The sequence below is a fragment of the Peromyscus eremicus genome, chromosome 1 (assembly GCF_949786415.1).
Source record: "Peromyscus eremicus chromosome 1, PerEre_H2_v1, whole genome shotgun sequence".
Classification (NCBI taxonomy): domain Eukaryota; kingdom Metazoa; phylum Chordata; class Mammalia; order Rodentia; family Cricetidae; genus Peromyscus; species Peromyscus eremicus.
Genome location: NC_081416.1, coordinates 175,102,321 through 175,159,641, shown reverse-complemented (window position 1 = coordinate 175,159,641; position 57,321 = coordinate 175,102,321). Strand labels below are relative to the sequence as shown.

Below are 57,321 nucleotides of genomic sequence, written 5' to 3'. Positions count from 1 at the left end.
ACTATCTGTTCTTATATCTTAAATTAACCCATTTCTATAAATCTATACCTTGCCACGTGGCTTGTGGCTTACTGGTATCTTACATTCTGCTTCTCCTCTTGGCCGCTGGCAGTGTCTCCCTGCCTCAGCATTCCACTTTCCAGAATTCTCTCTCCCCACCTATACTTCCTGCCTGGCTAAGGGCCAGTCAGCATTTTATTTATCAATCAATCATCCACAGCAATACTGAGTAAATTACAATGATGTGCATGTTTGTTATAAATTTCATAGTGTAACCCAGTATTTTATACACTTACTAAAAGTTACAAAAAAAGAAAAAGTGAAATACTGATATAAAATACTGAGCAAAAATGTAAGTTTATAAACGTCTTAATATACCTTAGGCTATTTGAATGAAGTTTCAAATTCTCTAGAAATATATTTTTTTTAATTTCTTTTGCACAAAAGTCACAGAATAAAAATTTTAAAATTCATGTAATTTTTTTATGTTTAAAATGTTTCAAAGATTGTTTTAAGCTGGGATTCCATGAAGCATATTGGAGTTAGCTGATAATGTATAACAAACCATTAATAAAAGAAGCAAATATTTGATGACTCAAAACTCCAAGATTCACAGCTGGAGAGATGATGCTGAGGTCAAGAAAACTGCACTGCCCTTATTGAGGACTTGAGTTCAGTTCCAAGACACAAAGCAGGTAGCTTATAGCATTATATAACTATAACTCCATGGGAACCAATGAGCTCTTGATACCTCTGAAGGTACTATACACAAAAATATGGGGACACACACACACAAAAAAAAAAAGAAAAAGAAAAAACAGCTACCTCCACTACTATTACCACTCCTAATACTTCTACCACTTAATATCTAAAAAAAAAAAAAACTCTAAAATTCAATAACAGGATTTATTCTGTGACAACACTCAGTAATTATCATATACAAGAACAGGAAAATAAATACCACTCTTTATATATAAATAAATTTAACAATTTATTCCCATGGGAACAACCCTGAAGGGAAACCGGCCATTTTCTCCTGGAATACTTCATCAAAGGCTTCAGCTTGAGCAACTGTAAAGTGATTCTTCCAGTCCCCAGCCATGCCTAGAAAATGTGAAGCAGATACATAGTTGGGTTAATGATGATCTCAACACTGCTCTCAGTCTTTCCTTCACATGCTTTTACCATCTGCTTGACAAGAACCACAAAGTTAGTAAAGTAGAAGTACCGGTGACTTCCTGGAGAATATATCTTATTTTCTTGAAATAATATACATCAATCTTCTAAGTCTGTGGTGATAATGTAACCCCTTATTCTTTCTCATCATATCAGCTATATACTCTAATAGCTTCCACACTAGCTCTACCTTTTAGATGTTGAGATTATTCTTGCTTCCCACTACACCTGCATCCATCACACTGTCCAACTACTCAACAGAGTTTCTTATTTCAATTATCCAAACAGATTTCAATTGTTCTTTCTTAATTTTAGTGTACACTTTTAAAAGTTCTATAAAACATGCAAGCAATTTTTAAAAGATCTTTAAAATTAAGTTTAATTGTATGTGTGTAGATATACATGAATGCAGGTTCCTGCAGAGCTTTAAGGCATAGGATCCTTTAAGCTGGAGATGCACATTGTTGTGAGCTATATGCCAATTATCTTGATGCTTTCATCAGATGCAAGAGACCCAGATACTGCCAGCTGAGAACATTCCAAGATTTCTGTTTTCAATCACCATGGTGTCTGGTGATGCATGAAGACATACATGATCTTTTCACCAGACTTTGGTTGTCACCACTCCTTTCTAGTATGTCTTTAGTTTTGACATTAAAGATGACAAATTGTCCATCTCTATTATTGAATTGTGTGTTCCTTTTTTGTAGAATGCTGATGTCTTCCATATACTCACTTCTTGTTCTTTGGTTTCCTAATTTATGCAACTGTGAACACCTCTTTCTATCTTCCCTTCATGTAGTATTCTGCAGGCCCCATCCTTGCTGTCTTTATTTTATAACTCTCAAATTTTGATGAATTTTCTTTTTGTAAAGATGCCTCAAATATGTATCTAATATATTTAAACTGTAAAATGTTTTTTTCATCAGCAAAGGCTTCATTCATCAAATAATAACAGACACATAGAACATACTCAGTATGGAATTGTTGAAAGCTTTTATGAATGAGGAAGGAAGGTACTGGCCTTGTTTTCATTTTGCAGAAGAGGAAAAATTAGTCCTTGAGATGATACACAGATTGATAGTGATGGATATAGACTTGAAGCCAAAAAGACTGATAGCAGAAGTCATGCTATTCCTAATTACGTTGTATTTCTTATGTATCATTTAAGTTAACTTCACATTCCCAGTGGTATTATTAAAGAAAATATATGCTGTTCAAAATTAAATGGTAATTATTGGTACACCATATTCAAATAATATGCCATTAATTGATATGAGTATAAGAGTGTCATCTGTTAAGATGGGAATCTATCGGTATCCATTGCTACTCTCACGTTTGTTATTTACTTCATTATTGGAATAAATTTCTTTATTGTTTCCCATAGCACCCCTGGCTCTTCATAAGCCAGACTGGATGCTGAGCTACCAGAATCTCAGTCAATTCAATGTCTACCCACATTGATTGAATCAGCCCAGATGAGAGAAGCATGTCTTTGCAGGTACAGACATGAAGTTGTAAGCCAAATTATATCAAAATCCTGAGCACATTATAAGCATATATTTCTCTTCATGTGTTCATCTTAAAAATCTCTTCAAACTCTGGTGTGTCAGGGGACAGGATAACCCTAATTTTTGGTGGCTTAAGTCTTGTTGGAAAGGAACTTCCTCATAGTTATGGATGCTGCCAGTCTCACAAACGTTTGTTGTCCAGTCTTTCCCGATTTTTTATTGGCCTGCAGATAGTAGGCTTCATTCTAGGTCTATTTCCCTCTGTGTCTCAGATTAATGCCTTCTAAGGACATGAGTGAAAATGATTAATGGCTCAAGCATTCTATTTAGGAAACATCCAATGTGAAGTATTGAGTTCCAAAACCTATGAAGTTTGTCAGAAGATGTTTTCTTCCACATGTCTTCATTGTGACAATGTCGAATGACTATCTCTCTAGTCTGTAGTATCTAAATATGGAATCATAATGATCAAAGTTGTTTATACATAATTATTACTTGAAGCTTAAAACCAAATTCATCCCACCAAGTCAAATAACTGAGTCTCCCAGGTAAAGAGTAGCTCTTCAGAGGCAAGAAAAGGGATTTTTCTTGGATCCTGAGAAGATCAACTAAAGGACAGTGAAAATAGGTCTAGAGAATTCCTCCCACTTAAGGTCAGTATAGCAGTTAGCAAAGCTTTTCATGCATTATGATTTAGGGAATTAAGTATCTACTGGTAAGTAATTCAATTAATTTTAGAATTAATCTTTGATCACTCATACCTTCAATTTAAAAAAAAAGGAACCAACCTGATGTAGGAATTGAAAAGACCAACATTATGCTCAAGCATCTTATTCTTTTAAAAGTATTTCCCAGATATCCATCTCAGCAACCTCTATTATGAAGTCATGAATCAGGGTGAGGTAAATAATGAAGTTGGTCTCCCCCTTAAATGACCTGGTTTCCAGTGGGACTCATGGCTTATATTTTTGGTTGTGAGCCTAGCCTTTAATGGATGAGCTATCCCTCCAGCCCTACTCATGGCTTATAATGAGTGTGAGTACAAGAAAAATCCCCACAGTAAAAATTATCTTCTAATGTAGAAGAAATGGATGTCATATATAGTCACTACAATAAATTATAAAGGACTTACAGAGTCACATCATTTTTTTTGACAGAAATGACATATATAATACACAAAAAATACAATCTTTTGGAAGAGACTTAACTACAATTCCATTGTGGTCTCATCCTAGAAGAGTCTACATGGAAAAAAGGAAATGACAGATATCTTCACAGAATTGTGTCCTTAATTCTATTGCATCAGCTCAAGTGTGTTTCTGACAAAACTTTTTTTTTTGTTGTTTTTTATTTTTTGAGACAGCGTGTCTCTGTGTAGCTTTGTGCCTTTCCTGGAACTCACTTTGGAGACCAGGCTGGCCTCAAACTCACAGAGATGTGCCTGGCTCTGCCTCCCAAGTGCTGGAATTAAAGGCGTACACCGCCGCCGCCGCCGCCACCACCACCACCACCCGGCCTGACAAAACTTTTACATGTTAGTTCCCATAGCCTTTCCCTATTAAACAAGCCACTTCATTCCTTTTGGCTTTCATTAAAGCCTTTTATGTATACATACTGTTTTGCTTCGGCCAAATTCGGATTTATTGCAAGAAATCCAAGAATGGGTAACTTCTCTTCTTATGTGTTACCTTCAGTTCTAGTGCAGACAACTCTGTCTCCATAGAGTCTGGAGCACAGCAGTCTGAGGTTATCTGTCAAAAGTAGTGGATTCTCCAAAGGTCTCAGTCCATAGTATATAGATGACCATATTTTTGAGGTGACATGTATGTGTGCTCAAATCTGAGCCCAAACTTCCTCTTGTGAGGACACTAGGAATATTGGATTAAATGCAATCTGGTAACCACTTTAACTTACTTCTCTATATGTATACTTCTGATGTCTTTATATTCTATGACATGATCCTTATAATCTAGGTAGAGGAGGATTGGAGGTTAAGGCTGAAGCCTGTAAATTATTAGAAGAAGAAAATTAAACCCATAAAACATAACTCTCCACTTGCTGCATGTATACCCATGTTCTTTACTTGTCCCCAAAGACCTGACATCTGATTCATTCCTTCTTCAATGCCAAGTCCCACCTCACTAATTATTTGCTAACTAGTTAAAGGTGACACTCGAGGTGTGATTCTTTCTGGCAAAGTTGTTCCTTAACTTTACAGCTATTAAACCATACCCTCAATCTGCACCAAGCATAGAGAGATAGCACAGACATAGAGAAGATGTATATTCCCATTCCTGGAGAGGCATTCAGAACAAACTGAGTAGCCCTGACCCTGAAGAAATCTCATTTTAAGTTAATAAACATCATCAGATTGTAATATTGGTAAATAATTTGCTCAGTCTTTATGGGGTCTATTCTCACCCTAGTGTGGGACAGCAATTTTGACATGTTCGACATCTTTTCCAGCCATGAATGGAAGTTTTTCTGTGGTTATCATCCCAGGTATATGTTTGGCCCTATGCACTACATGTTTTCTTTAGATTTTTATGATATAAGAATCCTTACCAGACCTCATTGCAACACGTCTACCCTTTTGTTTTCCATTTAGGGTATTGGACACAACCATTTGCAAACCCAAGATGCTCAGCCAGAATAAATCAATTTTTTCAGAGCTACTGAAGCCTACATCATCACCATGGAATGACTCATCTTAAGGTCTGTGAGAAACTATGATATGATGAGCAATGACTTCTGAAACATTCCCAACTTTTTCTTAGAGTCTTTTTAAAACACCAAGCCCTTCACATGTTCTGACATCATTTAAAGCTCAAAAATTTCTTCACCTTTTCTCAAGAGAACCAAATCATTAGCAGCCACATTTTTTGTCAGGAGACTGAAATTGGACATTTTATTTTCCTTCATGGCTTGGAAGGAGCTGTACTTGAGGACCATATCCAGCTCATCTGGCTCTAATCTTTTTCCTAGGAAGTCACAAATCTTCTTTATGGTGCTCTTTGTGTCCTAAAAGAAGAAGAAACAAAAATAAAGATAATCAACAGAAAGCTCTGAGAGAACAGATGCAGAGATGGGAACTATGGATGGAGGGTGAAAAGGGACATTAATTGGCACAACTATGAACACCTGAATATTGACAAAGAAGCCAAAACTATACAATGGAAAAAAGAAACCATCAACAAATGGTGCTGGCATAACTGAATGTCAACATGGAGAAGATTGCAAATAGATCCATATCTGTCACCACGCACAAAACTCAAGTCCAAGTGGATCAAAGACCTTAACATAAATCCAGTTACACTGAACTTGACAAAAGGGAAAGTAGGAAGAAGTCGTGCATGTTTTAGCACAGGAGAGCACTTCCTAAATATAACACCAGTAGCACAGACACTGAGAGCGACAATTAATATATGGGACCTCCTGAAACTTAGAAGCTTTTGTAGGGCAAAGGACACAGTCAATAAGACAAAATGACAGCCTATTGATTGAGAAAAGATCTTCACCAACCCCATATCTGACAGAGGGCTGATCTCCAAAATATGTAAAGAACTCAAGAAACTAGACATCAAAATACCTAACAATTCAATTAGAAAATGGGCTACAGAGCTAAACAGAGAATTATCAACAGATTTATCTCAAATAGCCTAAAGACATTTAAGGAATTGCTCAACATCTTTAGTCATCAGGAAAATGCAAATAAAAATGACTATGAGATACCATGATCAAAAACGCTGATGACAGCTTATGTTGGAGAGGATGTGGAGGAAAGCAAACACTCCTCCACTGTTGATGGGAGTGCAAACTTGTACAGCCACTCTGGAAATCAGTATGGTGGTTTCAAAGAAAATTGGGAATCAATCTTCTTTAAGACCCAGCTATAGCCTTCTTTAGCATATACTCAAGGAATGCTCAATCATACTACAAGGACACAACTATATTCACAGCAGCATTGTTCATAATAGCCAGACCTGGAAACAACCTGGTGTCCCTCAAACAAAGAATGGATGAAGAAAATGTGGCACATACACACATTGGAGTACTACTCAGCAGTAAAAACAATGACATCATGAAATTTTCAGGCAAATGTATGGAAGTAGAAAATATCATCCTGAGTGAGGTAACCTAGACTCAGAAGGACAAACATGGTATGTACTCACTCATATGTGGATACCAGATTTCAAGCAAAGGATATCTAGACTGCAACAGGCAACTCCAGGGAGGCTAGCCAGCAGGGAGGATTCTAGGAGGGATGCATGGATCACTCAGAGAAGAAGAAATGGATGATATCTACATGAGCAAACTAGGGGTGAGGGGCTAATGGAGGGCAAGGAAGGGAGGATGAGAACATAGTGGAATGGCAGGTTTGAGCTGGAACAGGAACAGACTGGGAGAGCAATGAAAGAAATAACATGATAAATGAAAACATCATGGGAATAGGGAGAAACAGAGTGCTAAAGAAGTTCCCAGGAATACACAAGGATGACTCCACTTTAGACTATTAGCAATAGTTGAGAGGGTGCCTGAACTGGCCTACTTCAGTGATCAGATGGGTGATTATCCTAACTGTCATCATAGAGCTTTCATCCCGTGACTGATGGAAGCAGATGCAGAGATCCACGGCCAGGAGAAGGGCCGAGTTCCAGGAGTCCAATTGATGAGAGAGAGAGGGATTCTATGAGCAAGGGACATCAAGACCACGATGTGGAAACTTACAGAGACAGCCAGCCAAACTACTGGAAATGCATGAACTGTGGACCAATAGCTGTGGAGCTCCCATACTGAACTAGGCCCTCTGGATGAGTGAGACTGTTGTTTAGTTTGAACTGTTTAGGGGGCCTCCAGGAAGTCGGTTCAGGATCTGTCCCTGGTGCTTGAGCATGCATTTTGGAGCCCAGTGTCTATAGTGGGACAACTTGCACAGCCTTGTTGCAGGGAGGAGGGGCTTGGACCTGTCTAAACTTACTGTACCAGGCTCAGCTGATTCCCGTGGAAAGACCTTGCCTTGGAGGAGGGGGGAATGTGGGTTGGGTTGGGGGTGAATGCAGGGGTGCAAGAGGAAGGAGGAGAGGGGTATCTGTGGTTGGTATGTAAAATGAATATAAAATTTCTTAATAGAACTTTCTTAGTAATAATTGAAAAAAGGAACTTAGACACACAAGAATGTAGTCAAGCATTGCTGATAGTGACTTATTTGCCAGTGGTCTTGGTTTGCTGGCAGTGAGCACAGGCATGGCTCCTTTAAGAGATGGCTTTCAGGCTTAGTGCTAGGAACAATAATAGGCGGTGGCTCTTTTAAGAGGCCCTAGTACCAAATACTTACATGGGGCTTATGAGCAGCTGGCAGCATGCTACTATGTGGCAGCATGGAACTAGAAACTTCCCAGAGATCAGGAAGTAAACATGGCTCCCAATGCTGATGGTAAACACGCCTCTGCCATAAGACTAGACTCTCAGGGAACTGAAGGGGAGGAGCTAGTGTGAGCATTCTGTGATCTAATTTACATAGCACTTTTTTTGTTCATGGAGACAGAAAAGTTATCCATGTTTAATAAGGACAGAATTTTAAAGAGAGCCTCTAAGCAGGTCACAGTGTGTTTAAAAATATGTATAGGCTTGGAAGAGAGAAAAAAAGAATATATATGGTCGTTGATTAAAAAAATATAGTTTTTTAAAAAAAGAAATTTCCTTAAACAACATGCCATATAAATACGGAAAACACACTGAGAGTCTGTATACTGTATGCTATTGTATTCTCTTTAAATTTTTGACTACTCATCAGCAAATGAGAACTGCAAAAAAACATTTCATTATGAAAGTTGCTACATTAAACCAACCTATATATTTTAAAACTATCTTGACCTCAAAATTTAAGTCAAAAGATATGTTACTTTGGGAAAGAAATTCTGATTTTATTTCCACAGGAAATGAGAGGCTCTGGAGTCATTCAGGGTTAAGAAAAATCAGGTTTGAATGAGAAAGACCCCCTGAAAAATCTCCAGTGGAAAGGGTTACCCAGCTGATGTAATGTTTGAGAGGCCCTCTGTTGCAGTTCCCTCTGAGTTCTGCATCAGAACAACTTCAAGGCTGCTGGCTGAGATGATCCAGCTTCACAAATACTTCAGTCAGAACTTGACCATAATCCTGAGTTTTCTCAGGATCCCCAAAAGATTACCAGAAGTCAAAATCAACTGCAAATAGTCTGGAGAATTACACCCATGTTCCCAATAACACACTATGATTGTCATTATTTGGAGGGTTGGCTACAAGTTGTTATACATAATGGTCAGAAAAAAAGACAAATGAAAGAGGTTAGATTCAGGAATCTTGTTCTGAAAAAGATAAAGGGGGTATAGAAATGATAGGATAAAAGGGTAGACTATTGAATCTACTTTAATCCAAAAAAACAAACAAACATTAATCTTATGTGTTTGATATTGATATGGATTTTGGTTTATTGATACAAATTTAAAGTTAATTTTGTTATAATGTATGTATATTTCAACTCTTGTTTCAAGTATTATGTTTATGCTGCTAATTTTAAAATGTAATATATAGTTAAGAAATATAGATTAATAGTCATCTATAATAGCAAATGAATAGTTGTGTTAGGTCTTATAGGTATACATAGGTATATTTCATTTAGATAGGCAATCTTCAAACACTTCAAAGACCTACAGAATATTTAAAATGTTTTAAGAACATAGACTTTTCTGACAGTGAGACAGTAATCAACAATTACTTTAAAGAGGATGATGGGCATCAAAGAAATTCTATATGGAGTTTGTTTTCTTTATGGAAAAAGCTATCCACAGAGGTAAAGAAACTGACATTGCCTCAATTGATAACAGTTACTGTCTAAACTTGACCATCAGGGTGCTAGAAATGTGACTGCTGAACTTTGCCAAGATAGTGTAGGACAGTCCTTCAATATTCCCTGCTTAACAGGAAAGTCTGTCAGATATACTTGGCCTGAAGGCCAGCATTGGATGCCCCAGTGTTACAGATGACCTTTGGGTGACTGTCCAGGCAACCTGATGCCCTGCCATTAGGTAACTTTTTACCCTTCTGGCGTCTTTGATGGAGTTGAAGACTAGTTATAATTATAGTTTTCCTTAGTTATAATAGATAGTAAATTAGATACAAAATTTTAGACAGACCAAGATAAGATAGATAATTAAGTATTTTCTCTAATTTTGCCAAATGTAAATGGATCAGATACGATTACTCTAATTCTTACTTAATAACTGTTTTAGCTGTATATAGTTTTACTCTATTAAGGGGAAAACCTTCCTTTTTAATTAGACAAATAGGGGAAAATTATCTGTAACAATCTTTTCTAGAATATGAATATGTATTACTCATATTGATTAATAAAGAGCTGACAGACCAGTAGCTGGGCAGAAAGTTAGGCAGTAAAACCAAATTGAAAATGATTGGAAGGAGAGCAGATTCAGGAGATATGCCAGCCAGCTGATCAGGAAACAAGACATGGTAGAGGACAGGTAAAGCCATGAGACACCTGACAATACATACATTAATAAAATGGGTTGATTTAAAGGTAAGACTTAGCTACTTACAAACCTGAGCTATCAGCTGAGCATTTATAGTTCACATTCAGCCTCTGAGTTAGTTATTTGGGACAAGGTGGTTGGGACAGGAAACTTCCTATTACATAGTCCTACCTACAAGATAAGCTAGGGCAATGATGCCACAAAGCTCATGAGAGTAACCATTGACGTGATTGATATGAAAATAACTGATTTTACTTAAGGCCTACTCTATGAGATGGGACACACAGCTGACACTGCTTTGTGGACCAGAGACTAGACAGACTGGGAACCTAGGGTAAAATCAAATAATACTGGTCTGAAAAATTCGTGACAAAATGACTCCAGATGGTGATCTGCTACGCTCTGAATAGTGCTTTGTACAGCCGCCATCGGAGAAGTTTTCTCCCAAAACAGTTGAGGAGAAAAATAGAGATCCACAGACAGAGAATACACAGAGTTTGAGATACTTTTGAACAATCAGCCCTAAATGGTATGTCTCTACCAAATCTCTCACTTTAAATCTCAGACAACTCTCAGGAGAAGGAAGAGTGTTAGAGCCAGAGAAGAGGGAGGACACTAAGAAAACATGACCATCCACATCAACATAAGAAAAGCTCATATGGCCGGGCGGTGGTGGCACACGCCTTTAATCCCAGCACTCGGGAGGCAGAGCCAGGCGGATCTCTGTGAGTTCGAGGCCAGCCTGGACTACCAAGTGAGTCCCAGGAAAGGCGCAAAGCTACACAGAGAAACCCTGTCTCGAAAAAAAAAAAAAAAGAAAAAAAAAGAAAAGCTCATATGAACCCACAGACTGGAGCAGCATGCATAGTGCCACACCAGTCTGCACCAATCCTCTGCTTATATGTTAGGGCCACAGATTATTAATTTTGTGGTCTTCCTGGATGTATGATAATGTGGGTCTCTGCTTGTGCCTTCTCTTGTGCTGTTTTCCTTCTATTGGTTTGTCTTGTCCAACTTAGAGGAGATAATATTATTTCATCATATTGTACTTTATTTTGTTATATTTATTAAAAATAAATGAATGAAAACCTACCCACTAGAGTAAAGGTTAACAACTGAACTGTCATTTATACCTGCTGGTAGAGGGAAAATCCACTGTCTCCAATGAATTGACACTGGATATATCAACCACTGCAGAAATGTCTTCATGTGAAGGAGTAGATGACCAACATGTACTAGACTCCACAGTTGTGTGTGTGTGTGTGTGTGTGTGTGTGTGTGTGTGTGTGTATGCTTTTATTTGGTTGCAGTTCAGTGGGTTTTTTGGTTATTGTTTCATTTTGTTTTCTTTCAGGAGGAATTTTGTTTTATTTGGATTTTGTTTGGTTTTTCAGAAACAATTTAAGCTTGTGTGGATGAGGAGGAGGAGAAAATTTGGAAGAAATTGTGGGAGAGAAAGAATACATTCAAAATACATTTAAATTTAAAAATTCTTTTAAACAATAAAAATTTTTATAAGAGAAATAAAAATGAAAACAAAAAATTTACAGCTGTCAGTAACCTTCATCATCACCAGAGTCTACTTCTAAAAGGTACACAGTGGCTATAAGATTCTTTTCCTTTTAATTTAATTTAATTCTTCTTTTCCTTCTTAACTAAATTTTTGAACTAATCTAAGGATGAGAAGTGTTTTCTCTGACAGACTGCATATGTTTTTTCTTGTTCAGTAAAAATTACAATTGATATTTTTATCTGTGATATATAAATGATGGTTATCTTTCACTGATAATTTCCAAACTACCTAAACTTTTGTGTTGCTAATCAAATTTGAATATATTTGTGCTTATATGCTTGGTGTCATTATTATGTGTCCATCAGTAGAGGGAGAAATTTTTAACTATATGAAAATAAAATACACAAATGAACTTAAAATTATTTCAATTAATGATCTTGTAAATCAATGTCTCTTTTAGTCAAGGTTGACCTCAATCCTACCATACAAACAAGGATATCCTAGATACCCAGGCACTCAGTGCTGTTCATGTGACTTCAGCACTTGTGCTCTCCCATGATTCACAGATTTCCTGTCTTTGTTCCTCTTGTTGCCATCAAGGGGAGATGACATACATTTGGGCACAACAGTGGAATGAAGCTGCTTTACAAATTCCCCACTGACAACTGAGTTATCAGGTGTATCAAATGTGTTCCATAGACAAAATCAAAAACCCTATAGTACAAATGTGAGCAACCCCACCCTATCCCATGGTGGAGTAGGACAAAGAAGTTGTGGGTGATGGACAAGGAGGCTGGAGAGAAAATTCCAGATGCAGCTCAATAAAAGACATAGGGCATAATCTCAATTTTATTGACTCTTCATTGACCTAACACTAACATGGGTATACTGAAGAATGTGAGGTGCTGCATGGGGTAAGTTTGTGAGAAACCTTGTGATTGAGGTAAGAATTTAATCTACCTGTTTCATGTCTTTGTAGCTCAGTAGCAGGAAGTTGTCACTTTCTCTCATGGACAGCCAGGCACGGGTGTGCTCAAACCATGATCCACATAACACTATGTGAAGGGAAGAGAAAAGTGTTGATTATAAAGAATGAAATGAGGTCTGCCTGATATTCTTCTCTTTTCTGCAAATGGCACACAGCTTTACTAAGAAAAATCAAACTGTGTTTCCAGTATACAACGTGACATTTAACACATAACACAGATAGTGACCTGATTAAATCAAGTTCATTAGTAAACTTATCATCTCACAGCTTTACCCCTGATGCCTCATAGAGACATCCTCCTGGTGGGCTACAATAATGGAGACATATTTTGAGAAAAGCAATCATACCAATACAGTAAGCCAGAGGGGTCTTTGCATGGCCATGCTTAGACTTTATATTACCATCATGTCTAAAGGTCTATCTTACCACTTTTGGAGGGAGATCCCCTCATCCTGGCATCTACCTCTAAGGTTCCACCACTTCTCAATAGTGACTCCTCAATACCCTAGCCTCCTAAACACAGACTACTAGAGACCTTCCAGGAATAGCATGCCACCTTCACTCCAAAGCTTCAATTACATTACCAGGGCTACTGTGATGTATTCTCAACAGTCACAGTGTCCTAACTGTTCTTGGTCTAGAGCTCTCTCTACATTTCTCAGATGCCATTGCACACTTGCATTTTTCATGATTATCTGAAGACCTAACTAAATCAAGTCAGAAGTGAAGTTAAGAGTTAAGCAAGGGTCAGAGCAGTAGGATGCATGAATTCAAGGAATCTAAGATTTGATTGAAAGCTGGGGTCAAATGATCTACAGAGAAGTAGTAGAGGGAAGTGAAATGCACAATACATGACAGAATTTTTTATTGAAAGCTGGGTGAAAATGATCTGCAGAGAAGTAGTAGAGGGAAAATAAATTGTACAATACATGACAGAATTAAGCCACTTAAAGAGATTGAAAGCTGGGCTCAGGTGATGTCTCAATGAAAAACATTTCTTTTGCATGTGTGAGGACCTGAGTTTGAATCCTCAGGAACCATTCAACAATGGTGATGCAGTAAATTTGTTACCCTAGTGCTCCTTCTATGACAACCAGGACCAGCTAATCTGGCACACACAGTGATGAACAATAAGAAAGATACTCTGTCTCAAACAAGGTAGAAATTATGGCTCAACACCTGATGTTGTTGTTTGTCTTCCACACTCAAGCTTTGGCACAAGAATAGCCACATTTATACATTTGTAACCACACCATCATAAACACACATACCTATGCACATCCAAAAAAAAACCTAAAAGCCAAGCCAAATGTGGCGTTCATCTGCAAGACTAAAACTCTGGAGGTCAAGACAAGAGAAGACCAGAGGTTCAATGTCTTTTTCTATTACATAGAAAATTTGTGGTCAACCTGGGATACAACAGATCCTGTCTGAAAACAAACAAAAAGGCAAAAGCATTTTAGGGACGGCACTAAGCATAAGCTAATGACATATATGTAGCTGATAATTAAAAGTAGTTCTGCCTAGAAAGTCATTTTAAAAGATATGTGTTTATTTGGAGTTACAATATCTCAACAAGGCTGTCTCCATCTTGATATGTAGACAAGCATGCTCTTGAACTATTGATTCATTTGAATCTGTCCCATGAATGTTGTGATTGCAGGCTTGCACCATACTAATCAGCCTGGATATTTATTGTTTTGTTACCTTTTAATTGATGTGTATCAAGTGATGAGACCTAATAGACCTATCCAACAACAAACAACCACAAGATCTGAGTGTTAGTGGGGAGTAATTTTCAATTAGCAGATAAATAAGTACCTGTCTCCTGGTCCTAGAAAAACAGAAAGATTCAAAGATAGAGTTGGGAAGAATGTCATTTTGTATGACATTGGGAAGAATTATTCTCATCAATACAATAACCAGTTGAGTGAAACCAAATGAATGAATCAAGGTTGTATGACATCATTAATAATCACAATTAATTGAATTGAAGGAAATAAGTCATCAAGTAGAGAGAAAGAGGTGGAGAAAGAGGACAGGGAGTAGAAAAGGAAGAGAGAGAGAGAGAGAGAGAGAGAGAGAGAGAGAGAGAGAGAGAGAGAGAATGTTATACATGAACATTTAGAGAATATACAAGGCCCTAGAAACTTGTAGTTAATGAAATAATTTTTGAAAGATTTATTTTATTTTTTCTTTTTCTATATGTTTGTGTGTTTATATATGAGTGTGAGTCTGTGTGTTTGTGTGTCTGCAGAGATGAGAAGAGTGTCAGTTCCCCTGAAGTTGGAGTTATGGAAGATTGTGAGCCATTTGATGTGTGTACTGGGAAACAAACTCCCCTCCCCTAAAAAGCACCAAGTTCTTTTGAGCACCAAAGCATTTCTCCAGTGCCTAATGACATAATTTTCAAAAGTAAGTTATGAAAACAACTTTACTGCATAAGGAAGAGTAGAAATTAGCACAAGTGATCTACACAGCTACTAAATAGTAAATGAAGTAAATAGAGATACAAAAGAGAATGGTGTCATTTTGAAATAATAATGGGTAAAAAAGTGCTTATATAAACCTGAAGACCAAACTATCTCTGTAACCCACATAAATCAGAAGTAGACAACTGACTCCACAAAGTTGTTCTCAGGTTCTCACCAATGTTCTGTGAGATGTGTGTACCCACACAGACAATCACACACACACACACACACACACACACACACACACACACACACCAGATCACAATAAATGAGATATTTTTAAAGGAAAAAAATCACAGTGTGAAGGCAAGTTGCAGGACTTGGGAAAAGCCAATAAGAACAAAGTTAATAATAAGAATATAGAATATATAGAATAAAGAATATAATAAGAAGATAGGAGTAGGAATTCCAAGATATCCCTCACTCTATGAAAGGAGGAAATCTAAAGTTTATAGGTATAGAAAATATATTTAATATCATTTCCTATAGTTAGGAATAGAGTGGTGGTGTTGTGGTGTTTAGTAGCTTTTAGTGTTAACTTTACACAACCTACAACCACCTTGGAAGAGAACGTTCCTGAGGAATAGTCTAGATTACATTGGCCTGTGGGCATGTCTTTCAAAGGTTGTGCAGATAGTACATTGATAATGTAGAAAGATGAAACACATTGTGGAAAGCATCGTTCCCTACTGGAGGGGCGCAGAAAAGCATAAGGAAAGAGAAGGCTAGCTGTGAGCAAGGAAGCATGGGTAAACATCTTTATTGTCTCTCTGCTCTTGACTGTGGACAGAGGACTGTAACTTCCTGCTGACCTTCTCATCAATCATAAACTAACCTGAGTTGTAAGCAACACAAATTCTTTTCTCTCTAAAATGCTTTTTGTTAGAACAGATGCCAATTGAGATGCAGGCAAAATTTCAAACACCACATAGACAAGACCAGAAAAGAACCTCCCCTCATAATATTATAATTAGATAAAGGAAGTACATTGAAATTCACAAGAGAGAAACACCAAGTCAAATGTAAGGGAAAGTCTGTCAGAATAACAGATTTTTTAACTCAGACTTTAAAATGCAGGAGGGACTGGAAAGCTATACTTCAAGTTATAAAAGACAACCAATGACAACTACCGTACTCATCCAAGCTGCTTGTCATAACTCAAGGAGAAATAAAATTTTACATGCAAAAATTATGCAAAATGTATTTATGCCCATCCACACAGCTTTACAAAATATATTTATGGGAGCCCTTCAGACTGAAGTGAAAAACAGATATGTCCATAAGACTGCAATACACACAAGATTGCTTTACCAGTCTCTAATATGGGACAGTACCAGTAAAGTACCAGTAAGCCATGAGCCACATGGCAACTTATAGATTAATAAAAATGGGTTAATTTAAGATATAACAACTGGATAACAAGAAGCCTGAGCCATTGGCCAAAAAGTTTAAATAATATAGTGTCTGTGTGTTTATTTGTGTCTAATAGGCTGCAGGTCCAGGCAGGACTAGAGACAATTCCAGCAACAAATGGCACACAACAGCTTGAGTTTCCACCTGAAACCTGAGAATATTTAATAAGCAATTCTAAACAAACCTAAAAACAGCTTCCTGATTGTCTCTCTCAAATTAGCCACAGCCTGCTTGCTTGCGCTACTCTATGGCGGGTTTGTGGCGAGCAAGCTTGACCTATGCCACATTACACAGAGGTGTCTCCAAGCTGTGTACTATGCTCCATGGGGGATTTGGTCTTTGCTAGTACACACACACACAAACACACACACACACACACACAGAGAGAGAGAGAGAGAGAGAGAGAGAGAGAGAGAGAGAGAGAGAGAGAGAGAGGTTTCTGGGTTATATGCTGCTTTGATAGAGGCATAGACCCACTGCCTCCCAGAGTCAGGCAGTTAACATAGTTCCTCAGAAGCTGGAGGTAAACATAGTTCCACCAAATTGGAAATCTGAGGAAAGTGGAGCCAGCAGCCACAGCTGCCCTTTCAGTCTTAGTAATGATTTAGTTTAAAGCAAGAGATTCATAATAAGAGAGATTCAGATTGGACAGTTTACAGTAGGTATGAAAGTATATGTAGACTTGGAAGAGAGACAAAAAGGAATATATACAGCTATAAAAAGAAATAGTTTTGAAAATAAAGTCTTTAAGAGAAAATAAAAGTAATATAAAAAATAAGCCACATTAAGATGGATATCACACAGAGAATCTAGATTGTGTCTTCTTTGGGATTTTTAACTGCAGAAAGACATTTGATTGTAAAGACTGCTAAATTAAGCATTTATATATATTAAAGGTATCTTGACTTCAAAATTTTCATCTAAGGATATGTTGCTTTGGAAAGGAAGCTCTGCTTTTGTTTCCACAGAAATCAAGGGGTTATGGATTTGTTCCAGATTAAGATACATCAGGTTTAACAAGCCAAGACCCCCTGAAACGTCTCTGATGACACCATGGCCCAGATGATCCAACATTCGGAATGGTGTCAAGGCAACTGGCTCACACAATACAGCCTCATGGACTACTCCATAATCTTAAAATTTTCTTTATGTTCTGATAAGAAATATAGCACTCTCACTCAGCAGGAAGTAGTATGAGAAGCTATGCACAAATTCCCAAATATACCAGGCTGGCTTTGGAGATGGAATTGGCTCACTCCTTCTCTAAACCCAAGCATATTTCTAAAAAAAATGCTGAGAGATTATTCTGTCCCATATTAGAACCCTCTGGTGTGGGACAGACAAAAAACAATATTTTATATAAAGCAGGTTGATTATAAATGCAATCTCTTTCTAAAGAAAAAGAGGATAATATAGATAATGATAAGATGAAAGGGTAGATTAATGAACCTACTTTTAAAGAACAACAACTTGTTTAGAAATGTTTTACATTGCTATGGATTTTGGTTTATTGATACATGTTTAAACTTATTTTTGCTACACTGTTTATGTATTTCTACCCTTGTGGGAGGTATTATGTTTATGTAACTCATTTAAATTGTAGTGGATAATCAAGAAATACAGATTAATAATTAGTTTTCTGTGATATTCAAAAGTATAGCCATGTTAGTTAAGTTTTCTAGGTATACATAGATATATTTCAGATAGATAGGTAATCTTCAAACACTTCAAAGACCTACAGAATATGACATTTAAAATGTTTTACAAATTTAACCTTTCTGGACAGTCAGATATGTCTGCCCCTGGCAACACTGGATTTACTTCAGAGAGGAGGATGGGCATTGAAGACACTCCATATGGAGTTTATCTTCTTCTTGGCAAAAATAGCCATTTGGGCAAGAAACTGTTCTTCCCTGGACTACTTGAAAAAATGTATCAACTGGACATGCAGGACCATTAGGAATGTGACCACTGAACTTTGCTTGGCAAAATGGTCCTTAAGGTACCTACTTCACAGAGGAAACTGCCAGACATTCTACAGGACACAGAGAGAAGTGACGGAGAGTCTCTAGGCCTGTGGGCTGAAGACAGATGCTCTAAATTTACATGACTGTCCAGGCTTCCAGCTGTCTCTGTATACTCTCACAAGACTCCTGAAAGTTGCTTGTGTCCTTCTCCTGTTTCTCAGTTAATATTATATCCTTCTGAGGTCTTTGGTATAGTTGAAGACTAGATATAAAATCCTTAGTCAGGATAAAAGATAAGTTAGATATGAAACCTTAGATTCACAAATATATCATAGAATATCTTCTTTAATTTTGCCAAATACAAATAGACTGTATATTATAAATAGACTAGATATTGTAACTGTAATTCTTGCTTGATAATTGTTCCGTTATATGTAATTTTACTATGTTAAAGTTAAATCATTCCCTTTTGAAAAAAAGAAAAGGGGAAGTGCTGGGATGTTGTACATGTGTTGCTCTGATTGACTGATAAATAAAATGCTGATTGGCCAGTAGCCAGGCAAGAAGTACAGTATAGGCAGGATAAGCAGAGAAGAGAATTCTGGGAACAGGAAGGCTAAAAAAGGAGTCTCCAGCCACTTCCACCATGAGAAGCAAGATGTAAAGTATCGGTAAGCCACAAGCCACATGGCAACTTATAGATTAACAGAAATGGGTTAATTCAAGATATAAGAACTGGATAGCAAGAAGCCTAAGCCATTAGACCAAACAGTTTAAATAATATAAGCATCTGCATATTTATGTGGGTCTAAGTGGCTGAGGGCCTGGGCGGGACTAGAGATAACTCCAGTAATACCAGTCAAATTGACACAACCTAGAATTATCTGAGAAAGTCTCAGTTAAGCTATTGTCCCTATCAGATTGTCCTGTGGCCAGGGGTTTGAGTTGTTGTCTTCATTGATGATTGATGTGTTAGGGCCCACAGCATACACAGCTGGTCCTGGGATATATAAAGAATCTAACCTAGCCTGAAACACTGAATGAGTTAGCAAACAAACTAGTAAAATAGTTTCTGCTTCAGTTCTTTCTGGAGATACTGCCCTGACACTTTCCATAGATAGACTGTGACCTGAAAGTGGAAGCCAGATAAACACTTTCTTTCCCTATATTGTTTCTGACAAGAGCACTTTGTCATAGTAATTATAAAGCAAACTAGAACAACAGTTAAACAAGGAAACAGCTTGAGTCCCTTGACAAAATCATCAAAATGACAGTAATCAATAGGGACCTTTCACTAGTAACTGAATATTAATGTCAATTCCCAATTAAAAAACACAGGCTAGGAGATTGGAATAAAAAAGTAGGAAGTATATATTTGTTGTACTCTGTCATAAAAGAGAGATATAACCTTACAAAGAGGTGATGAAGAAAGGTGTTCAGGGCAAATGGAGCTAGAAAACAAACAAGTGTTGCTGATCTAATCTGACAAAATAGACTTGAAAGTAAATCTAGTGAAAAAATGATATTACTTCCTACTAATTAAGGAAACAGTTCATGGAGAGAACTGTACAATTCCACACACACGTGCATCCAGTTCTATACAGAAAATACTATTAGATGTACAGTCACAGACTATCACTAGGTGTCATAGTAGTTTCACTCGCAACAATTAACCCTTCATCCCATTAGAGAGTAGACAGAAATAAATCACAGATAAAATTGCCTTAAAAGATATCTATAGAATATTTTATCCAAACACTGCAGAGTACTTCTTGTTCTCAGCAGTCCATGGAACTTTCTCTAAAATAGATCGTATATCAGGACACAAAGAATATCTGAGCAAATATGAGGAAACTGAAATATTTCCTTATATTCTACCTGACAACAATGAGATAACTACATACAAACAGGAGAAATTCCAGAAGGTAAACAAACTCATGGACATCAAACAACTCACAACACAATTATGAATGATTTCTTGAAGAAATCTAGAGTAGAAAGTCTCCTGTAATAAAATGGAAATTAAAACCAATGTACTTTAATCTGTGAGACACAATGTAGACAGTCCTAAGAGAGATGTTTAAAGGTCAATGTTCCTAAACTAAGAAATTAAAGAGATGTCCAATTATTTAGTTAATTATTCACCTTAGGGCTGTAGAAAAGTAACAAATCGAACACCAAAATCATTAGCTGGAAAGAAAGCACTGACGTTAATGAAATTAGTGAAAGGAAAACAGCTCAACAACAAAACAAACCACAGAGTCATGAAGTAGATTTGGTTCTTTCACAATATAAACAATATTGACAAACTTTAGATAAACTAACCAAAGGAAGAATGAATGCCAAAGTTCATACAGTAAGACTTGAAAATGGAGTCATTATGACAAGCTCCAGTGAAATTCAGAAAATTATTAGAGTTTACCTTAAGAACATTCCACCAACCTGGAAAATCTAAAACATATGGATGAATTTCTGCATAGATTAAAAACTACCAAAATTAAGCTAAGATGATATTTTGAACAAGTAAACAAGTAGGAATGGGGAGAAGGCTGAGCAGTTAAAAGCATTCACTGTTCTTTTATAGAATAAGGACTCAGTTTCTACTACCCACATGATAACTCACAATGCCTTCTCCCAGCCTCTATGGTCACCAGACACATATGTAACAAACACAGACATACAAGAAAAATACTTCTACACATAAGATAATATGAACGTTAAAAATAGTCAGGACTGGCCCTGCCCCCACCTCTGGGGTGGAGGACAGCATAGAAAAGACCAGTGCTGAATAACTCAGCAACCACCCAGGCCCAGATTTAGGGCTTTGAGTTGGTTCACCCCCATATTTACCCTATCTATGATCAGGTGGAGAAAGTGGAAAGGGCCAGTCCTGCAGAAGCATAGCCACAGGATCTCCATGACTCTGAGCAACAGTAGGATATCTGAGAGACTAGGGGAGTCAGTATTGATGGTGTAGCAGAAGCCAGAGACCAACAGCTCATTGCAATAAACATTTGCAAGTAAAGCTGTCTGGGCAAGTAAAACATGTCTGTGCATGACACATCTCAGCTCCTGATGCCATTATGATGAACAAGTAGGTGATGGAGAGGTGGAAAAGATGGAGTAACAAAGTGGTACAAGTATGTTGGAATAGGGGACACAACAGTTTTGACTGTTATGAGGGAATACTGCCACTGACAGAGGAGCATGTCATTTCCCAGAGGGGTCAGCAAGATGGTTTGATTTTTGGTTTGTTTGTTTTTCTTTTTCTTTTTAAAATAAATGTATTTGTGTATTTATTTTACTTTCCAGCCATGATTTTCCGCTCTAACCTCTTCTCCCAGTATCTCCCCTAGTGGAACTCCTTTCTATTACCACCCTCCAAACCACTCTTCATCCATTTCTGTTTAGGAAAGGGCAGGTCTCCCATGAGTATCAACAAACCATCGCATATCAAGTTGCAGTAAGACTAAGTACTTCCCCATGTATTAAAACTGGGCAAGGTGACCCAGTATGTGGAGTAGGGTCCGACAAGCCAGTAAGAGAATTGGATATAGCCAGTTTTTCCACTGTTTGGAGTCCCACAAGAGCACCAATCTACAAAGATATAACACATATACAGAGGGCCTAGACCAGTACCATGTAGGCACCCTGGTTGGCATTTCAGACTCTGTGAGTCCCTATGATCCCAGGTTGATTCTGTGAGTATTCATGTTGTGTCCTTGACCCTTGTGGCTCCCACAGTTCTTTCTCCCCCTCTTCTGCAGGATTCTCTGAACTCTACCTAATATTTGCTTGTGGATCTGCATTCGTTTCTATCAGTTGCTGGATGAAGTCTCTCTGATGACAATTGGGCTAGCACCAATCTTATCACAGGAGACAGACAGTTCAGACTACATATCTACTATTACTAGGAGTCTAAGGTGGAGTCTTCCTTGGAGATTCTTGGCAATGCCTTTTGCCAAGTTTTTATCTGACCCTGAAATGTACCCCTTTCCAGGAGTCTTCTTCAGAACTCTCCCCTTCATCCCCCCCCCAACCTGATTGCTCACATTCCCATGCCCAACTGCCCTCAGTTCACTCACAAAATCTATTTCCCTTTCACAGGGATATCTGGGTGTCACTCCCCCCATGAATCCTCCTTGTTCCCTAGTCTCTCTGGGTCTGTGGATCATAGCACTATTATCCTTTATTTTACAGCTAATATCCACATATGAGTGAGTACATACCATGATTGTCTTTCTCTGTCTGGGTTACCTCACTCAGGCTGATTTATTTTTTTCTAGTTCCATCCATTTGTTTTCAAATTACCTGGTGTCCTTGTTTTAAGCAGCTGAGTATTGTTCCACATTTTCTTTATCCATTCCTTGGAAGAGAGACATCTAGGTTTCCAGGTTCTGTCTACTACAAATAAAGTTGCTATGAACATAGTTGAGCAAATATCCATATTGTCTGATCGAACATTCTTGTTATTTGCCCAAGAGTGGTATAGTTTGGTCTTGGGGTAGGTTAATTCCCAGTTTTCTTAGAAACCGCCACACTGATTTCCAAAGTAGCTGTACAAGTTTGCCCTCCCACCAGCAATGGTGAAGTGTTCCCCTCACACTACCTCCTCTCCAGCATGAGCTGTTACTTGTAGGCGGGATAAGGAGGAGAATAAAGGTGGGAAGTGGAAGGCTGAGTCAGAGAGACACTGCCAGCCACCACCATGACAAACAGCATGTGAAGATGCTGGTAAGCCACGAGCCATGTGGCAAGGTACAGACTAATGGAAATGGATTAATTTAAGTTGTAAGAACAGTTAGCAAGAAGCCTACCATGGCCATACAGTTTGTAACCAATATAAGTCTCTGTGTTTACTTGGTCGGGTCTGAGGCTGTGGGACTGGCAGGTGATAGAGATTTGTCCTGACTGTGGGCCAGGCAGGAAAACTCTAGCTACAGTTACTTGTGTTTTTTTTTTTTCCTTAGCCGTTCTGACTGATTAAGGTAGAATCTGAGAGTCATTTTAATTTGCATTTCCCTAATGGCTGAGGATGATGAACATTTTGTTATTTTGTCTTTTTTTTTTCAGAGCTGAGGACCAAACCCAGGGCCTTGTGCTTGCTAGGCAAGTGCTCTACCACTGAGCTAATTCCCCAACCCCCATTTTGTTAAGTATTTCTTAGGCATTTTTGTTTTCTCTGTGGAAATTTCTCTATTTAAATCCATTTTTAATTTGGATTATTTAGTTTGTTGGTGTCTAGTTTTTTTTGAGTTTATATAATTTGAATATTAACTCTAAGTCAAATGTGGAGTTGTTGAAAACTTTTTTCCAATCTATGGGGCTGCAAATTTGTCCATATTGATGCTGTCCTTTGCTTTACAGAAGATTTTTTATAAAGCAAAGATGCAATTTATTAGTTGTTAATCTTAATGCCTGTGCTTTCAGTGTTCTGTTTAGGAAGAGTTTTCTCCTGTGCTAATGCATTAAAGGCTGTTCCCATTTTTTCTTCTATCAAATACAGTATATCTGGATTTATTTCAAGGTCTATGATCCACCTGGTCTTAAGTTTTGTGTGGGATGATAGCTATGGATCAGTTTGCATTCTTCTATGTGCCGACATCCAGTTAGACCAGCACCATTTGTTGAAGATGCTTTCTTTTTTCCTTTGTATAATTTTGGCTTCTTTGTTGAAGAGTGAGTGTCCATCAGTATGTAGATTTATGACTTGGTTTTTGGTTCAATTACTCTGTTCCACCTTTCTATTTTTTTTTTTTTTTTGGTTTTTCGAGACAGGGTTTCTCTGTGTAGCTTTGTGCCTTTCCTGGGACTCACTTGGTAGCCCAGGCTGGCCTCGAACTCACAGAGATCTGCCTGGCTCTGCCTCCCGAGTGCTGGGATTAAAGGCATGCGCCACCACCACCCGGCCCACCTTTCTCTTTTTAAGCCAATACTTTTCAGAACTATAGCTCTGTAGCAGAGCTTGAACTCAGGGATGGTTATATCTCTGGGCATTCTTTTTATTGTACAGGATTGTTTTAGCTATCCTGGATTTTTTGTTTTTCCATATGAAATTGAGTATTGTTCTTTCAAGTTTTATAAACATTTGTGTTAGAATTTCTATGGGAATTATGTTGATTTTGTAGCTTGATTATGGTAAGATGATCATTTTTACTACGTTTATCCTACAGATCCATGAGCATGGGAGATCTTTCCCTCTTTTGATATCATATTCAGTAAAGAACAATACTCAACTTTTAAAAAAAATTTCTTATTTTTTTAAATTTTCTTTTAGGGGGAAGTTACAATGGTGGAGGGCAGGTTTGGAAGACCAGGGAAATGAGTGGTATTGGGGTACATGATGGTAAACTCCCAAAGAATCAATGAAAAATTATGTTATACAACTACTCGGGCCTGAAACAAGCGATGAGTTTGCAGAAGTACTTAAAACAATCTCTATATTAAAAAAAAAATCAGGTCCAGATGAATTTTCTCAGACCCTCAGAAAACTTGACAAAAGCTTGTTGAACTGTTCCATAAATGCAGGAAAAGAGAGCACAATATCAAAGTACTTTTATAAAGTATCATCTTAATACAAAAAGCAGACAAATATTCAACAAAAAATAAAAGTCCAGACCAAAATCCACCATGAACATAGATATAAAACTTCTCAACAAGATACTTTCAAACCAAAACCAAGAATATATCAAAGAGCAGTTAAATGGCTCAACAGGTAAGGTTATTTGCTGCCAAACCTGATGACCTAAATCCACATGAAGAAAAGAAAGAACACATTCCTGTAAGTTGGTCTCTACTCTCCACCTGCACACTTGATTTCAATTGTACCACACAATACACACACACACACACTGTGTGTGTGCATATATATGTGCATATGTGTGTATATGTATGTATGTATATTTAAGTAACCATTCATCATAATCAAGTACAAATATCAATAAATATAAATTAAATAGCATAAATGGACTCAATAACAGGAAACACATTGGAATCTGTGTAGAAATAGAAAAGTTTTTTTTTATACAGTTCATAATCTTCAGGACTAAAGTCCTGAAGAATTTCAAATAGAAGAAATATATTTCAATATAATATTTGCCTTATGTTAGGAAATATAGTTAATATTCCACTAAGTAGGGGGGAATCTAATGCATTTCCAGTAAAAGCTGGAAGAACACAAGGATATATACTTCTTCCACTCTTTTTCAATGTAGTACCAAAGGCTATGTTAGAAGAAAAAGACAAAAAGAACAAACAAAAGGGATACAAATAAGAAAAGAAGTCAAAATACCTTTATTTTCAGATGACACAATTCTATCAATAAGAGAGCTGAGAGAGTTTATCAAGAAACACTTAGATCACATAAAGGCTTTTATACAAGTGACTGGGTATAAAATTATCATACAAACATCAACAGCTTTACTATATACCAATGACAAATAAACTGAGAACTAAACCATAGGAATAAGTCTGTTCACTATTGTCTCAAGAAAATACATTAGAATATATATAATCAAGGGTGATGCCTCAAAAAGTATGTCCCCTATAATTTTCAGGCATTTGAGTATTTGTTTCCCTGTTGCTTGATGTTCTGGGAGGATTGGGAGTTGTGAATTTGCAGTAGGAAATATGTCACTAGGTAGGATTTAAGTTTTCAACAGAGTGGCACCATTACAAGTGTTTTATGCTTCCTTTTTGTGGATTGAAAAGTGGGATCTCAGGTGTTACTGGACTGCCATGCTTTTCCTTCTGATGCCATGCTTCCTGCCATAGTGATGATGAACTCTCACCTCTGTAGAACAATAAGTTCCAAACAAACCATTTCTTCAATAAGTGGTCTAGTTAATGATGTTTTATCACATCAATAAAAAAGTAATAAATGTAACAAATATTCAAAGTCCTCTTTAAGGGGAACTTCATCACAATGAAGACAGAAACTGATGTAGACAGTAGGCCATGGAAAATGTTCCCAGGGTCACAGACTAGAAGATTAGTGATATGTAAATGGCCATCCTACCAATTGCAATGTCCAGATTCGACATAATCCCAATCATGAATTTAGTGTCACTATACACAAAAATAAGAACAAATTTAAAATTTATACAGAATGGTTGGATGCTCACTCCTAAATGGAAAGGTATGCATTTCCCTTTAAGGCTTAGAGACCTTTGCAGAAGTGGGAGTGAGAAGAACATAGAAGGTGGAAAGAGAAATAGAAGAGCTGGAAAATACTGACCTGTGGGCATGAAAGAGAAATTGTAGCATGATTCAAAGCAAGTGAGCCTGCTTGCAATGGGCCTGCACAAGACAGGCCCATCAATGACGTATGATGGATGGGGAGGACACTCATGGGACACTACTGCTTCCTGCTGAAGTCCTGGATACTGAAGGATTCTAGGTGATAAGAAGTCACTCTCTTCAGTTGTGTCCCACTGTTGTACCAACTAGGTTTCAAATGGTAGTACAAAACCCTCAGTCCCACAGATGATCCTCATCATGATTAAACTAAATGGGTCACAAATAAAGAGACATAAAGTTTTCAAAGAGAAATTTAGGGAATGGATTAGTACAGATGACAGGGTGATTAGAAAGGGTGAAGGGTTTCAATAATCAGAATGTAATTTATACAAGGTATAAAATTCCCAAAGAACAAATTCAATTACAAATTCACATGAAAGCACAACCTCCCCCCAGATAATCAAACCAATTTTCCAAAAGATACCCTGTTTCAAGCTATACTATAGCAATATAGTAATAAAAACATCACTGCACTGATACAAAACAGACATGTAGATTAATGGAATAGAAAACCAAGATGTAAGTTCTGATAACTGTAGGCAACTGATTCATGACAAAATATCAAACATATTCATTGGACTAAAGACAAGATCTTTAGTAAATGGTGCTTTGAAAATCGGATTACTATGTGTAGAAGAATTTATTTATATCTTAATTTCTCCTAGCACAAACACACACACATACACACACACACACACACACACACACACACACACACACACACACGTGCATTCACCCCATTCCCAAATGGATCAAGAACCTCAATAGAAGATCCAAAACTCTGAAAGTGGTAGAGAAAAAGATAGGAAGTCCACTTTGAAATGGAATCACAGCTAAGAACTTTCTAAATAATACTCATCTCACTCAGAAAAATAAGTCAGATAAACAAATGGGACCTCATGAAATTAAAAGGCTTTTATCAACCAAAGGAAATCATTAATCATGTGAACATGCAACCTACAAAATGGAAGAAAATCTTTGTCAACTACATGCTCTCAGACAATATGTACCTAGTATCTATGAGAGAAACAATGCCTTGTATGCATTTTTAACTTTTTAAATATTCAACATCATTAGCTGTCAGGAAAATACAAATAAAACTAATTAGAGAGTTCATCTTACCCAAGTCAGAATGGCTATTGTCAAAAATCAAATGATGCTAGAACAGTTATACAGAGAAATTCTATCTGAAAAAAACAAACAAAGGAAAAAAAGACATCAAATGACAACAAATGTTTGAAGTGTGGGGCAAAGAGAAGAAAATCCAAATACAAAAGGGTGAGAAAGGAGTAGATGCAGATAATGGATGAGAGTGTTCAAAGAGAATATAAGACTACTGTTTTCCTAGTTAAAAATTTGTCATGGATTTTGGGTATTGATGATGGAAAATTGAGTATAATATAAGTGATATTTAAAGTGGAACATTCAATGTGACTCTTAGCAGCTTCTCTTTGTGTATCAAATCTAGCTGTATTATATACAATTTATATTCATTAAGTTTATAAGCTTAGAGTCTCATTAATTTGAATTTATCTTATTTTTACTTATTTACAAGTTCTTTATAACAAAACTTAGTTTTTAAAATTTTAAGAGGAAAATATGGGGAAAGAAAATGCTGATGGGAGTGCAAAATGACACAAACCTTACTGAAATCACTGTGGAGTTTACTTAAAAAAAGCTGAAAAGAGAACTTCCATATGACCCAGCTATAGATTCTGAGTTACATACTCAAACTTTTTAGGTATAGTCTACTATATACTTAGGTATGTACAACTGTACATGTGTTTGAACATCTGTGTTCATTGCAGCTCTACTCACAATAGCTAGGAAGCAGGTTCACCTTACATGCCATCAACTGAAACGTAGATAATGAAATTGTAATATGTATATACAATTAAATTTCATTCAGCTACAAAGATGAAATTCTCAGTAAAATAGATGGAACTGGAAAATATTTTTAATGAGGTAACCCCAGCACAGATAGATAACCATTTCATGTTGTCTCTCATATGAGGATCCTTGACAAATTCTTAGTGTATTTAACTTAAAGTGCATATTAAGTACAGGAAACTGGAAAGGGGCCATTAGAAGGGAAACATGAAAAAAGAGATCTTAAAGAAAGAGAAATTCCAGAATATCTCTGATATGAATGTGAAGGGAGGGAATATGAGACTGAGTGGGTTAATGTAAAGATGGGGTGAGTGGATAAGAGATATAATTAACCAAAACTGCTGGGAAGTGGTTGTGCATGCCTTTAATCCCAGCACTTGGGAGGTAGAAACAGTAGGATCTGTGTGAGTTCGAGGCCAGCCTTCGCTATAGAGTGAGTTCCAGGAAGGGCACAAAGCTACACAGAGAAACCCTATCTCAAAAAATAAACAAACAAACAAACAATTAAATAAATAAATAAATAAAAATTAACCAAAACCAAGAATATATGACAATGTATTATGAAAACTAATCAGTTTGTAAGCTCATTAAAAACATTAACAAGGATAAGTCAAGGTACAAAATTGCTCCCAGAAGTCGAAGGTTACTAAATGAAAACTCCACTGCTAGTGTTGGGATACCTCCCTAGGAGTAGTTTGTTGCCTAGAAAGGCCTGAGGAACCAAATAATATAGGCAATTGGCACTTTTGTCAGTGCCCCCTAAAACTAGTTGGTAAGACCCTATTTCTAAACACACCCTCATATTCTTATCATAGTACATAAAAAAGCACACTAGGAATGGGCTGAAATACGCCTTCCTGCTCAATAGTTCTCATAGTACCAGAAAGTGTCATGCAGTCTGATAATAGGAGACTCTCATCAACAGTCATATTCAGCTGTGGACACTGTGATCTATATTTCAATCAGCCTTACAAGATATGCCCACTAGTGCAATAATGATAATTGTGGTGTCAGGGTAACCAATCAATTTCTGATTGAGAAGAGTTCAAATGTGGTATAGTCAATGTGGTTGAATATCCATGATGGGGAGGGAATATATCCTAGTGTTGAAGCTTACTGTTTTCCTGATGAATGGACTTGATGTGCACATCAAATTCTCTTCTAAATAGGTATGTTTCTCCTTATATATCACTACTGTCAGCTTGGTTTAAAAAAAAAAGATTCTTCTCGCAGTTCAGTGGTAGTTTTGGAGACTCAAAATTGGCCAAAATGTTGAGAACAGGTATCTCTTTCAGTGCTCACCAAATTAAGAAACATGGAGGAAGAAGGTATGGAAATGATGTAAAAGCTTAAATATATGGTAGAATGATGTGGGATATTGTCTTCCAGACATGACATGGCCATAGCACATTTTAACTCTTAGTGTCTCGGATTACTGCACAAGACTGGGCCCTAAAATACTCTATCAAGGAGAGAAAAGGTGCTCACAAGTAACCATCCCTTTCCCGTGGCTTTATGAGCAGCCAAGTGTAATTAGGGGGCAGGGCCCATGAGACGCCTTCCTTTCAGGGTCTATAGTCAGTTAGTGGTTGCTGGTAGAGGGAAAGGTGGTTTTTTTTTCAGTATAGGAGCTACTTGTTAGGTACCCATGTTCCTGTAAATGACTCCTTCCTTGTGCTCCAGTAAGAAACCCCAATGGACCTCACTGGGTCACAAACACCCACATGTAGAAAAGGGTCATGGATGTAGAAAGCAGTTACTTGGGAAGAGGGAAAGGATCAGCAAAAGTGGGAACAGGAGAAGAGAGGTTAGTGGGCCATTAATTTGATCAAAATTACCTGCCCACATGTATGAAAATATCATCATGAAACTGGTTATTATATATAATTACTATAACTCAATAAAAGTTAAACTATATGCAAAGTGTTAAGAATTCATGCCTATGAAAATACTTTTGAGACAATAAAGAAAATAGGATTTACAATATTTGGTAAGATGCATCTTAACAAAATGGTGGACAGTCAGGACAATGTATGGGAAGCCAATAAAAAAAGACTAAGAGAATCCACAAATGAGTTAAGTGGTAGGAAGACAAGAACATTTTTTATTTTTCTGTTGCTTTAACAAAACATCATGAACAATGGCAACTACAGAAAGCAGAAAGAAATTAAGTTTGGCTTATTACTCAAGAGGGATAAGAATAAATGATGGGAGAAAAGAGGCAATGGCAATAAGCTTCAAGCAGGACTACAGCAGCAAGAAGCTGAGAGGTCATCTCAACTACAAGCTGGAAGCAGAGACAAGGAACTGGAAGTGACTTAAGAACTTAACCTTTGATGTGGATCTAGGGGAACACTCCTCCACTGCTAGTGGTAGTGCAAACTTGTACAGCCACTTTGGAAATCAATATGGACGTTTCTCAGAAAACCATGCTACAATCCACTGCCCCAACAAGGATGGCCTAAAGGTGATGGCGATGCACGATGTCCCTGGGAAGGGAAAATAGAAGAAATCTCCTTTGTTGACATGGGATGGGAACATGATAAATTAGTTTGGGGACATGGTTGGAATGGGAGAGAAACGAAAGAAACATCTTGATGGTGGGCATTTGGGGTGCGGTAGATACCTGGAAAAAGAAACTCCCATGAATCTACAAGGATGACTCAAGCTAAGACTATTAGCAACAGTGGATAGGTAGCCTGAATTGGCCATCTCCTGTAATCAGGTTGGTAACTACCTACATTGTCATTAGAGAGCCTTCAACAAATGACATGTACTCATAGGAGCTCACAGACTTTGGACTGACATCTAAAGATCCTGCCTGGAACTGACCTAGGGCCTCTACACATGTATGACAGTTGTGTAGCTTGATCTGCTTGTGAGACTCCTAGTGATGGAAGCAGGGCCCAACCCTATTTCTTTGACTGACTTTTAGGAACCTATTCCTCATAGTGGGTTGCCTTGTCCAGCCTTAATACAAGTAGCAGAGTTTAGCCCTACCTGAACTTGATACACCATGCTTTGTTGACACTCATGCTGAGGCCTGCACCTTTATGAACAGAAACAGAGGAGGAGTGGATTGGGGGGAGGGGTGGAAAAGATGGTGAGGAGAGTGGATTGGAGGAAAGGAGGGAGGGGAAACTGGTCAGGATAAAGAACAAATGAATAAATTTAATTAAAAAAGACTTTAAAACTTCTCAAAGTCCACACTCAGTGATGGACCTCCTGCAAGGTTGTGCCTCATAAGTCTTCTGAAATAGTGCCATCAAGTGGGAAACAAGTGTTCAAATGTCAAGGTCTAGTTGAGGCATTTCTTACTCAATACCACCAATTATAACACCTACCTTAGTACTAGAAAGACCAGTTACTCCAAATGTTGACAGGATGGTGTGTTATGGCATAAGCTGTGGCTGTGCCCTGTTGTGCAGTGGTGTGTGAAAACAGGAAGACTTCACAATTAGGTTAAAAATGGTGATGAGAGGTGGGACCAACAATTGATTGAATATAGAGAGATAAGATGGAGCCAAGTGAAGTCTACAGAATATACTAAAGGCTAGGGACATAACCGAGTTAGATAAAATACATAATCTTGTGGGTGTGAGCCCCAGCATTAAATTGAGGGAACATGGTAGTAGATGTTTTTAGTACTAGAACTCTAGAAGTAGATGCAGGAGGAGCAGAGCTTCAACATTGTCCCTAGCTATAAAGAGTTCAAGACCAACCGGAGCTATATCTCAACTTGTCATTAAAAATATCTCTGAGCCTCCCCCAAGGCCCATATTTAATATGACACTCACCATTTCCTTTGAGGAACCATTCAAAATAAGTTGTCATTGACTCTGGACTCCTAACAAATTTTGTCTTACTCCAGAAAAAATAACCAGACACAAGAACATCTCTGGGATTTCTGATCATATAGATCATCTTAAATAGAAAACATGTACATGAAGGTCAGCATAGTAATTCCAAACCCTTTAACTGTCACAATTTATATGAAATGTCAATCAAATCTCCATGAGGTTTCTAAAAACATTAATTATTTTGGTTTGGACAAAATATTTACATAAGTACAAAGTATCTATGGTCAGAATTCTCTTTTATAATTTTATTTAGTTTACAAACATGTAACAGCAAACTTATTCAGGTCACTAATTCTGTAAAAAACAAAACAACAATAACAAAAATCCAAGACTGATTTTGTAGTTGTAAAGATCAATGTCTTACAGTGTGAAAAACAATCCATCCACCTTGAAAGAACATCTTATATACTCAGAGATGAATACTGTGATAAATATATCTGCAATATGAGAAACTAATTGTTTTCCATAACTTTAACTACCAAACATAACTTTCGAAACAATCATGGTGCAGAGCTCAAAGCCAGTGTGTCATTGCACAATAGTGAACACAAAGACCTACAGGCAACTCAGATATGCAAAGAATTGGAGAAATAGACTCTCCCTGGAAAAAGCATAACAATTGGTTATTCAATTCCAAATGCTCAGCCCTGAAAATATACATACAAATAACATTTTATATACTGAGCAGATATTATTTAAATATTGAGAAATATGTACATACATATACAGATGTAACAACAATTAATGAAAAAAGAGACTACAAATTTCAAAGAGAGAAAGGAGGAAAGCTTGCAGGGAGGAAGGAGGAATGATGTATGTAATTATATTATAATCACAAACAAGAAAAGAAACTCATAAAAAATAAATAATATTTTTAATAAAAGGAAATTTATATTTTGTGTCAATTGACTTTGTGACATTATTTTAGAACTCAACTCTTTAGGCCCCAGCTTTCCCAGCTAAGTATGTGTCAAATCTCGATAATGCACAGGCATATAACTGAATGGTTACAAGTTCCTTAGGATATTTTCAAGAGAGGAAATTTTTCTAAGTTTGTCTTTGTAGTTTAAGCATAAAATATTTTCAGCTTCATGGTGCAGGGACTTCCAAAAAAACTTTCTTACTAACAAGAAACTATGATAGGTCAGAACCTGGATATTTCTGATCCCTTCTGGAGATCCTCTATCAGTGATGTGGGTGATTCCTGTGGCTACTGATCTCAATGGACAGCTAGATACAGCAACACAGTGGGTACAGATGAGCCATGACTGCTGAACCATCTCCATGATTAGAGCACTGATGCCTGGTCAGGCTGCTACCCCTATGAGCAACTCTGTCTGGGGTGATTCACACAATGCTCATGGGATATATGTAGAATCAAGATTAGCTAATTGACTTTGATAACAGCAAAACAGTAATGTCCACTGTACACTAGAGTGTGCCCTCTGCTTGACCTGTATCTGTAGTTCCTGAATTCTCTAGTTGATATTTCACTTTCTCTCATTTATCTGGCCAGGATCACTGTGTAGTACTTGACATTCTGGTACTCTGATGTAGTCTGAGGTGGAGACACATCTGCACCACTTAGTGCATGAGAATCTCATGTTCCCACCCACAACCTACACAATTGGAGTGCATTTCAGCCAGAGCCCCAGGGCCCATCAAGATAAATGAAGTTCAAAGAGCATTTGGTCAAAAATTTCTCAACCAGTGGACACTGACCTTGGCCTTGGAACTGAAGAAAGACTTGGGGAAAAGATGGAAGGGAAGGTGGGAGCTGATGAGGCGTGGTCCTTCCTTATTGATTAATTTTTGATATCCTCTTTGACTCTCTATCCAGGGTGAGCGGTCCCAGATAGGCACAGATTGGATCCAATTGGGATCCCCCTTGGACTGAATCAAGCAGACCATCTCAATCACCCAGTTAGTTCCTGAAGAAGGAAAAGTAATGGTCACTCATTTCAATAGTGCTTATGAAAAAGCCTCAAGAAGAAAATTGTACACCTGTACAATTTACAGTGCAGCTGTTTCCAAGCACACAGACCTGTAGTGTTCACAATGTCCACATGCTGTAAGTACAAAGTATATTCATCCAGCACATTGCCCATACTTCACATGGAGAAACTGAGACTATACTCAATTAACTCCACCTGAACATTCCCTGAAGTCCTGGGCCATCATTATTCTACATTCTGGTGCTTTGAGTTCGACTTTCCCAGATACTTCACAGGGATGTAATTGTGGACTCTGTCCTTCAGTCTCACTCCTTTCTTTTAATGCAAAACAATTGAGATGCATCCATGCTGCAGTATGTGTGTGAGTACTGCTTCTCTTTAGGTGAATAAATCCCCTTCTGTCTATTTACCACAAACACTTGTATTTATGTTTACATGTTCACTTGTCCTTGGATATTTCTCTAGCTCTCTTCTCTGGGCCATTGTATGAATCTTCTTCATGCATTCCAACCACCATCCACCTTTTCCATGTTATTTCACTGTCAGTGTCAGCAACCCAAAACTTACCTATGTTTAGTGCTTCTGCAACCCAACAAACAACCCTCCCCAAAGTCCATGCTGCTTCTTTTTGGTTCCTTGAGTTTTGAGAATGTTTTCACTCCCTGGACAAGGTTCATGGTAATTCTTCTTCTACCTGACATTATCCTCTCCTCTACATATTCTTACATCCATGCCTTTATACCTTGGTGCTATTTTTTCTGTATATTTTTGTCATTTCTCCCTTCCACTCTCCTCCACACAGAGCAGAACAATGCCAGAGTCTGCCTTAGAATCCACTGGCATTGTTCACATGGCCTAAATGACCCTCTGCCCACACAGACCAGGCTGAAGGTCTTTCTCTGAGTGAAAATGCACTCACACACAGCAATCCATGCCCACAAAACATTTTAAACATCAGATATATAGAGCACTCTACTTATTGCCCAAATTCATGAGGATCAAAGCTCTATTCTTACTCATACACTTCAGGATCATACTCACTAACAGTCCTTACCTGATTTAGGGTAAGTCAGTATGACTGTGTCTTCATCTCTCATCACAAAGTTGTCACGAGTTTCTTTAATTATTTCTTTTTCAAACCCTACATCAGGGAAAGGTATCCCTTCAAACCAAAGGTAGTCTGACATGGCAAAGAGCTCTTTGTGGGTGCTGTTAGATTACACCTTTAACCACCTTTTCAGCTTCTAGCAAATGCTGAGTCATAATATTTATGTGTAGGCAAAGAAATCATTAACACCCCACAGTTCATTATGAAACTAGCTACTGAGGGGAAGAAATAATGTAACAACCAGTCAAAAGTTGTTGTCTTAAGCAATTGTGAATTCATTCAGAGATCATTCTGCAGTACTTGTGAGCCTGAGTTCACGACCCCAAACAAGAAACTCAATAACAAGTACTAGGACATAGAAATGGGGCTAATTTAAAGTGTTTTCTAATATAATTCAGCTTTCAGAATCGTTTTAAATGTGCATAAAAGTGACAGAGATCATACAAAATGTTACCACATGCAATTCTTTTTTTTTTAAAGTAGTGGTTGTTTATGAGAAACTCAATTCCTTAGCTGTGCTTTGTGACTCCCACCCTCACTCTTCCCATCCAATGCCTCACTCTCTTCCCATATTTATAATCTCTTCTTTAGTTTTCAGTTTATGTATATGTACATGTATATGATCACATGTACATATAACCTACTGAGTCCAATTAGTTCTGTTTGTATGTGAATGTATTCCGTGCTGAGCACTTGTAATTGGAAAACCTTATGGGATTTCCCTACTTAGGATATCTTGCCAGTCAAGTTATTTTTGTGGTTCACAGATAGCACACCTGGATAAGCGGAGTGATTTTTCTTCTCCCTTGGCAGCTTTTCACTTTATGAAAGCCACTTCTATGGAAGTTTAAAATACACATATTGATTTGACTCAGCAGCTTTTACAATCAAATGTCTTTCTGCTGTTAAAAATCTGAAAGACAACACAATCCAGAGTCTCTGTGTAATATCCATTTTTATGTGATTTATTTTTTATATTACTTTTACTGTCTCTTTGAAGACTTCATTTTTAAAAACTATTTCTTTGTATAACTGTCTATATTCCTTTTCCCCTCTCTTTGAAGCCTATACACGTTTTTACACATAGTGTAAACAATTTAGACGTTTATTTAATCTGCATCTGATTTATTGTAAATCTGTTGCTTTAAATTGTAGAATTGTAAAATGACTAGGACTGAAATGGAAGCTTTGGATGCTGGCTCTCCCCACCTAAGCTTCTCAACATAGCAGAACTATGTTTACAGTCAGCCCTGGGAACCAAGTTCACCACTGACTCTGGGAAGCAGTGGCTCTATGCTTCCGTCCCGCAGTGTATAGTCCAAAAACCTTTTATTCCTTTGTCTTAGCAAAAGCTGTTTATTTTAAACGCAATGTGTTATGTGACTTAGAGACTCCACTGTGTACCGCAACAGAAATCAACCATGCTGCACTCAAGCCCACATGCTGCTGCTAACCGCCCATACCATATCTCATGGCTTGCCTGAGAGACACAACTAGGAAGGTGTTTTTTAGTTCCATTTCAGAAACTTTTTTAAAAAAGCTTTATCAGGTTTTAGGTGGAAACTCTTGCCCAATGTTGGGCATCATTGTTAGCAGAGTTTCCCTGTGTCCCACTTGGCCCTTGGTCAAAACAAATCTCTCTCATCCACCAGTCCTGCAGACACTCAGGACCCAAGTAAACACAGAGACTTATATTATTTACAGACTGCATGGTCATTAGCTCTAGCTTATTACAGGCTCGATCTTACGTTTAAATTAACACATAATTCTTATTTATGTTTAGCCATGTGGCTTGGTACCTTTTCTCAGTCTGACATTCACATCTTGCTTCCTCTGTGTCTGGCTGGCAATTCCTGACTCAGCCTTCCTCTTCCCAGAATTTTCCTTGTCTTCTTATCCCACCTATACATCCTGCCTGGCTACTGGCCAATCAGCACTTTGTTTATCAACCAATCAGAACAACACATATTCACAACATGCAGAACAACATTCCACAGCAAACCTGCCTTAGTTTCACTTCCATTGTTGTGACGATTCACCCTGAGAAAAGAAACCTAAAGGAGGAAGGTTTCTTTGGCTCATAGCTCCAGGACACAGCCCATTATTGTGGGGAAGTCAAGGCATAGGTCTTTGAGGTAGGTAGTCACATCACAACAGACACACAGCATACTGTGGGAAATATAGTAGAGCCATTGTACCTGACATAAAATCAAGAGTGATGGCACAACTAGACTGTGAAATAATATTTAGCAATAAGCAGTGATTGTTATCTGAGATTTATGAAGTTGCTTTTTCTGTAGGATCTTAGATTCTTTGCATGAATTCAGTAACAAAATATTCATGATAAACTAGAAAGTCTTTTTTTAATTGTATTTTTTATTTTATAATTTAATTTTATTTTACATATCAGCCACGGATTGCCCTGTCCTCCCTTCTCCCCCCTCCCCCAACCCACCCCCTATTCCCATCTCCTCCAGGGCATGGATTCCTCTGGGGATTCAGCTCAACCTGGTAGATTCAGTCAAGGAAGGTCCAGTCCCCTCCTCCCAGGCTGAGCAAAGTGTCCCTGCATAGGCCCCAGGTTCCAAACAGCCAGCTCATGCACTAAGGACAGGTCCCGATCCCACTGCCTGGGTGCCTCCCAAACAGATCAAGCTAATCAACTGTCTCACTTATCCAGAAGGCCTGATCAAGTTGGGTGCTCCTCAGCTATTGGTTCATAGTTCATGTGTTTCCACTAGTTTGGATATTTGTCCCTGTGCTTTTTCCAAGCATGGTCTCAACAATTCTCATTCATATAATCCCTCCTCTTTCTCACCAATTGGACTCTTGGAGCTCCACCTGGGGCCTGGCCGTGGATCTCTGCATCTGTTTCCATCAGTCATTGGATGAGATTTCTAGCACGACAGTTAGGGTGTTTGGCCATCCAGATCACCAGAGTAGGTCAGTTCAGGTTTTCTCTTGACCATCGTCAGTAGTCTAATGTGGAGGTATCTTTGTGGATTTCTGGGGACCTCTCTAGCACTTTGCTTCTTCCTATTCCCTAGGCTACTTACTGATCAAGTGCCGCGACCCGCGGCCAGAGACCGAGAACTGGCGAGGGACGTCAAGGTTAAGCAGCACTCAGGACACACCGTGATTCATCATTCAAAGAGAGCCCTTTATTGACTATCCATCAGCCTTACATACCCTGCTACTTTCTACTCTCTATGGGTTGAGGGTACAGTCCTCAGGTTCCCATCTGCGTCCCAGCAGCTCAGCCAAACAGGAAAACTGCAAGCAAATCAGCAGAGAGCTGATTCTCGAAACAATGTTCCAGCAATAGCTATATCGTAAACATCCTGTGACTTACTGACCACAGGAAAAGAGGAAGAAGAAAAGGGCACCTTAGGACAACTTAGGGCAAGCAAACAGGCTATGCACAAGGCCTGTTCAGCATCTGCTGCCAACAATCAAGTTCCAATATACCCAGCATTACACAGAGAAATTCTGTTTCCAAAAAAAAGAAAGAAAAAGAAAAAGAAGAAAAAACTACAAGAAGAAATAGTAGTTCAATTTGGTGAACCATAAGCTTTCTTAGGTTCCTTATACATTGTTAGAGACTGGGTATAACAAACATAGTCTACTTCAGGCCACATGGTCAGGGCTGGAGGTAACGGTTTAAATGGACTCCATTAGGTGTCTGTGGTTGTGTTACTTATTTTCATTAGATATAATAATCCTGATGTTTGGTGAATTTGATGTGGATAAGAGCTGGAGTATGGGAAGGAATAGGATTTCACATATCTTCACATCTATACATTTGTTGTTTGAGAATTTCTTTTTGTAGAGCTCCAGATGTCCTAGAAAGTGTTACAGGCAGGCAACTAACAGGGATCCACCTGCCTCTGCCTCCTGAGTCCTAGGATTAAAGGTAGAATCTATGCCAAGGTAATTAAAATATAGTTAATACACTTTTTTCCTAAAAAGCCAGTAATTATTTTTCTGAGACCACTAAGATGGCTCACTAAGAAAAGGTATTTGCTGAAAAGAGATTCCTGTAACTTGTCCACTGACCTCTCCATGTGACTCCACAACCTTCATACTACAGGAAAGGTAATTTTTAAAAGTCATATAAAGACTTCAAAAGCAGTCTTCTTGGACTGGGTGGGTCACTGAGTCTTAGGGTGCTGGCATAGGAACAAAGATGAGGTTGGAAGGTTCATCTCAAGCCACCTCAGACATTCCATCTCATCTGCCTCTTGTCATGCCTTCCTCACAAAATTTAATCATACCTTGTATTCTCTTCTCCTTCCTTTCTTGAACTTCTAAAGACTTGTGATTGAATCAGGGTCCTATACATAGTAAAAATAGAAAAAGGCATCTGTCTCATTCAGATAAATTTCTAATGTTCATCATATTTTTTTCAAATGAAAAGTTCAAGCCACATATCCCTGGTTGACCTCAAAGTCACTCTGTAGCCCAGGCCATCCTTGAACTGTTAGTTCTCCTGGTGCAACTTCACAGGTAGCTGGGATTACAGATCTATGGCCCCAGATTTTGCTCTTATGTAGCTCTTGATAACATTAAGGGTGTGTAATTTTTCTTCCCATTTGAAAACCTAGAGACTCATAGAGAGATTTAGTCTGTTGTTGCTTTATGTCATTTTCCTACTGTAGCCCAGATTTGGAACAACTATGTAGTTTGTCTAGGCTGGCCTTCAACTCCAGATCTTTCTTTCTTTATCTCCAATACAAAAAGGCCTGGTGTCCCAACATGTCATGAAGAAGTAATAAATTGTCCTAACTTGGATAACTTTACCACTATTTGGCAGTTATATTAAAGGCTGCCAAACAGGCCAGCATTGGACCATGGATTCATTCTGGACATCAGAACCAAGATGGCAGGAGAAATATTCACTTAGCTTCCATTTTGCACATAATGCTGTCACTCACTCCATAATCATTTGGAAAACAATGATCAAGCCTCCCAGTGTCCTGGTTACTCACTCCTTTAATGCCAGCAGTCGAGAGCATGAGCAAAGGTAATATATATATATATATATATATATATATATATATATATATATATATATATATACATAAGTTTGAGGCCAGGCTGGTCAACATTGTGAATGTTAGGTCAGTTGGTGTATTAGAAAGACCCTGACATAAAAAAATTATGATTTTTTTCTAGATTCATCCATTTGCCTGCAAACCTCTAGATGTCATTGTTTTTCTCTGCTGAGTAGTACTCCATTTTTATATATGTACCACATTTTATTTATCCATTCTTCAGTTGAAGGGCATCTAGGTTGTTTCCAGGTTCTGGCTATTATAAACAATGCTGCTGTGAACATAGCTGAGCATGTGCCCTTGTGGTATGATTGAGCATTCCTTGGGTATGTGCCCAAGGGTAGTATAGCTGGGTCTTGGGGGAGATTGATTCCCAATTTTCTAAGAAAGCACATATTGATTTCCAAAATGGCTGTACAAGCTTGCATTCCCACCAACAGAGGAGGAGAGTTCCCCTTGCTCCACATCCTCTCCAGCATAAGCTGTCTTCAGTGTTTTTGATCTTAGCCATTTGGAGCCTCAGGACCATTTCTTCTGGAACATCATGTCTAAGTCATACTTACATGCTTGAGAAAGACTGCAAGTGAGAACTGACCTCCTGAAGGTTCATAGTCCTTCCTGAGCTGTTCCTTCCTCTCTCCAGGTGCTGCCAGACTCTTGACAATTGCTATGGTCAGGTTATGAAGATAGAAAACTGCAAGTCCCTCATAGACAACCAGTTCCTACTCATACTCGTGTTCTGGAAATGCGGTCACCTGCAGTGAGGAAAAGAACCTCTGTGAGACCTTCATCTGCAACTGTGACCACAAGGCCGCCATCTGCTTCTTTCAGGCTTCATACTACATTGAATACAAAACAGTTGACTATTAGACTTATCAGCTCAATTACTGCCTACACCATCCCTGCCTGCCTGGTTGTGGTCACTACTCACTGCCCCCGCTAATAAAGCACATATAGAAAAAAAAATTATGATTGAATCAGTAATATTAGGACTCTCTGGAGTGGGGCTGATACTGAGGGGCATAAACCTGGTGGTCATAAGTAATGGATTAGATAGCATGCAGGTTGGGAGGAACTAAAGGATAGGTGGAGATTTTTTAATTTTCACCTTGGAGAAGGTATTCAAGCCCTGGTTATTGGACTAATGTTCAAACATTGAGAGGAATCAGAGCAAGTTGCAGCAATCTACTAATTTCCTTGTGAGGTGAGGCCTCAAGGTAGGTTGAAGGGTACCTTGATGGGGGAGATGGGGAGCTATTCAAGCTGTCAGCACTGTGGACCTAATATGTGTGTTTGGAGTTTGAAGTTCACAACAAGCCTGTAGCAGTAGATGGCAAAGAAATAGTGTAGGAGTTATTGACTGTAAGGCTTCTTGGATCTCTGTTATTAATCCCAGGTTCTCCAGTATTGGAAGATCTCACAATGCAATCAAGTTCTCCTGTAATCACTGGCTGCCAAGGCCATCAAGGATCCCCCAGCTCCCTGGAGTGAGTGGACCCCACGTTGTACTTCCAAGTAACAAATCCTATAGTTCTTCAGTGAACACAGATAACCAGGATTCCACAAGTGCCTCAGTTCCACCATTTCAAGAGAGTTTCCTGGCATCTCAAGTTCCACCTAGATCACAAGATTTACCTAGTGAAACAAGGAAGCAACAGAAGCAACTCACTGTGCTCACCCAGGACCAGAAGTTTGTTCTTCAGGAACATCTTTAAAAAGTGCATAAATGTGAGCCAAGAGCAATGTATGGCACTGGCTCAAAGGTTTGCCTTAAAGGAGCACACTATCAAAGTATGTGCCCCTCATGTCTCCTTTTCTTCTATTCTGATAGCCTGTCTCCCAGAAGCCAACCACTCACTTCCCTGAATCCTCTAATTCTAGTTACCCAGCATTATTTGGGCTACTTTTTTACAGTAACATTTTGTAGCAGGGTAATGATCCTGTATCTCAGGTTGGATGGGAATATCCATTAGCCCCTTAGTGCAGATTCAAGAACAGACAAGCTTGGGAGAAAGAGAAGAAGGCTAAAGAAGTTCCTTGGAAGCCTGGCTGTTGCTCTCATGATAGGCCCACATGCCAGGAAGGTTTTGTCCCTGTTGTCACCTCTGCCAGTGCAGATTCCTTGTGCCAGAGACCTGAGCTCCAAAAACATCCATCTTCTATAAGCAAACTGAGTCTCCAAATGTTTTAAAGTCCCCCAATTTCTCTAGAAATGTTAATGCAATTAAGTCTCCAATGGCACTCAGATACTGAAAGGATCCTAGGTCCCCATGTGTCCCCCAAACCTTCAATGAAACCACATATCCCAATGTATTCATGTAGCCCAACACTGGGAACCGAGTCAGTATACTTTAGTCACCAGATGCCTTCATGTTCCTCAGTGAGTTCTACTTGGGAATGTTTTCTAGGCCTTATGGTGCCTACAGTTAAATATGATGACCAGTAAGTTTGCCCTGAAGCTTCAAGGAAGCAACAGAAGGAACTCACTGCGTACTCCAAAGAACAAAAGCTCCTCCTCCAATAACATTTTGATCAGTGCATTTACCCAAGTGTTGAGCAATGCCTGAAGCTGGCAGTATTAATTGGTGTGTCCCACTATGAGATCAAGATCTGTCTCTCTCATGTCCCTCCCTCTTGAAGCCAGAATAGCCATGGCAGCTGCACACTTAGGAGAATCTCACACTCACAATCCATTATTCCATACTGCTTCTAGCACCTTGAGACAGTTGTGGGAGGTGGACCTATGTGCTTCCATGGCTGCACCTGTTTTATACTGCTTTAATAAGAGGTACCACTTTGGAGACTTATTATCACCCTGGCAGGGTCTCAGGGATGCAGACATAAGGGACCCTTATAAAACCCCAGACATTCTTGCTGCACATTCCCTAGTTCTTTTTTGTCATATCATAAACCATCTTACCTTTTTACCTTCTTTTAGAGCCCCATACCTCTGTGTTTATGACAGTAGTTGTTAGAAACAAGATTTCCATACAGCATGTTCAAGTGGACATACAGGTCATCCCCTGATTTTTTTCTTGTCTTTTAAATTCTGGATCAAGAACCAGTGTGCTAAGCACAAAGAGAAGAATCCCCAGAATGCTCAAAAAGGACTGTCAGAGCCAAGTGGAATCTCTAAAGCTGTTTCTGGGTCAACTTATTCTCATGATCACTTATCTGTCCTTGTCTCTGCCAATGTAGAGTCCATGTTTCGGAAATATCTACTGTGGACTCCATCCCCAAACTCAACCCCAGCCTGGAAGCTTCTGTCCATGATAATCAGGACATGCAAGACACTGGATGTAGTCTCCAAGAGGAGTTGCTTGATGGTAAGCCCTGGCTCCAGCTTCCAACCCTGGTCAACCTACAGTAGCTGATACCCACACTGACCCAGCAATGACTGAAGGTGTGGCCACAGTGGAAGCTCCAGTTCCCAGCACAGCTGCAGCCAGAGGACCAAATGGTGCTCATGAGTTATATCCAACTACTGAGCCCCTCTGGCAATGCATTCTTGAGGCTCTGGACACATGGTAGGACCTGTAGACTTGGACTTACATCCTGACTCCATACAATACCTCTTACATGGATCAGTCCATGGAAAGAAATATTTCCAGAAAGGAAGAGGTGTGGAAGTTCATGTCTTCAATCTCAGGATTTAGGAGACTAATGCAGGCTCATCTGTAGTAGTTTCAGGCCAGTGTGGACAATACACTGAGATGAAAAAAAATGGGAAGAGGAGACTGGACCTGCCTGGACTGAGTCTACCAAGTTGATCTCAGTCCTCGGGGGAGGCTTAGCCCTGGAGGAGGTGGGAATGAGGGGTGGGCTGGGGGGAAGGTGAGGGGGGCGGGAGGGGGTAGAACAAGGGAATCCATGGCTGATATGTAGAACTGAATTGTATTGCAAAATAAAAAAATTTATAATATTGGTTAAGTATTGTTTTCTTACATGATAAATAAAATTAGAATATATTTTTGCAAACTTTTTTTAACATTTGTCCATGGCAGAATTACTTATTGCATGATATTTTTTCAAAAATGGTACACACACAAACCAATTTTAAAGAAAGCTGGAATACTTCTGTGGTGGAGTGTTCTGCCAGAGACCATCAGGAGTCCTAGATCAGATGCAAAAGCAAAGAGCTTGTATTGTATGCTTGAGCTTGGGCTTCCCATCCATTTGTATATAACAGTGGAATCAGAGAGATCATTGAGCTCAGTCGAGGCAGGGTTTTTAAGGAATAATGAATGGAGTTTAGGAGAATTCCAGATTCACGTGGCAGTTGAACTCCTTATTGAAGCAACAGAAGTTTTGTCAAACAGTGATTAATACTGGTATTGCTGCAAGGAAATTGGAAATTTATATACAAGTAATGTAAGCAAGCCTTATGTTTTATAACATTTAGTACTTGTTTGTCTCAATTCTGATTGGTATCCTACAGGGTATATTTTGTGACTTTTCCTGGTTTTTGTAATGTTGAAGCCTAGTCCTAGTATTGTTAGTCTGCAGCCTGTCATAGCTACATTAATGTTAAGTTAGGCCTCCTCATTTCCCATTCTACAAGTAACTATAGAGGACCAATCATGGGTCCTATGTGTCCAAAGGTTCTAGGGGATGATATTGAACCTGAAGGACCATCACATATTATCCTTTCGCTACAAGTAGGACCATACCATGAATGTATGGGGTTAACCCTGTGTTGTAGGCCCATCATCCAGATGGAGCAGAGTAATGAGTTTTCTTCTTGAATGGTCAAGGTTTCTTTTTGTTGAACTAACACAGAATTATTGACATGTAAGTCAAGGGGTTTCCCTAAAGGGAATTTACCTTTAACTTAGCATTTTCTGTCTGGTACGGGGACAGGCATTGTTGGAGACTGACCCAGGACTGTTTGACCCAGGACTGTTGTGTCTTCAGTTTTCTGCTTCGTGGAGTCTTGCAAAAACAGGGCGTCCTTGGCCTAACCATCAAATTTATGTTTAGATAAACCACTTGGCATAAACTGTAATCGGCCAGCTGCAGAAGCCTGGGACCAAAGAAACACCCTACCCTGACCACCTTGACTTCTTCTCAAGAAAATTTTTCCACTCTCCCTGTTCCCCCTCCCTGCCTGAAATCCTGCTTATAAGCTGCAACATCCTGCCAATAAACGAGACCTTGACACAACTCAGACTGACTCTGTCTTTCTTTATGCGCCTGGTCTCCTTCTTCTCTCGCCCCCATTGGCTTTCAGGTGGTTCCCTCCTCGAGACCCTCAAATAACCTGACCTGCTGGATGGGTCAAGTGGCGCCCAATGTGGGGCTCGAGGCACGGCGACCCATCAGATGACAGACGAAAGAAGGTCCGGCCGGACATACATATTTTGGTAGAGGCGCCCGGACAGCATCACTCGTGCAACGCGGGTTACCTTGAGGTAAGACTTGTCGTCCTATAAGCCATGGGCAAAGTTTTGACTAAAGAAGCTCTCTTCATAAAAGAGATGCAGGATAGTCTCAGGGAGAGGGGACTAAAAGTAAAAAAAAAAAAAAAAAAAAAAAAAAAAAAAAGATTTAATAAAATTTTTTGTTTTGTGGAGGAGAAATGTCCCTGGCTGGTTATCAACGGCCCAGGCATTCACCCTCTGACTTGGAATAAAGTAGGAAAAGATATTAATAAGATACTCAAAGATGGGGAAAACGTCCCCGATGCCTTTTTTAGTTTTTATGGTGTGATTAGAGATGTTCTAAAGGAAGCAGAGGGAGATGGGCGTGTTTCACATTTACTAGCCTTTACAGAGGATTTTCTCTCAAACTCCCCCTGCCTGATACCCAAGGGTCCAGAGGTTTATTGACATCTACCGGTAAGAGCGCTCTCTGTCTTGTCTGTGTCTCTCTGTCATGTTACGTTTGTTTTGTACTGGTCGATTTGTACTTTGCAGGCTCTCACTGGGACAGACGTGTCCGGACAGTGAACCTGGAGGCGAAGGCAGACGTCCCAGAGCCCTAAGGCCACCTCAGAGGTGAACATTTGGTTTAGGAGCATCTTTGCGTATCTTCCCCCACGGTGGGAGGAAGTGCCACTTTTTATTTTGTCCCGGGAAATTGTCAAAGCCATTTTGTGAGTTTTTTTGTATGTTTTGTTGTGATCATTGTTACTTTACTCTCTTCTTCCCTTCCAAAAAAAAAAAGTGCATGTCTGACTGACAGGGATGTGGAAGCCCCTGATGTCTGTTTGATTAAGGACAGAGATCCCCCAGTCTGGATTGTTTTTGGTGTGATTGAGCCTGGAGGGTCAACCCCCCCCCCCAGCACATCAGGCTGTCATTATTCTTGGAGCTTTGTTGGTTGTCTCGTTGGGGCAAAGTTTTTTCGTGGGCCCTTGGTCTTGTGTGTAATGTATTAATTGTTCTCATTGTTGACTTGACTGTGACAGATGCTATGGGACAGTTCCCTTCTTCTCCATTAGACCTTTGCCTAGCCCACTGGAAGGATATGTGAGCCACAATAGAAAGAACTGAGTCCCCCACCCCCACTCCCAGACTGAACTGAGATAAACAGGTAGCTCCTGCCAGGTGGGGCTTGCATACTGCAAGAGGGGCTTGCTGGCTGTGAATGAGGCCGTCGTCTCAGTGCTGATGTTCCGGTTCTTGGATTGTCTGTGTAAATGTTATTTGTTTCTGTCTACTAACCTCCCTTATTTTCCTAGAGGAAGAGGAAGAGAGAGGCATAGCAAAGGCCACCTCCATCCCTTCCTAGCTCTCTTGCTATCAGGATTGCAGCCAGCTGGCTGCTCTCAGGAGGGTGGGGGTGCGTGCTCTCGGTACAGGCGGGCAAAAACGGGAGCTCTGGACAGGGCAATGGGGAACTGCCTGCAATTGACAAAAACTGTGTGAACACTGAACAGAGAATCTGACTTTAGTCAGAGGAGTTAACAAAAACTTTTTTTTCAGGAACACTGGCAGCCAAGGACACGCTCTATGCCCACTGCTCCCTCTCCCTTCCTTTACTGTGATAACTTCAAGGTCTCTTCTGCCGGCCAGCCGCTTCTCTTGTTAACCCTTCTCTGTCCTGGTATTACTTAAAAAGAAATGTTAAATTACCAGTTCAAGATACTGGGAAAATTATGCTTTTGTTTCCACAGAAAAAATAAAAATTTACATGGGTTTTGGTCATTTGAGTTCAATGGGTTACAAATACTTGCCATCATTTAAGAGACTTGGTTTCAAATTATTGCTGGTTAAGATAAAAAATAATGTTTTTATAAAAAATGACTTGAGATATATAAAAAAAATGATGAATGAAACATGTTTCAGATTTCTTTGTCTTGCTGTTCTGCTGTTACATTGAGACTCCAAAGGGTCATAGTTGTAAAAATGTCTGTCTACTCTACAGGTATGAATGAAAAATGTGGCCACATGTATGTTTGGTTTTGAATGTCTGAGTTTGCATGTCCTTTGTGTTAAGGAATACAAGTTAATACTAGTCATCTGGCTATTCAGATACTAGTTTAAAACATAAACTGTTCTATTTAAATAAAAAAAACTGAGAGGTATATTTGACTAATATATTTATAAGAGAACAAATTGGCCTGGTTATTGTTACCAAACTTAGAGATATTTTTAAGATTGGGCCTAGATTTGTTTGGCTCATATACAGTTAATAGATAATGGTCCTCAAACCTGTCAAAGATCTGGTAAATATGGCATTTACATTATTTGATAAAAAGCTTACTATAGCAAACAGAGACTCCAAGCTCCCCAGCTCCTAGCAATGACTCCCAAGGAATGGCCAATTCCCCTATGCTATGTCAAAAGTATGTAGCTCAGTCTATTGATCCAGTGAGGGTCCAATACCCCGAAGTCTATATTATACATTATATGGATGATTTGTTAATAGCAGGGAAATCTGAAGAAAAAACACAAAATGTAGCTCAAAAGGTAACCACACTTCAGGACCGAGGATTTCATATAGCTGCAGAGAAGATACAAACCCAATACCCCTTCCTGTTTTTAGGGTTCGAGTTACACCTGGATTCCCTTGTGCTTTTCATAGATGGGTCAAGTAATGGTAAAGCTGCTTATGTCCTCAATGGCCAAAAGAACGTTATGACAACCCCTTTCAAGTCAGCTCAGCTGGTGGAGCTATATGCTGCCCTTGCAGTCTTTAAAAATTTTGAAGATTGCTCCTTTAATTTGTATTCAGACAGTAGATATGTGGTAGGGGCTTTACAGGCTTTAGAAATGGTCCCAATAATCCAACCCATTACTCCCACCTTCCAAATGTTTTCTGAATTACAAAAATTAATCCGACAGAGGTCGCTACCCTTTTATGTTGGCCATATTCATGCCCACACAGGCCTACCTGGACCCCTAACTCAGGGAAATGAACTTGCTGATTCTGCTACATGTTCTATCTTGATTTCTCATTTGGAACATGATCAGGTAGCAGCCACTCGTGAGGCACACTGCCTTCATCACCTCAGTGCTCAAACTTTGAGACTAAGGTTCTCAATAACTAGAGAACAGGCTAGGGAAATTGTAAAAAGCTGCAAAAATTGCCTGATGCTCTTACCCAAACCTCGTTATGGAGTGAACCCCAGAGGGCTTATACCTGGACAACTATGGCAGATGGATGTCACCCATGTTCCTTCTTTTGGCAAATTAAAGTTTATACATGTTACTGTAGATACCTTCAGTGGATTTATTTGTGCCTCCGCTCATAGTGGAGAAGCCACCAAAGATGTTATCAATCATATGTTACATGTCTTCACAGTGCTGGGTCAGCCAAAATGTATAAAAACTGATAATGGTCCGGGATATACTAGTAACAAATTTAGACAATTTTGTTTACAATTAGGAATTAAACACATCACTGGAATATTCTATAACCCTCAAGGCTAGGGTATCGTGGAGAGAGCTCACCAAACTTTAAAAAATACTCTTAATAAACTCAGCTCACAAGAGACACTATTTCCCCTTAAGGGAAACCACAAAGCTCTGCTTTCTCATGCCCTATTCGTATTAAATTTTCTGACATTGGACGCTTTCAGAAAATCTGTGGCTGAGTGACACTGGCACCCAGAAACCAAACAAGGATATGCGCAGGCCCTTTGGAAAGATCCAATAGCCAAAAAATGGGGCAGTCCTGATCCAGTTATAACCTGGGGAAAGGGGTCTGCATGTATTTATGACTCCAAGGAAAATGGGGCTTGTTGGCTAGCAGAAAGACTGATTAAGCCTTACTCTACACAGATTGCCTCCCTAGACTAAGGAAAAAATAACTGTTATGTCCAGGACACAACCCTGAGACAAAAATTCTCTCTTTTTCTTTCAGAAATGCCTCCGGCTTGGAAAATAAAAGGAGCCACGGACATCTCGATGGCAGGACCTGTTCATCGCGGGCCTCGGAAAACCAACCCCTGCTTCATCGTTTGCTTACTACTCTTCCCCCTTCCCCTCTCCTGCATCTTCAAGGAAAGCCCCCATGCTATTAAAAAGCTTACCTGGTGAATTTTCACAGTAACGGGGGAGGAGGTCTGGAGGGTTACTGCAAACCATGCTCCCTATTCCTGGTGGCTGTCACTCACTTCTGACTTCTGTCAGCTGGCTGCAGGATTGGATTCTTGGGATATACCTACTATTGGCCAACACCAGTTAAATGGTACAGGAGGTCAAACGATTCCAAACTGCCATCAATTTCCTCACAGTCCTAAAACCACTCGGACAAGCCCTTGTGGGACATTCCATGATAATAACCCTGCCGTGATGACTGTCCCAGGCTGTGTTAGTCCTACAGCTCGCTGTAGGTTAGCACAATCTGACTTTTATGTCTGCCCTAAGGATGGTAGAAGCTGAGCTACGGCTGCCAGATGTGGGGGATTTGAGACCTTCTTTTGTGCTCGATGGGGTTGTGAAACTACAGGGGCAGCTTACTGGAAACCAACTTCATCTTGGGACTTTATTTCAGTTACAAGGGGATACAGTAAGCCTAGCACGAATAGACATTTTTGCTTTAGCTCCTATACTGGGACAGCCCATCATCCCGGGCTATCATTACCTTTAAACATAACCTTCACCCCTCAGGGTAGGGCGAATCGAGAATGGCCCTCAGGAAAAACATGGTGACTCTGCTAGTATCTTGATGGTACAGATAAAGGAGTCATTTTCAAGATCTTGCTAACAATAGAAAACCTGTACCCAACTTAGTTCTCTCTGACCAAAAGGTTCCCTCCAATCATGAAAAGGTGCCATCACCTCCTCCTCCTCCCCCCTCACCTCATCCTCGTCCCTTTCCCTACCATACAATCACCGTGACTACCATTGTAGACTCCACTAATGGAACTCTCCTTACTCTCTTTGGGGGAACAGGAGATAGATTGTTTAAATTGGTCCAGGGAGCTTATCTGGCCCTAAATGCCACAAATCCAAACAAAACCTTGGGTTCCTGGCTCTGCCTTACCTCCAGTCCCCCTTATTATGAAGGAATAGCCTTTCAGTCCACTGCCAATAACCTCACTTCCCCAAGCAATAGGTGTCAGACTAAGCCACATAAACTAACACTCCCTGAAGTCTCCGGACAGGTTCTTGTTTGGGCAAAATTCCATCGACCCATAGCCACCTCTGTAAACAAATGTTGACACTCTATAAAGGGAGCTATTATCTCGAAGCACCCAATGGGTCCTACTGGGCCTGTAACACAGGATTGACCCCTTGCATATCTGCTCAGATATTTGATGATTCCCATGAATTCTGTGTACTAGTTCAGTTGTGGCCTCGTGTCACCTATCATGAAGAAAGCTCGGTTATGGAATTCTTCGAGCAAAGGAGTAGATACACTCGAGAACCTGTCATTGTGTCATTGACTATAGCCCTCTTGTTGGGTGTTGGAGGCATTGCTGCGGGAATTGGTACAGGGCCCACCGCCCTTGTACAAAATAATCACTTGATGCAGTTACAGATGGCCATGACCACCGATCTAGAGGCTATAGAAAGATCCATATCAGCCCTTGAAAGGTCCCTCACTTCACTTTCAGAGGTAGTACTACAAAACAGTAGGGGTCTAGATCTGCTGTTCCTAAAGGAGGGAGGTTTATGTGTCGCCCTAAAGGAAGAATGTTGCTTTTATGCAGACCATACTGGTATTGTCAGAGAATTCATGGAAAAATTAAGGGAAAGGTTAGCTCAGAGAAAAAGGGAGTTTGAAAATCAGTGTGGATGGTTTGAAAATTGGTTGCAAGGATCCCCCTGGCTCTCCACCCTGTTACCCACCATTTTAACTCCTTTGATTATTCTCCTCCTCATCACCTTTGGCCCCTGGGCTTTTCAGTGGTTGACTCGATTTATCAAAAATCACATTGATTCGGCTTTACCACAGCATATTTCAATTCATTATCACAGACTAGACACAGAGGAGAGCGGCCAGGAGCCCCCCAAAGACTCAGGTTCAATGTCCTTGGGTCCTAACATCCTTTGGACCATGATGAAGATGCCCCACATAGACCCCTCAACTCGGGCGAGGCTGCCCCTGTGTGAGGGGAAGCTCCAGGCTTGACTGGAGTGCAGCTATGACTGCACAGGCTGGGGACATGGGTGCCCTAATATCCCGAGAGCCTGGATTACATGCCCCATTGCATAATGGTTGTGCGGTAGCAGCCTAACGCTCAGCGCTTATCTATTTCCATTCCCTCCGAAAAACCACATGGTCCACTGATTCCCACACCACAGGGACGCCTGTAGTGTTTGAATCTGGGGAGATGCTGTCTCCCGGACCTCTTTCTCATAGCATAGAGGGACAGGGCCCCTGTGATCCTCCAGAAGCCATTCCTCCAGACCCCCAGACCTCTTAAAGCTCAACCGCAAACGTGGTCTATTTTTAAAGAAAAGAGGGGGAATTTGTTGGAGACTGACCCAGGACTGTTTGACCCAGGACTGTTGTGTCTTCAGTTTTCTGCTTCGTGGAGTCTTGCAAAAACAGGGCGTCCTTGGCCTAACCATCAAATTTATGTTTAGATAAACCACTTGGCATAAACTGTAATCGGCCAGCTGCAGAAGCCTGGGACCAAAGAAACACCCTACCCTGACCACCTTGACTTCTTCTCAAGAAAATTTTTCCACTCTCCCTGTTCCCCCTCCCTGCCTGAAATCCTGCTTATAAGCTGCAACATCCTGCCAATAAACGAGACCTTGACACAACTCAGACTGACTCTGTCTTTCTTTATGTGCCTGGTCTCCTTCTTCTCTCGCCCCCATTGGCTTTCAGGTGGTTCCCTCCTCGAGACCCTCGAATAACCTGACCTGCTGGATGGGTAAAGGCATGATGTATTCTCATCTGTAGCAGCTTCCAGCTGAAATTGGGGTGTCAGTTGTCAAGGCCCAGGAAGGCTGAAATGCTAGTCAAGGGCTGGGCAATGGGACATTTATCAGGAACATCTGATTAGTGGTTTCTGGTGAAGGGACAGGGAGAAATCACATTGTCTGGACTAGTTTAAATCAGGTTTCAGCAAATCCAGAGCTCAGCAATTTACAGTCGATAGGTATTCCCTGGATGGAGTCTGTTAAATCTCCTGAAACATATACAGACTAAAAACAAATGTTAAAATGTTGGACCTTTAAAGAAAACTGTATATTTGGATTTGTATTTATCTTTAAGTTTATAATAAAATTAAAAATCTTGAGCTTATGACTGAATAGTGAGTACTCATTGCTCTATCAGTTTATCTGAATTCCCTTTATATGTTAAAACTCTAAACCTCTGAAATCTCAGTGAAGCAATATACTTTTAGTCGAGTTTGCAAATCATACTGAGTGTATAAGACTGATGGCCAAGACCAATTGTCCTGTCAGGCTTTCATTTTTTTTTTGAGTATTAAGGGAACACATAGAGAAATAGAAACAGAAAAATTTATGATATATGTGCCATTGTCTATCTGACAAAGCTACAGATAGCTTAGCAATCAATGTCAGAGACCTGAGAAGGATTAATCAAAATTATAGAGGCAAGTTTATAGCCTTACCTAGACAGATTCTTGGGCTTCTGTGTACTCTATGCCTCTAGAGGGCTAAGACTAAAGGTGGGTGCCACCATCACCCAGCTGAAATTATAATCTTTCATGTTTGGATGGAATGTCCTATAGATGTCTGTTAAGCCTATTTGAGTCATAACGTATGTGAGTTTCCTTATTTCTGTGTAAAGTGTCAGTCTCTCCGACCTGTCCACTGGTGAGATTGGGGTGTTGAAGTCTCCCACTATTAGTGAGGGGTGTTTGATGTATGACTTAAGCTTTAGTAATGTTTCTTTTACAAATGTGGGTGCCATTGTATTTGGGGCATAAATGTTCAAAACTGAGACTTCATCTTGTGGATTTTTCCTGTGCTGAATATGCAATGTCCTTCTCCATCTCTCTTGATTGATTTTAGTTTGATGTCTATTTTGTTAGATACTAGTATAGTTACACCAGCTAGCTTCTTAAGTCCATTTGATTAGAAGGTTTTTTCCCAATCTTTTACTCTAAGGCAGTGTCTGTCTTTGAAGTTGAGCTGTATTTCCTATGTACAGCAGAAGGATGTATCTTGTTTTCATATCCATTTTATTAGCCTGTGTCTTTTTATAGGTGAATGAGTCCACTGATATTAAGGAATATTAATGGCCAGTTTTGTTAATTCCTGTTATTTTTTGGTGGTAGTATGTGTGTATTTCTTTTCCTTGTGATTTGCATTTTTGGGGTTATATATTGGCTATGCTTTCACTGCCTTAGGTTGGAGTTTTCCTTCTAGGTCTTTCTGTAAGGCTGGATTTTTGATAGGTATTGTTTAAATCTGGTTTTGCCTTGGAATATCTTGTGTAGTATGTCTATGGTGATTGAAAGTTTTGCTGGGTAGAGTAGTCTCTGTGGTCTCTTAGCTTCTAACAATTTCTGTCCAGGTCCTTCTGGCTTTCAGAGTCTCCAGTGAGAAGTCAACTGTTTTTCTGATGGGTCTGTCTTTTTAAGTCACTTGGCATTTTAACTTTGCTGCTCTTAATATTCTTTCTTTTTTTCTGTGTGTTTAGTGGTTTTATTATTATATAAAGAGAGGACTTTTGTGGGCTCTAGTCTATTTGGTGTTGTGTAAGCTTCTTGTATCTTCATAACATCTACATCTTTGAGTTAGGAAAGTTTTCTTCTATGATTTTGTTGAACGTCATTTCTACACCTTTGAGTTAGTATTCCTCTCCTTCTTCTATCCCTATTATTCTTAGGTTTGACCTATTCATGGTGTTTCAGATTTCTTGGAGATTTTATTGTGACATTCAGGTCTTGTTGTAGAAACATGAGGTTCTTCTGGTGCCATATTGCTCTTTATGTTATTGTATTTTTGCACTGGTATCTTCCTTTTATTTTCCTCCAATAGGTATAAGGGGTGTCTGTGTCTGAGGGAGCTATTCTTGGTCTAATCTCTGCTTGCTGTATCTGTGTCTCAGGGTGCCACACTTAGTTCAACTGGAGCTCTTGTTCCAATTGGAGATTGCAGATTCTGTGTCTCAGGGAGATGCTGAGGTAGTGGGTGCATGTGTGGGTTTGGGGGAGGGAGTAGGTCTTGTAAGTTGTAGGGTCAGATGGGGGGTGTTGATGGTGAGGCCTGCCTGTAGGAGTCTTCCGTGCTGGCCTGCAACTGGAGCAGTGATGAGGAGGGGCATGAGATGTGCCCCAGGGCCTATGTTCTAGAGACAGGACTTTCTGGGTGGGAGAAGAGTCACTCACCTCTTTGTTCAATCAGAGCTGACAGATTCTGTGTCTCAGGAAGCCACTGAGGTCACAGGGAGATGGGTAGGTTTGGGGATGTAGTAGATCTTATAGATTGAAGGGTTGAATGGAGGGTTGTTGCTGGGGATGTCCAGCTACTGGAGTCTTCCCTGCTGGCCTGCAACTGGGCCAGCCATCACTTGTATATTTTCAAGGATATTGTTTAACTATTTGGTGAGCTCTTTCCTGGGGAAGTCTATTCCTCTTGCTATCAGTATTCCTTATTTGCCTGCAGTTCTTTGTACCTAGAGTTTTCCTGCCTGGCCCACGGTCAGGGCAAATCTCTCTCACCCGCCAGTCCCTCAGCCACTCAGACCTGACCAAGTAAACACAGAGACTTATATTGCTTAAAAACTGTATGGTCGTGGCAGGCTTCTTGCTAACTGTTCTTACAGCTTAAATTAATCCATTTCCATAAATCTATACCTTGCCACATGGCTTGTGGCTTACCGGGATCTTCACATGCGGCTTGTCATGGTGGCGGCTGGCAGTGTCTCTCTCACCCAACTTCCTGTTTTCTCAATTCTCTTCTCTGTTAGTCCCGCCTATACTTCCTGCCTGGCCACTGGCCAATCAGTGATTTATTTATTGACCAATCAGCAACACATTTGACATACAGACCATCCCACAGCAGTTCTTTGTGTAGGGTGGAGGTCTCCTGAGCTTTCCCTTGTACATATTTGCTTGGTGTTCAACTCATTTTTAGGCAGCTGTGTTGGTGAGACTTCAAAATCCCCTAAAGTACACTAACATCAGATTTTTAAAAAAGAGAGGCTGGAGAGAATGTTCAGTGGTTGAGAGAACTGCCTGCTCTTCCAGGTTCAGCTCTTAGCATGTGCATAGTGTCTAACAATCATTGACTTCCAGGGATTGAATGTTCTCTTCTGTCATTTTTGGCCTCCTGGCACAGAAATGGCACTCAAACAGACATGTGGGCAAAACATTTATACACATGAATTAAATAAATCTTAAAAAATACTACTCTTACAGAAGACACAGGTTGGACTCCTAGAACCAATGTGGTGGCTCAAAACTTATGTGTATCTCTAGTTACACACGATTCAGGGGTGTGATGCTCTCTTCTAGTTTCTGAGGGCACTAGCCACACACATGTATTTCCACATTATTATTCATTTTTAATAATTATTTATCACTAAACTCTTCATTAAACCTCAGCTGGATTTATTTGTTTGTTTATTTGTTATGTGTGTGTGACATTGGATAAGTCCACAGAAGTGCAGGGGTCCTCCAAGGTGATGAGGGTGTTGGATTGTATGGATGGAGAGTTACAGGCAGTTGTTAACTACCTGACAAGGGAACTAGAAAAAGAACTTGGGTTCTTTGCAGTCCCTGATGACTGGTTTTCCTTGTCACTTTGTGGTCCAGGAGTATTAGATGGAGGAGCAAACCTACTCATCTGCCAGAAAAGAAGGGAAGCTTTAGGCATTCATAGCTGTTGTGATGCTAATAGCCACTAGGAGGAAGAAACACACACACACACACATCCCAGCCCCAGTGTGCACCCTAAACATGGGTGCTTGGTATTGTGATTTCTAATTACCACCTAGATTTTCCACATGGCCTCAGATGTGGGAAAGTAAGGGAAACCCCACTTTTAAGTGAGAGGAAAATGGGGAAAAGCTGCAGAGAGTTTGCTATTTGAGCTATATCAGAAAACATGAATTTGGTGATGGTTTATAAAGAGTGACATAGGAACTAATACTTTTGGGTGAGTTTGGCTGCCTAAACTAAACTTATAGCACATGTTTCCTTTTGTTTTTGTTTTTTTTCCTTCTAGCTGCTAGACATGAAATTAATGTCTCATTAATGCTA

At 39.4% G+C, this 57,321-nt stretch overlaps 1 protein-coding gene across 1 annotated transcript; it reads right to left on the bottom strand.

Annotated features, from left to right (window-relative positions):
• Window positions 1-991: 991 nt before the first annotated feature.
• On the bottom strand, window positions 992-35,758 carry LOC131902567 (sulfotransferase 2A1-like). The gene is made up of 6 exons (XM_059253593.1): window positions 35,626-35,758; window positions 34,339-34,547; window positions 32,554-32,680; window positions 12,687-12,781; window positions 5,531-5,708; window positions 992-1,104 (listed from the first exon to the last, which is right to left on the bottom strand). Exons 1-6 carry the CDS (start codon window positions 35,756-35,758, stop codon window positions 992-994), a joined length of 855 nt encoding a protein of 284 aa, XP_059109576.1.
• Window positions 35,759-57,321: the final 21,563 nt, after the last annotated feature.

What these genes read in the sequence shown, in the direction of transcription:
- LOC131902567 (XM_059253593.1), bottom strand. Translation starts at nt 35,758, where the DNA reads ATGTCAGACTACCTTTGGTTTGAAGGGATACCTTTCCCTGATGTAGGG. An exon ending in TCTTCAGTTCCAAGGCCAAG is followed by an intron (nt 32,681 to 34,338) that starts GTCAGTGTCCAC and finishes TTTCTATTTAAG; the next exon opens with ATGATCTATATGATCAGAAA. An exon ending in ATGGTTCCTCAAAGGAAATG is followed by an intron (nt 12,782 to 32,553) that starts GTGAGTGTCATA and finishes CCCTTCACATAG; the next exon opens with TGTTATGTGGATCATGGTTT.